The 72,089-nt window shown below is 47.9% G+C and overlaps 2 protein-coding genes across 10 annotated transcripts in view; both read left to right on the forward strand.

Moving 5' to 3' along the window:
• Positions 1 to 275: 275 nt before the first annotated feature.
• On the forward strand, positions 276 to 5,509 carry LOC142502247 (uncharacterized). The gene is made up of 6 exons (XM_075613089.1): positions 276 to 333; positions 1,988 to 2,054; positions 2,194 to 2,292; positions 2,391 to 2,495; positions 2,749 to 2,850; positions 2,994 to 5,509. The coding sequence occupies exons 1-6, from the start codon at positions 331 to 333 to the stop codon at positions 4,166 to 4,168; spliced, it is 1,551 nt and encodes a 516-aa protein (XP_075469204.1). The 5' UTR covers positions 276 to 330; the 3' UTR covers positions 4,169 to 5,509.
• Positions 5,510 to 38,297: 32,788 nt separating this feature from the next.
• Positions 38,298 to 72,089, forward strand: part of PACS2 (phosphofurin acidic cluster sorting protein 2) — a 100,385-nt gene continuing 66,593 nt past the window's right edge. For 4 of the 9 annotated variants that reach the window (XM_075613479.1, XM_075613473.1, XM_075613475.1 and 1 more), the window contains exon 1: positions 38,298 to 38,622. In XM_075613479.1, the coding sequence (XP_075469594.1) occupies positions 38,513 to 38,622 (110 nt within the window). In that variant the 5' untranslated portion in view covers positions 38,298 to 38,512. The remainder of the gene's footprint in view (positions 38,623 to 72,089) is intronic. The other 5 variants (XM_075613480.1, XM_075613472.1, XM_075613474.1 and 2 more) reach the window with 2 other exon arrangements.

The raw sequence follows: 72,089 nt of genomic DNA on the forward strand, positions 1-72,089 counted from the left end.
CTCGGTTTATTTTTATTTTTATGGTCTTTTACCGCACTTTGATAATATAGATAAGTTAGAGCAAATATATATATATATATATATATAATAAACCAGAAGTGTTGCCTATAAGCAATCCTTATAATAATTAAAACTTTTAAACAAAGAACAAGACAGACCCAAGAGGAGTGGTCAGACACACTACCCCCTGAAGGTGGAGCTACAAAATGTTAGCCTCCAAGAAAAAAAGCTATTTAAGAGGATGCTTTGACAATCTTCTGTCTCTAATCCCTTGCTCTTGAGTTCCGGCTTGTCCTGTCTGATCCTAGCAGTACTCTGAATATAACGGCCATGGTGAGTAAACATAATATTTATTGTATTGTTTTATTCATGTCTGTCTTTTCAAAATAACAGATAATTTATTTATTTTTCTAAAAAGTTGCACATGTGATAATATAGTACAGCCTATAGCGGCTAAGGCCGTAATATATTATTTTATGTTGTGTTGTTGAATGTATTTTATTGGCATTGAATGTATTTTTATTTCATTTTAATGACACTGAATGTATTTTTATGTAGTCTTTATGTAATACATTGCCTTTTTTTAATTAGACTATGTCAGGAAAATGTCATGAGATATTGGGTATTTTTAATCCCTCTGGGGCTTAAGGGGTTAATGAGCTACAGTTTTAGGAAAATACAAAATGCTGAGTCTGAAACAGGTCAGAACTGTTTCTTTGAACTGCTCTGAATTTCAAAGGGATTTACTTGGGGAGGGGGGTCCGTGTGGATGGCCCACTCAAGGTGTCAATTGAATTAATCAAGGTCTACAGACAGGGTTGGGGGAGAACAGCTTCAAGGTATTTTGTAGAAGGGGTGGGCTCATGAAGGGGCCCTAAGAAAGAATGGTACTTAAGTCTGGGCCAGGTTGTAAAACAGGAGATCTGACCAGGGGCATGCTTGGAAAGCATGGCAGACCTCATCTTCTGAACCAGTGCCTCTCTGGGAAAAATCCATAGCATGTGGTAATGTACTGTATAGGATTTTCTGTTTTACCCCTTTTATTTTAAGAAGCTGCTCTGTCTTATATTGTAATTGTATGTTTATTTTGTAATACCTTTTCTGTAATTCAAGCACTGTATTTTTCTATATATTAAACCATTTGATAAGTAATGCTTTGGGCTCTGAATGAACTTTGTGCACGCTGGAGAGAATAACTTGCTAAATTCAGGCACATGTTACTACAACTGATTGTGTGTTAGAGTGCATAGTTTTTCCTATAATAAACAGGGACCTGAGGCCCTGGCGGATATTTTAGTCTAAGATCTTTTATCATATCTGCATAACCTCAGATGGTGGCAGTGGATAGATATGATGTGCAATTGAGTAGGGGTTAATACTAACTCGCTCGTTCCTTGCAGAGGAGAAAGGGGGTTTGCTAGAGAAGCCTTTGTGTATTAACCCTGGTTGCATATCTAAAGTCATGTGCTCACTTGTGTGCTGTTCGTGGCGGTGGTATATTGGGACGGCTTGGGGGAGAGATACAACTCATTTGAGGGACCCCTGAGTGGGTGAAGAGTGGGGCAGCTTGCGGGTTGTGTATTGATCCTTGATCCTGTAAGAGGGGATACTGTCCATTTGACGGACCTTTGCGGAGGTGAAGAGTGGGTGCGCTTGCGAGCGTCGGTATTAACCCTTGTCCTGTATGCAGGTCGCGTGCTAGCAGGGGGTCGTACGTGACAGACTATATTGAGTGTATTGTTTTATTCATATATGCTTCACAAATTAGCATTTAATGTATTTATTTTTCTAAAAAGTGGCCCCGGTGATAATATAGTATCGCCTAGTGCACCTAAAACCGTAATATAATATTTTATATCATGATATTTAGTGTATTTTAATGGCATTGAATGTATTTTTATTTCGTTTTTTTATTAGACTATATTGAATGTGTTTTAATGACAATATTTAAAGGCCTAGAATTGATTATACTTTATAATACATGCAGGCTGACCGCTTCCAAACAAATATTGACGAAAATACACACGGGAGTTCCACAGCGGCAGACCAAGAATGTAAGAATCTACAGAGACCGCTTTAGACTGTGCTATTTATTATGCTAACATACTAAACGCTTAGGCGGTTTTTATACGTTTTTAGAAAATATATATATATTTTTGTTGTTGTAATTTTTTGTCATTTTCTTTCATGTAGTTTTGGCTGCTGCACTTAAGGCCGAGCGGGTGGCTAATGACGCTTATATGCCCCTATATGCAGATCTAGAAAGGCGAGGTGGAAAACAGGTCACCGCTGGTGCGTATTTATATAAAATCGGATGCAAATACTTTTTTACTTTTAAAGTCGCCTGTGTACATGAATAACCGCCGTATGCGGGCTTTTATGTCGTACAGAACCAACCAAGGCGGGGACGGAAAACCGTGTACGCACTGGCAAGCGTTCGACCAAACAACACTCAACAAGCCCTGAATCAGCCATAATGACAAATCAAAAACGGGGTATGTATTACAATGTATCGCTGTTATATTTAAAACTAACACTATAGACCTGTTTTGAACTTATTTAAAACTTTATAGATTACGGCTGTAATTATATATCTAAGTTGGCTAAGAGTGTTTCTATTCATTTATTACACTTTTTTTTATAGCCAACAATAGGGGCATGCAGCCACAATAATTTTGTATCTATTTTTTATTTTTAAATGCTGCTGTCTATTATAAACCTTTTTAATACTGAGGATATTGTTCATAGCTTCAAAACAACACCGGTACCAAAACGTTAGATGCCCAAAAGTCGCCGCTGAAATGCAAAGCCAGAACAAGAAACCACAGGCCCCACAACCTGAAAAGCCTGGTGAGTATATTGTGTCGTTGAGACATTCAAGAAGCGATATACGTGGTGTTGTGTAATGTAGTACTACCATAGCGCCTCAAGATGGCCGGCCTTTACTCTATTAATGAAATGAGCTGACAGTATTTTTTTGTTGTTGTTTTTAGCCTCAAAGAAGACCATAAGACACCCCACTAGACGTATTCCTGACAACTGTAACTCAGCACACGACAATGAACAACCCAACACATCAAAAGCGTCGTACGGTATAAAGCGACCAACAACAACAACTGTTACTGTTACCATCGAACCACCCCCAGCTACAACGTTGAATTCCCCAACTGTACAGGATGATATAATTTTTCGTGCCACAGGCGGTGAGTCAGCACGCATAAACACAACACATGTATCAGGCCGGCAACAAGCCACGTGGGAAAATATATTGCGTAGAATTGACTATGGCAGACGCCCACGTGTAAATGACCCTGATGCTGCACAGTCACCAAGTAAAAGACAAAGAGTTCCTTTACAGGGCATTGCACCGGTCACAAACAGTAAAAGCCAATGGTTTCCTTTACAGGACATTACGACTGTCACAAACAATGATCATGTGTCACATAAAGTGCTGTCAGTTAACTGCACGACGATTAATGACATTGATACACCACATTATTGGCGATGGTTCTACAATCACTTTGTTTTTTGGATAGATTTAAACCAGCTTATAGAACAGGTAATAAGCGACTTGAAAACCTTGATATTTGTGAAGGAGCATGAACGCGATTTAGAGCGCGTGAAAGCCTTGTTATTAAGACTTCGCCGTTCAAGTGAGACATTTCACACGGGTGTAATGCTACTAAAGGGGGATTTAAGTGCCAACAACCAAAACATAAAACACGGCGTAATAATAGCAGCACAGCGTACTGACAATACACATCCGAATGCCACGACAACTATGTGTATAGAGGACGAATCTGACATTGAGCGACGGGGGTGCGCTGAATACATTTTTTGGGGGAATGTAAAGCTGTCTATCAAAGCATTCATGCGTGAACTGTATTCTTATAGTTGGGAGCCTCATGGCGAACGCAAAATGTGTATGGAGCCGGAGTTCAAACTAAAACTTGAACGTTTAACGACTGTATTTAGCACCGGTGCCCAATTACTAACCAACTACACTGTGATCCTGAGGTTCAGAAAAAGATTGTGGTACAACAGGCTGGGATTGTCCAGAATAAACAGTACTGGCAGATTGAGACGCGTCCTCTACAGAAAACACAAGTGTGTGTACACAAAACGACAGCTGACCAACGCATTCACTACCCTACCCTTTGGTTACTAATTATAAATCTGTAATGGATATCAGGCTTCAACACCCTTTCTCGTGCATTTTAGCCGGACCGTCAAATTCAGGGAAAAGCTATTTTGTTAAACAGATTTTGCAACATTCTAGCACTCACGTGTCACACCGGCCTGATAATATCGTATGGTTTTATGCATGCTGGCAAAATCTTTATGATGAACTGTTAAGCACTATGCCCCACATTAGATTTATTGAGGGTATACCCGCTACATTTAATGACGATGCTCTTTTTCCCCCTGGTAAAGTGAATTTGACAATCGTTGATGACTTGATGGAAGCCGCCAGTGAGAGCTCTGAAATTGAAAAAGCATTCACCAAGTATGTGCATCACAGAAACCTCAGTATCATGTACCTCGTACAAAATGTTTTTTGCCAGGGTAAAAAAAGCAGAACCATAAATTTAAACACTAAATATATGGTTCTTTTTAAAAATCCAAGGGATAAATTACAAATTAACACCTTAGCGCGTCAAATGAATCCTGGTAAATCACATTTCTTTTTAGAGGCTTTTGAAGATGCCACACGGTCCCCCTATGGTTTTTTGTTAGTAGATTTAAGAGCCACGACCCCTGATGAGTACCGCTTAAGAACCGGTATCTTTCCGCCTGACAGCCCCATGTCTATGTTTAAAAAAAAAAAAAAAACACTTCTAAAAGAGAGAATTATCTGTAAATTGTCATATCATATTCCTTTTCAAATTTTTTCGCGCCGGTTTGTATAATGAATAGACATCTTGATCTGAAAGATAAGTTTTGACCGTTGCATTTGAAATAACGTATTTTTGTGCTGCATTATTTAAACTCTGTATGGCGCCAAAGGAACCCGGCGTTTTCGGCGTGTAATATATTTTTCGTAATTGTGCATCCGTTTTTTTTGATCTTGTATGTCTGTGCATTCTTTAATAGTGTTTCATAAATCAATATAATGTTTCTATGACTATTTTTGCACCTCTGATATTTCCTTTTCTGTGAATCTACAGTCTGTGGTCCTTCCCGCATCTGTTTAAAGCGTTACTGATAACCTGTTGAACCTCACATAAGGTATCACTCAGGCTAACCAACCTGTGAAAATAATCAGGCTTAATGTTTTGTTTCTCCTGATAAGCCTATCAATCAGTAATTATTCACAGTGCCGGAATAATGATATATCAACACACGACACGTCTGTTCTCAATTATCACCGCATGTGTTTGTCTGTCCTGCCATTGTGCCCCCTCTGCCAATGAGTCTGTTGTTTCAACTGCTATGACCTCTTTTCATAGTATTTTTTTAATACCTTATTTACTTTTTTTTTTACTTGTAAATACGCCTTGTATTTAATTTATGCTTGAAACTGTTGCATCTTTTAAAAATAAATAAATATTTTTGACTATTATACACTTGTGCTTTTTATTTTTATGTAGCCCTGTTGCGGCTAACACACGTACAGACTATATACAAATAAAAAATATATAAAAAGAGTTTATTCTCTTAAAGCAGTATTCTGTCTGAATGTAAATAAATGCTATGCCCTCTTTTCATTGTCTTTTGACATTTTCTGACATGCGCACTGCGTTATTTCAGAATAAACATGTCCAGACTTGCCCGTATGAAAAAAAACATGTCCGGGCATGTCCCAAACGCCTATAAACATGCCCGGGCATGCCCCGCGTATGTATACGCCCCCTCCAATCTACGTCAGCAGTACGCACCAATCACAAAAAAAGAATAAAAAATACACATCATAATAAAAAATTAAAATTGGCGCAGGGGGCGTCAACCACATTTTTTTGGCGTAGGGTGTCAACCGCGGGTTTTGAGCGTAGGGGGCGTCAACCTAAAAAAAAATTGGTGCAGGGGGCGGGGCCAGATACGGAAGGGGCGGGACACGTGGGCGGGGTTTTTTTTTTTGTCAAAGGGGCGGGGCTTAGGGCAAAAGGGGCGGGGCACCTGTCAAAAAAGTTTGGCATAATGTATGCCTCCCTACTACTAAGGTTAACTGAGTGTTTATAGCTCTTTGTTCCATGTTCCCGCCTTTTCAGGCACCATTTTGCAGAGTCCCTGGAATCCATACGTCGGAACATCCCCTCTGTTTCTTCCTCCCATCCTACACCTCTTCCTAACTCTCCTCCTGCCTTTCTTGACTCTTTTTCCACTGTCTCAGAGGAGGATGTGTCGCTGTTGATCGCCTCTTCTCCCTCTACCACTTGCCCTCTTGACCCCATTCCCTCCCATCTCCTAAAACCTCTTGCTCCTACTATAATCCTTACACTCACACACATTTTTAACTCCTCCCTCTGCTCAGGAACCTTTCCATCCTCCTTCAAACATGCAACAGTCATACCATTACTCGAAAACAGCAAGCTTGACCCTACCTGTCTTTCTAACTATCGTCCTGTCTCCCTCCTGCCTTTTGCCTCTAAACTCCTTGAACGTCTTGTATTTTCTCGCTTGCTCCATTTTCTCAACACCTGTTCTCTCCTAGACCCTCTACAATCTGGCTTCCGCACTGCTCACTCCATGGAAACAGCCCTCACTAAAATAACTGACGACCTCCATGCTGCCAAAGACAGAGGTCATTACACTCTGCTCATATTACTCGACCTCTCTGCAGCATTTGTCACCATGGACCACCCTCTTCTCCTTCACATTCTCCATACTCTTGGCATTCGGAACAAAGCTCTATCCTGGATCTAATCCTACCTCTCCCATCGTACTTTCAGTGTCTCTTCTGTTAACACCTCCGCCTCCTCTATTGATCTCTCTGTGGGGGTACCCCAGGGCTCTGTCCTGGGACCTCTTCTCTTTTCTCTGTATACACTCTCTCTAGGTGACCTAATAACATCTTTTGGGTTTAATTATCACCTCTATGCTGACGACACGCAAATATAATTTTCAACACCCGACCTTACACCTGCTGTACAAACCAAAGTTTCTGAATGTCTCTATGCTATATCATCCTGGATGGCCCTCCGCCGCCTTAAACTCAACATGGCTAAAACAGAGCTCCTCATACTTCCTCCCAAACCTGGCCCTACTACCTCCTTCCACATTACTGTTGGAACTACGATCATTCACCCAGTAGCCCAAGCACGCTGCCTAGGGATCACACTCGACTCCTCTCTCACATTCGCCCCTCACATTCAAAACATTTCTAAAACCTGTTGCTTTTTCCTCCGCAATATAACTTAAGATACGCCCTTTCCTCTGTTGCTCGACTGCTAAAACTCTGACTCAGGCCCTCATTCTCTCCCGCCTTGATTACTGTAACCTGCTGTCCGGCCTTCCTGCCTCTCACCTGTCTCCCCTACAACCTATCCTAAACACTGCTGCCAGAATCACTCTACTCTTTCCGAGATCTGTCTCAGCATCTCCCCTCATGAAATCCCTCTCCTGGCTTCCGATCAAATCCCGCATCTCACACTCCATTCTTGTCCTCACTTTTAAAGCTTTACATTCTTCTGCCCCTCCTTACATCTCAGCCCTAATTTCTCGGTATGCACCAGTATGCACTCTTGCGTTCTTCTCAAGGATGTCTTCTTTCTACCCCCTTTGTATCTAAAGCCCTCTCCCGCCTTAAACCTTTTTCACTGACTGCCCCACACCTCTGGAATGCCCTTCCCCTCAGTACCCGACAAGCACCCTCTCTATCCACCTTTAAGACCCAACTTATGACACACTTGCTTAAAGAAGCATATGAATAGCACTGTGGATAATACTGGACACATGATACATAAAGCTTGGCCCCCTGCAGATGCACTTACCAGTAACTCCCTCCTACTGTCTCTGTACGTTCTCCCTACCTACCAATTAGACTTTAAGCTCCTCGGAGCAGGGACTCCTCTTCCTTAATGTCTAAAGCACGTATTCCCATGATCTGTTATTTATATTATCTGATATTTATGTGATTACTACGTGTATTACTGCTGTGAAGCGCTATGTACATTAATGGCGCTATATAAATAAAGACATACAATACAGTCCCATAGGTCGCCATTGGGGCTCCATGTATTCCAATGGCAGAAGTAGCGGTTTTGGACCTGTTTCCAGCGACGACCAGCAGGTGGCGTCCGAGAGGAGGAGCGGCAGTTTCCCATTGTAAGTCAATGGGGCCATTGACTTCAATGGGGATTAATCGACGCTGGCCTCGAGGAACAGGTTCGCAGCCATCCAAACCGCAGACCGCAAAAGCGGATACAATGTCTTTGAAAAGAGTTTAATCACTTCGGTCAAGTTCAATGACAATTGGCGTGGGAATCTTAGGTTCTAAGGCACTTGGGAATAAAATTATTTTTGCCCCTAGCCCCTAGGAACCCCCACACACGACCCACACCGGGTCCGGGAATGAGGGACCCCCGTAAAGGGTCGAGCGGAGAAGGAGGGTCGCGCCATTGACTTTAATGGCGGAGCGGAGGCCCCATTGAATCCAATGGCGGCGTGCGCCCATGCATTGTCTGGCGGCGCCGGCCATTGATTCCAATGGGGAAAAGCCACGTGGCTGTAAAACGGCTAAGTGTGAAATGATGAAAAATGTAAGTCCATATCTACGGTTCTGGAAGGCCCAGAGGGCTGGGATTTGGGTGGCATGTAGCCAAGGTTCCGGCATTAATGCATGGCCATTCCCAACCCTCTCCGACCAACCAGAAGGAGTGTGGGCAAATGTAAAGATTTGTGGTTTTTCCCATAGACTTCAATGGCGGCGGTTCCCCATTGAAAGTCTATGGCGGGGAACCCCATTGACTGCAACGGCGGAGTTGCTCCATTGAAGCCTATGGCGGCAGAGCCCATTGTTTTCAATGGAGAACAAGTGAAAAGCAGAGATTCATTTTTAAAGCGACGAATCCTGTATTTGAAAAAGTGTTTTAAAGTGCATTTATGTATCTCCGGTTCTGGGGGTCGTAGAGAGCTGAAACTTGGCCAATATGTAGAGTCACTGTCGGCATTAAAAACTGGCAGGTTTCGACCCACTGAGCCCAACAGAACGGAACCTATTAATATGTGAAGATATTAAGCTGTGAATAGTATTTTGGATATTGTATGAGGATGCAGAGCCCATCTGCTATGCTAATAGGTCAAGGGGGGCAGACAGATAGTTTAGCATAAGCCCTCGGATCAAAGGTTAACCGCCCTGAGTGTTTACACTAGGGCAAAGAACAAAAGGCCTGAGTGGTCTGTAAGTGTCACAGTTCACACTTGCAGGGAAGCTAGAATCTACTTCAAATAGATTCCCTTAGCCAGCTAGGCGCCTTTAGTTCAAGGTATAGAAAGGAAAACTGTATAAAAACCAGGCTCAGTCTAAGCCTAGTGTCTTTCGTGTCTTTGTGATTTTGAAGATTGCTGTATGAACTGCCAGTCCATCTTAAGTAAGTGTCTATTTTTTGTCTGTTATTTGTATATCATGTGTGTTCACTTTTTCAACGAATAAACTATATTTATTTATATCTCAGTCGTGTTCAGTTCAACCCAGGTATTTTTGGTGTATATTATATCTTGTCATAAAGTTACCGTGACAAGCTCTATAATAAACTGGTGGCAGCAGTGGGATTGAACTGAACCTGTATTACCGTGTACTGCGGGACTCGGTAATACAGTTGGAACTCAAGGTGAATTGCACTGCCAACAAACGGGCCACAATAAAGCCGGTGCCCGGACCGTGCGCGGTTGGGCGAAGAAGCCCCTCAGGGACAGCGTTCCAGAGCTGCGGAAAAGATGACCGCGTTAACGGCATCCTCCGATGGCTCCCGCCCAGCCGTGGTGACAATCCTTCGCGGGATGTCCCCTGGAGAACCTGGCTGGGCTGCATCGGCAACAGCAGCGGAGAGCGGCGGCCATCCATCTGGTCCCGGCGGAGAACCGGCGGCGGCGGAGAAGAAGCCGCCATTCCGGCATCCTGCCGGCCGCAATTTTATTTGGGGGGAGGGTTGGGGTGTGCGGGAGGTGGGTGTTTCACATTGTTTGGCGGAGTCGGCGATTCCCAGCGATGACCGGAGCCCCACGATCCACGCTGGTGACCCTGAACCAACGCCGGGTGCTGTTGCGGCAGCTACCGGGGCTCGCCCGTGGCGGCAGCGGTGGAAGAGCCACGATTCCGGGAACGTGCCGGAGCCCTTTCTGAGTTGGGGGAGGGACAGGGATTGCGGGAGGGGGTTATTTTATCTGGTTTGAATGGAGCCGTGTTTCTCCACGAGGACCTGGGACCCTTGTCCTGCACCATTGTACCTGTGCTAAACCCGGGAGCTGTTGCGGCAGTTGCCCGTTGCTTCCCGGCTAAACTGATGCCGGCGGCGGCCACTCCAGTCCCCCTGCAATTGGGACCAACGAAGGCGGTGGTCTCTGCGGAGACCAGCGAGGTAAACCAGACCCAGTCGCAGACTGACCCTGACTTTTTTTTTTCCTATGACTGTACCCTGTTGTTTCACTATAAGGGTGACCGGGGGGGTGGCAGGAGATAGGGGTACCAGGAGAGGGGAAGGAAGGGCAACTTGTAGGGCAGCTAGGCTTCCCCATTACACTGGCAGAGCATCAAGGGGACTCTCAGTTAAGAGCCCCACTGTTGCAGCCTTGCTATGAGCTGGAGGTATCAGGGGTTGTGGCACAGTTAGACCACCCCAGGGTTACCTACCGGCCAGGAGCTAAGGTGGGTGCATCTGCACCAGCAACTCTGAGCTCACCTCCGGTAATGGGGGCACAGCTTCAGGGAGAGGGGCTAGCCCCGTTAGCACCTAGCTCTAGGGTAGGACTGCCTGGGAGAGGGTTGGGTGGGCCAGTGGGAACCGGGGAGGGAAGGCAGCAAGTGTTCTGACTTTGCCAGAGTGACCTCCCTGACAGATTCCCCAGGGTTCCCAGAGGTGGTGCTGTGGGTAGGTAGGCAGCCAGGAGTAGTAGCCAGAGCTAGGGGGGTACAGCAGAGGGTTCTGTCCCCAGGGCAGCCAAGGGTAGCTACAGGGAGGAAGGGCAGCACAGTGGAGGGGAGAGGAGTGATGCTGGCCCTCGCAGCAGTGGTGGTAGCAGGTGCTTGTTTCCTGGCCTTCAGTTTTGAGAGGGCAGGGGCAAAGCATCTGGGTACCAGGACCCCCAGTACAGGATACTGGGAGATTGCCTTGTCCCAGGAGGCACAGGAGAGGGTAGGAGTCAGCACCCCAGGTGGTTTCTGGATTCCAGAAGTGATGCCACTCGGGGTGGGGACTGCCCTAGAGCCAGGGAGAAGAGGCAAGGGTATAGCGGAGCAGCCACAGGTGGGCACAGGGCCAGAGCAGGTAGGGTGCCTACAGGATAGTGACATAGCTCTTTCCCAGACTTGGTTGACAGGAAAGCGACAGTCTGTGCTTGATAGCTGGTCTCTCACTGGTGCAGAGACATGCCAGTCTCTGGGCAGTATGCAGCCTGGTCTGGTGCAACCATCTACAGTCAAGCCATACGATACAACCGGATATGCTCCGACACAGCAGACAGAGACCAGCGGATTAAAGCCTTGAGATCAGATTTTATAAACCGTGGATATAACCACAGAATTGTAGACCAGCAAATTCACAAAGCCAGCAGAATACCAAGAAGTGATCTCCTTGAATACAAACAGAAGGAGACAAGCGACAGGGTACCTTTGGTGGTCACATATAACCCACACCTAGGAGCCCTATGCAAGATCGCAAGGGAACTACAACCCATCCTCCAGGAAGATACAAGACTGCAACAGGTCTTCCCTGAAGCACCCTTATTATCATACAGACAACCCCATAATCTCAAGAATATTATGGTGAGGAGTAAAGTATTCAGCAGCACAACTGAATGCGGGAAGAAACCATGCCAGGACCCAAGATGCAAAACATGCGCAATGCTCTACACAGCGGACACAATACAAATACCACACAGGAATCGGGAATACAAAATCAGAGGAAGGTTCACCTGTTCCTCCAGCAATGTCGTGTACCTCATCATGTAGGAAAGACTTGCTGATCACTTCCACAATCACAATTATCAGTGCCTAAATACTATATAAGGTTCAGCTACAGGCGCTCAATAACAAACAAAAAGAGTGTAAATATGTCCCCTGATTGACCCCAAAGTAGTTGAAATACAACCTTAGGGTCCAATCATTTGAAATTTGAGTCCAAAAACAGTCCAGACTGCTGAAAAAATCCAGGAGGGTGCTGCTTTCTCAGATGGAAGTACTAACCCAGTACTTCAGTGATAACTGCAAAGGATGAGAAGAAAAGAAAGCGCACACTTCCTGGTGCAAATAAAGTTTTACTAGGTTAAAATCACCGGATAGTGGATGTGTGAAAAAGGCGCTACTGCGCATGACAGAAGTCCAAACAGGTCCCGGATGGTACAAAAAGCTTTATTGACACGACATCACACTTGGGGCTACACCACGATCTCCTCCTCTACGCGTTTCACCCTATCTCCAAGGGTGAAACGCGTAGAGGAGGAGATCGTGGTGTAGCCCCAAGTGTGATGTCGTGTCAATAAAGCTTTTTGTACCATCCGGGACCTGTTTGGACTTCTGTCATGCGCAGTAGCGCCTTTTTCACACATCCACTATTCGCATCCATTGAAGGCAGCACGCAGATACTGGAGGAGAGGCGCGAGCAGGACCCAGACCGGAGTGGAGAACCAAGGTAAGAGTTTTATACTTTTTTTTACCTCTCCACACACTCCGGTCACCCTAGGGTCTGTTATTTGCTCCCTCATACCCAGATACATGGCGGATTGACACCTTTGGTGCTCTTACTGTTGGGCTGAAGCGCAGGACAGCATTTTTTCTATTTAAAATCACCGGATGTTTGTGAGTGTATTGTTGATTGATTTTTTTCTGTGATTTTAACCTAGTAAAACTTTATTTGCACCAGGAAGTGTGCGCTTTCTTTTCTTCTCGTACCTCATCATGTGCATGAAATGCCCAGGGGGCTGCTACTACATAGGTGAGACGGGGCAGGGGCTAAACAAGCGAATGAACCTGCATCGCCACAGCATCACACGCGGAACAAGAGACAGTCCTGTTGGCGAACATTTCTCTGACTCTGGCCATAAGATGAACGATCTGAGGGTGGCCATACTCAAAGGTAATCTTAAAACACTGAAAGAGAGAAGGTTGCATGAATACAAATTTATGCAACTGTTCGGGACACTTAGCGGTGGCCTAAACAGAGATCGAAATTTTATGAGTCATTACTGACACAAGTGAACTCTCTTCCCATGAGCGCTAAAGGCCATGTCTGTAAATACTGTGCTATATGTATGCACACACAGCTGTCTCTTACACATACAAATACTCCTTGTTTTTCCATCCCTATACACCAATAAGGACCACATAGTATCCACACACACTTTTAGTTATGCTACAATCTCTCACATTTCCACACCTACCCACACCATTTATACTAACTCCCACTCCACACACACCTTTTGTATAGCACTGTATACACTGTGGGCTCTCCATTCACTTATATTCACACAGATACACATACACACTCTTACATCACTAACTTTCAGGAACCATTTAACACCTCTAGCCATAAATCCCATCCACACACGTTGGAGGGACAAGCACAGATAACATTCCAAGAGACACTGTTTTTAAGTAAACCCTTTGCTTGCTTCATTCATTGTAACATCGCCGGAAGAAGAGATTGTATTGTATTGTATATCTTTATTTATATAGCGCCATTAATGTACATAGCGCTTCACAGTAGTAATACATGTGGTAATCGAATAAATACAAAGGGAAAGGGGAGGGGTAGTTCCCACTTGTGATGCTAACCAGGAGTAGACAATTGTTTTATTCATAATGTGTAAACATCTTCATTGCATGAGACAGTTCATAAGACCCAGGATTCCAAATAGTCCAACATTTAACACACTCCCATAAACTTGCCACTAGCCTGTGTAGGTAGATCTTATGTGGTGGTCTGGGTTTTCAGTGTGTGGGACCGATCATGTCATGGAACAGGAATACCCCTGTCTGCACTTCTGTCTCACCCCCCCTTTGTCCTTGCAGCCCTGCTTGTCAGCCTGCTTAGTGGCAGCTGTATGTGTTTGGTTCTACATGCAAATCCAATGCTTGTGTGATAATACAGAGCCAGTTCCCCCTTCCCAGCAGTTTGCTGCATTAAGATGCTACATTTTGCTACATGTTGCAGCTTCTCCAGGCACTCCTGTGAGTTGCCATGGCAGCCCCAGCCTTTCTCCCAAATGGGTTAGTCTGCTGTCTCCCCCTCTGTTCTGCCCACAGATGGTCTGTCCCCAGACTATCTCACCACCCAGCATACACTGCTTATTCCTTTTCCACCATTTCCCTGGATTCGTGAGTACCTCTCTGTAACCCCTGTAATGGTGCTGAAGGAGAATCTTTTCACCTCCCTTGATCACTGAGCACACACAGAGACACCTACACCTCTACACAAGAGACTGTACCTTATCCTGTTTTCCCTCAAAAAAACTAAGAAAAGAAACAGATCTTGTCGTGCTTAGGAAAGAGGGCGAGTTGGCACTATCTGAGCTAAGTCATAACCACGTGATCCTCTAGCTTCCAGAATAGTGAAAAGATTATCGTGTGCCTTACGGACACTTACAGGAGCTGCTACTCCAGACTCCATGATACACAGAGCAGCCTCTACAGCAGTACATGCAAGCAGCATACACAGCTATTCAGAGCAGCCTCTACTACAGTACAAGCAAGCAGCTTACACAGCAAATACAGAGCAGCCTCTGCAACTGCACACAGCCTGCAGCTTTCACAGACTACCAGTAGCTCAAACTGCACAGCAGCCTTGCAACAAACAGTGCTTCTCTCACAATACCTAACTGCCTTTTTCTCTGTCTGAGTCCACCCGCTGCTCAGCCCCACAGTGAGGAGCCACCTTCCGACCTACCCCTACGCACGTTCCCACGGCCAGCGCCATCAAGGGCCACGCCACTGGACACCCGCCAGGACACGGGTCAGCGCCAATGGACACCTGTGAGTACAGCTACCCCTACGCTGCACGCTGCAGGACACCGCTCGGCATCATCTGAGACAGACGCCCATCGCTGACAAGGTAAAAGACCGCACGCCACACGCACTGGCAAAAGGCCTACACACACCTACAGTATGGCAGAACTCAGAGCCTCACCAGACATCACGCAGGAAAGCGATCTCTCAGACACAGAGACTGCTGCGCATCTGCAACAGGCGCAGGCAGGCGCAAGGCCTAAACGGACCGTCACACTGACACAAAAGGCCTGCGAAAAATATGAGACTGACATTGAAGCACACCGCGAAAGGTTAGAGAAGGCCTGGGAGGACACTGGTCGTGAAATATGTAACGTTGCAAGCACTAGTGATCAGGAGAAACAAATTAGGCAAGCTATAGCCCAATTGAGGTCAAGTCACAAACGTTACCAAATGCTGTCACAAACATATCTCGCCTACCTAAAAAGAATTAACACAGAGGAAAGCCTCAGCGAACGCGACCAGCAGGAGGCAACTGACCTGGAGCGTGACGGCTTCGTGCAGACCACTATTACTGAGGCCGAAGACCAGAGAAAGGACCTTTTGCTGGAAACTGCATCACAGCGCTCCAGCACATCCAGACACTCATCAAGGTCTGCAAAATCAGCGCAATCCAACGTGTCCAGCGCAAGCGCGAGCGCTACCAAGGCGCGAGCCACTGCGGAGGCCGCACGTGCCAGGGCCGAATATGGTCGGAGAGAGGCAGCCGTAAGGGCAGAAAGAGCGCGCATAGAAGAGGAGGAGCAGAATGCTGCCAATGCCGCTGCCGCTGCTACCGCCGCCGCTGCCAATGCCGTCGCCGCTGCTACCACCGCCGCTGCCAATGCCGGCGCCGCTGCTACCGCCGCCGCTGCCAAAGCCGCCGCTGCGCGTAAAAAGGCCGAATTGGACGCGGATCTAGAAGCTTTAAGCAAAGAGGAGGACGCCGCTGCCGCCATAGCTGAAGTCCTAGAAGCAGCCGCGAGACAGGACGGCGGGGAGCTACCGTACAGACGGATAGCCTCAGAGGATCCAGCCCAACGCACTGAAGACTACGTAAGGAGCCTCTTCAGTGCAAACACCAGCGCACCATCCCAACACGGATGGAGCGACTCCACAGACACCGACACCGAAGACTCGCTAGGACCACGAGGAGAAGACGCTGCTCCATCAATGGCACATGCTGCCTGGGATAGGCACAGCCGCAACAGTGATCCACACGCCAGCGCGCACACGGATGCACTACAACAGGCTCGCAATCCAGGTACACCCACGCGGGAGAAAACAGCCCCTCACACTGGCCAGCAGCCATCACGCGTCCACGCCAAGGAAGAGGCGACCGCACAGACCGTCCCAGCAACTACCTCAGAACGGGACAAACGCGCCGATGCCTCAGGTCTGACAGACATAGCCAAGTACATGATCCGGCGCGACTTGGTGCACGCAGGACTCATCAGCTTTGACGACCGCCCTGAGAACTACTGGACGTGGAAGTTCACGTTCAAGGACGCAATCAACAGCTTGGACTTCTCAGCGAGGGAAGAGCTCAACCTGTTAGTCAAGTTCCTGGGGAACGTATCCAGGGAGCAAGCGCAGAGACTTCGGGCGGCAAACGCGCACCAACCCCAAGTAGGTCTTGATCTAGTGTGGGAAAGGCTGGAAGAGTCCTACGGCAGCCCCGAAGCGGTCGAGGATTCGCTCTTCAAAAGAATCGACAGCGTCCCCAGGATCACAACTAAAGACTACTCGAAGATACGAGAGCTCGGGGACCTGCTGCAAGAAATGGAGTTCGTGAGGAAAGACCATTCCTTAATAGGTCTCAACGCCCTAGACTCAGCTCGTGGAGTGAGACCCATCCTGGAGAAGCTACTCTACAACCTCCAAGAAAAATGGATCTCACAAGGCTCCAAATACAAAAGGGAGAAGCAAGTCGCCTTCTCCCCATTCTCATTCTTCGTGAGCTTCATCCACGAAGCGGCAAGGACAAGGAACGATCCCAGTTTCATCTTAGGTGCGCAAACCACACACAGAGCAAGCAGCCTGAGGAATGAGAGACCCGTGACGAGATACGGTAACACCCAAACACCCATCTCGGTCCACAGGACGGACGTGCCTCCCACGACCCAAACTACCCCCGATCAGTCGGTCGCCGGAGACAAGGAACCAAGGGACCCAAACAAGGAATGTCCCAGACACAAGAAGCCACACCCACTGCTTTTGGTTCAGGATGAAGTCCCTAGAGGAACGCAAGAGGTTACTTGGAGAATTCAGAGTTTGCTTCAGGTGCTGCGGTTCCACGACTCACCTAGCCAGGGACTGTAAAGAAGAGATCAAATGCACAGTGTGCGAAAGCGACAAGCACGTGACATCGTCACACCCAGAGGCGTTGACACTCCACCAACTCCACAACCCATCCTCCGTAGCGGAGCATGGCGGGGAGAAAGAGGAAGGAGAGCCAACATCCGTCACATCTCAGCGCACTGAGGTTTGCGGAAAAGAAGGTGACAAAATGTCCTGCTCCAAAATATGCCTTGTCGCGGTGCACCCCCAGGGACAACCTGAGAAGGCTATTCGGATGAACGCAATCCTCGACGACCAAAGCAACAGATCATTGGCGAAGACGGAGTTCTTCAACCTATTCAACTTACAGGACAATGCCTCACCCTACACCCTCAGAACCTGTGCAGGGTCAACTGAGTCAACAGGGAGAAGAGCAAGCGGTTACGTCATATGTTCAGTGGATAACAGAGTGAAAATAGCTCTCCCCACACTCATCGAGTGTAACCACATGGCCACAAACAGGGACGAGATTCCCACACCAGACGTGGCACGCCATTACCCCCACCTCAAAGGAATAGCCAACCACATCCGGCCGGTAGAACAAGGCGCCAAGATCTTGCTGCTGCTCGGCAGGGACATCATGAGGGTACATAAAGTCCGTAAACAGCATAACGGACCCCACAATGCACCATACGCCCAAAGACTTGACCTAGGATGGGTGATAGTGGGCAACGCGTGCACCAACAGAGAGCACGGGCAAGACTATGTTGACGCCCGCAGAACGGTGGTAACAGAATGTGGACACACATCTCTCTCTGAACCATGTCTTGGCCATCCCCAAGTGACCAAAGGGCCAAGTGAAGAGAAAAGACAAGGTCACACCCCTGAGATCAACAAAAACATCCTCACATCGGAGGAATGTGACAATGGCCTGGGATGCTCAGCAGTCCAGACAGCTAAAGACGATGAGTCGACTCCACCAAGGGATGGAAGTGACCTCCCAAAGGTGACCGACAAAGGGATCGCCCAAATGGCAATAAACAATCAAACAGTCCTCTCGCGAGCAATGGCACGACTAAGGCGTACAGTTGTTCCTCTCCACAGAGTGTCAAGCGACAAAGCAGCCGGCTGCCACGGCTGGCGTAGCCGCAAAAGATTGCGCTCTACAGGTGAAGCCGCAGTGTCAAAAGGACTGTCCTCTCACACGTCTAAAAAGAGACAGCCACAGAGACATTTCACAAAGGGATTTACTAGGGCAAAAGAGACTGTTCTTCGTTACGTCCAGGGAGACAATAACCTCCCGATGGCAGTCAACAAAGAAACACAAAAGCGTTTCACCAAGCCGCGCGGAGATGTTCTCGTGCAAGAAAAATGTACCGATGAACTACGGTGCACAGCGTTCCAGACAACAAGGAACGATGACAAGCAAACACCATCAAGGGAAGATAGAGGATTCCCGAAGTTAACAGTCAAGGAGCTCTCTAAAGACGGACTAAGCAGTTGGGTGACTCCGCTACCAGTCCGTTCACCAAAAAGATGCCTCCTGAACAATAGAGGACCTGTCATCTCTAGGTTCACTTCGCTCCGCCACAACCCACAAAGGGAGCCGGAGATCAAAAGCAACTTTGTGGCCTACACCCAAAAGATATTCCTTACCGGCCACGCAAAGCCAGCACTTCTAATGAAGAAAGGTGGAGAATGTCGGTGCCTCCAATCACCTGGGGCCTACCACCCTTAGGAACCCGATCAAATTCGGGTAGTGTTCAACCCTAGCGCTCAACTCCAGGGAGTCTCCCTGAACGACGCCCTCCTCACTGGACCAGACTTGACGATCAGTCTTCCAGGGACATTAATCCGCTTTTGCAAGGAACCTAAAGCCATCTCCTCCCGCCAAACGCCAGGTGATGGGATGACAAACTACCATGACTGGCACATCCACGAGGTGATGCACTCTGTAGAGAAAGCTACAGAGTCAAAGGGACTGTTCTCTCACAAAGTTGAAAGGAAACAGTGCCAGAGACTTTTACAGAAAGACATTGTGGTGAAACCAGCAAACCTGGAGCGGTTCATCCATCCAACATCCTTTGCTAAAAGACTTTGCCAAGGGATTTCAACACCAGTGGTGCCGGCCGGTATCACCTCGTTATGTGGACATGGACTTTGCATTATTATGTTGTTATGTTGTATGCATTGCACATATGTTCCACATAGCCTACCATATAGTGGTATCTACAAATACCAGACGGGGAGTATCATGGAACAGGAATACCCCTGTCTGCACTTCTGTCTCACCCCCCCTTTGTCCTTGCAGCCCTGCTTGTCAGCCTGCTTAGTGGCAGCTGTATGTGTTTGGTTCTACATGCAAATCCAATGCTTGTGTGATAATACAGAGCCAGTTCCCCCTTCCCAGCAGTTTGCTGCATTAAGATGCTACATTTTGCTACATGTTGCAGCTTCTCCAGGCACTCCTGTGAGTTGCCATGGCAGCCCCAGCCTTTCTCCCAAATGGGTTAGTCTGCTGTCTCCCCCTCTGTTCTGCCCACAGATGGTCTGTCCCCAGACTATCTCACCACCCAGCATACACTGCTTCTTCCTTTTCCACCATTTCCCCTGGATTCGTGAGTACCTCTCTGTAACCCCTGTAATGGTGCTGAAGGAGAATCTTTTCACCTCCCTTGATCACTGAGCACACACAGAGACACCTACACCTCTACACAAGAGACTGTACCTTATCCTGTTTTCCCTCAATAAAACTAAGAAAAGAAACAGATCTTGTCGTGCTTAGGAAAGATGGCGAGTTGGCACTATTTGAGCTAAGTCATAACCACGTGATCCTCTAGCTTTTCAGAATAGATCACATGAATGAAGTAAATAAATTACTCACTGCTGACCTTGGGGATATCCTGGTCCTGTCAAGCGTGCTCCTACCGAAGAACAATTGGAGAGAAGTGCAGGAAGAACAGCGGTGCATCTGCTGCTGCTGTAGAAGAATTGAACCACAAACTGCAAACTGCAAAAAAAATCGAATAAATAACAGATAATATAAATAACAGATCATGGGAATAAGTGCTTTAGACATAAACATAACATTAAGGAAGAGGAGTCCCTGCCCCGAGGAGCTTACAATCTAATTGGTAGGTAGGGAGAACGTATAGAGACAGTAGGAGGGAGTTCTGGTAAGTGCGTCTGCAGGGGGCCAAGCTTCAGTGTATCTCGAAAGCTCGCACAAATAAAAGCATTTCATTAGCCACAGAACGGTATCGTCTATTTATTTTTTGATTTTATATATATATATATATATAAATAAATAAATGTGTGTGTCCAAAAGCAGTGCTACTGAGACGAAATACCTATATATTCTCTTGAAAAAGGGTAATTTAGTTAAACCCTTTGGCCAAAGCATTATAACCCTGCAGTCACGTCACGGCATGACCATTAGCAGGCCTTAATACTACCTGATTAAAATTCTCTTTTACCTCCAATTTGGAGGATGACTGATCACATTGGATCTGTCCAAACCCAGTAACATGAAAAAGACCTGCTAACTTAGAAAAATGGGGAGGGGTGAGCTTACACCCCGGGGATGAAGTGTGGGGGCAATCGATGAGGTGTCGGGGGCAAGCCAAGTTCAATGGGATTCCACTCTCTCATTTGATGGGAACATGTCATTTGTGATGTCATCAATAATGTCATTGCCGATGTCATCAGTGATGTAATTGGCATCCAATTGTATTAAAACATAGACAGAAACCTGCTACTTGATCTCAGGAACCATCATGTGCACCAATACAATCCACACAATGATAAGTAATTAGCTAAGTTGCCGATCGATCCGTTCTCCTGTGATCGATCGGCAAAGATTCTGCTCAGGGGTTCAGTAAATGGCCGTCAGTGCAGCAGAAGAGAACCAAAGATGCAAAGCTCTGTGGGGAAGATCATGTGACCAGGCAGTCACTAGATACAATTTGGTGCGCTGCTAGAGAGATGACAGGGCTCAAAAAGGGGTGTGCCAGAGCCTGTTTCAGAAGAGGAAGGGGATGTGACTTAGTAAATGGTTGCTATAGAAACAAAAAAGCTTGTTATATTATAATACATTGAAAATGTCATTCACAGTTTTTTTTCTATTGCTACAAGAATTTTCTCATCGTACAGAACTGATTTATGTAAAAAAAAACACACATTTAGGATATTGCTTCGTCTGCAGCTTTAAGACGTGTAAAAATGCATAGCGAACAGACAAACAGCTTTCTAAAATATATAGGCGATATCAGAATAAATGTATTACTCAGATAATAAATGCAACATTTTGACCACTCAGGGTATTTTGGTTTTAAATTAAAACCACCTTCACCCATAGAATATTTAGCCCTGTCAGGGGCAGAGGTCTAGCAACAGAAACGTATCCAATGTGTTAAGGGTTAAAGTTTAATTGCCCCATAAAACAGGAAAGGACTCAGATATTGTATATATATATATATATATATATATATATATATATATATATATATATATTATAACAAACAAAGAATAGACTGCGCTCCTCAGGTGTAAAATCAGACTATTTACCAAATGATTGTATGAAATGGATATAGCAAAGGTGAATGGCAAAAGTGAATGCAACAGTATTATGGATGATTGACTCACACTAATAAAAATACATGCAATATGTTATAATAAAATGCTGAGTGCCAATGTTTAAAAAGCTGCTGTAAACACAAATATATGCCAGTGAACAATACAAATATAATAAAATGGCATGTGTTGGTAGTTATGACTACTGCACTAATGAATCCCTCCTGAATGATACTAAATGAATGATGAATGGAAAAATACAGAAAAAATGACACTAAGTGTGTCAAAGATAAAAATAAAAAATAAAAAATGTGAAAAATGTAAAAATATATCAACCAAACCAAGGGTCCATGCTAGGATCTGGCTGCTCTCATCAAGGACCAACGAACTCCCAGAAATCTGTGAACAACAAGAAAAGAAAGCGCCCGATCCTAGTGCAGCATGAAAAAATACAATTTAATAAAAATGAATATGAATAAAACCAACAAATGCGAACTCACAAACACAGGATAAATAAATGCATATAATGAGTATACTCATTCGCCAACCGCCCACGTTGTGCCTTGGATGGCGCGCCCTCTCTCTGTCTGGGTTTTCTCAGCTCTGCTGAACCGACATCCAGCAGGGGATACAGGAAAAAGCTCACCACAATGTGACCCGGAAGTCCTCCACAATGTTAGTGTATCCGGATATGAGGTCTGTAGTCCGTGACCCCGCGATGCAGGGGCTGATCAGAGAAGTCTCTCTGCACTCCCAAAGGCAGTCCGTAATGAGGTGGGCAGTGAGGATAGAGTCAAAATATATATCACAGTGTGACAGCAGCTAAAAAACGCTCTTCTCTACGCGTTTCTTCTCTACGCGTTTCTCCTGATGAAATCACTTTATGTGAAGAAACGCGTAGAGAAGAGCGTTTTTTAGCTGCTGTCACACTGTGATATATATTTTGACTCTATCCTCACTGCCCACCTCATTACGGACTGCCTTTGGGAGTGCAGAGAGACTTCTCTGATCAGCCCCTGCATCGCGGGGTCACGGACTACAGACCTCATATCCGGATACACTAACATTGTGGAGGACTTCCGGGTCACATTGTGGTGAGCTTTTTCCTGTATCCCCTGCTGGATGTCGGTTCAGCAGAGCTGAGAAAACCCAGACAGAGAGAGGGCGCGCCATCCAAGGCACAACGTGGGCGGTTGGCGAATGAGTATACTCATTATATGCATTTATTTATCCTGTGTTTGTGAGTTCGCATTTGTTGGTTTTATTCATATTCATTTTTATTAAATTGTATTTTTTCATGCTGCACTAGGATCGGGCGCTTTCTTTTCTTGTTGTTCATATATATATATATATATATATATATATATATATATATATATATATTTATACAATATCTGAGTCCTTTCCTGTTTTAATAATAATAATAATAATAATAATAATAATAAATAAAAAATATAATGAAACCTCTATACACACATATATATATATATGTGTGTGTATAGAGGTTTCATTTATATTTTTTATTTATTATTTTCTCCATTTATCTATGTTATAAGAGTTAATCCTATCTCTTTATTTTTTTTCTGTCCACTAATAGTTTGCTTAGTCCAGCTAGTTAGGATTTCAGTTCAGCTGTTTTTGTTTTCCTTTATATTTTGATTCAATAAATGTATTATTATTCTTTGCAATATTATTGACAAAACATATAAAGTAAAATACTTCAATAATAATAATTGGTTATTTAGTTAACCCTTTGGCCAAAGGCGTCATAAGCCTGCATACCAACGTCAAGGTATAACCAAAATAATGCAGGTCCTACACTATACTGTGAACCCTTCCTTTTACTTTATATGTTTTGTCAATTGGATGCAGCATTGGGCACCCCCTGTCTCTTGTTATATACAATTGCCACGCTCAGTAGCTCTCTGGTTGACATAAATATATATTCACTTTGTGGTGGGTGGGGGAGTTTGAGCTTGCTGGGTATCTGTGTTAATCTTTGCAATATTAGTCTGAGTGCTTTTTGTGAGGTTTCTTTTTCTGTGTGTGTATGTATCTACTATATATTTCTGAGTTCACTGTATGTCTGCGTCCCTAGCGGCAATCTCATTGGTCCCTTGGCCCGCCCGCCCCCGCACCTCTCATTGGCCTGAGGCGGAGTGACGGGCCAAAGGACACACAGGGACACACACACACACACACACACTCACACACACACACACACACACACACACACACACACACACCCACCACACACCCACACACCCACACACCCACACACCCCACACACCCACACACCACCCCCCCCTGTGCCCCTCACTCTCTCCCCCCTCCCCACCTCACCCAAATCCCCACGCTCTGCAACATCCCCAGCCGCACCATCACCCTCACCGTGCGCCGCGGAGAGCAGCAAACTACAGCCTCCTCCTCCCTCGCGGCGCGGCCCGGGCCTCCTGCTCTCCCCCTCACGTGCGCCGCTCCCGGAGGAAGCGCGGACCGGGCCTCCTGCTCTCCCCCTCACGTGCGCCGCTCCCGGAGGAAGCGCGGACCGGGCCTCCTGCTCTCTCCCTCACGTGCGCCGCTACCGGAGAGGGGAAGCGCGGCCCGGGCCTCCCGCCTCAGATCCACGTGGGAGCGGCTGGACGAGTGAGTGAGCGGCCTTCACCTCCCCTCACCCCCCTTCACCTCCCCTCACCCACCCCTCACCTCCCCTCACCCACCCTCACCGCCCCTCCACCCCCTCCCCCCTCCACCCCCCCCGGCGCCGCTACAGTCAGCGGGGGAGCGAGCGCCCGGGACACAGCGGGGGAGCGGCCACAACAAGCTGCCTCCCGCCTCAGATCCACGTGGGACCTGCCGGACGGGTGAGTGAGCGACCTTCACCTACCCTCACCCCCCTTCACCCAACCCTCACCCCCCTTCACCCAACCCTCACCCCCCTTCACCTCCCCTCACTCCACTTCCCCTCCACCCCCCTTCACCCCCCTTCCACCTCCCCTTCACCCCCCCTCCACCACCCTTCACCCCCCTCCACCTCCCCAACCCCCCCTCCACCTCCCCTTCACCCCCCCTTCCACTTCCCCTCCACCCCCCCTTCACCTCCCCTCCACCCCCCCCTTCACCTCCCCTCCACCCCCCCTTCCCCCCACCACCTCCCCTCCTCCCCCCACCACCTCCCCTCCTCCCCCCCCTCCTCACCTCCCCCCCTCCTTCACCTCCCCTCCACCCCCTCCCCTCCACCCCCCCCCTCCACCCCCCCCCCCCCCTTCACCTCCCACCACCCCCACCTTCACCCCCCTCCACCCCCACCTTCACCCCCCTCCACCCCCACCTTCACCTTCCCTTCACTCCCCCCTTACAACCTCCCACCACCTCCCCCCTCCTCACCACCTCCCCCCACCTTCACACCACCCCCCCCTTCCCACCACCTCCCCCCCTTCCCCACCACCCCCCCACCCCCTTCCCACCACCTCCCCACCCCCTTCCTACCACCTCCCCCCCCCCTTCCCACCACCTCCCACACTTCCCCCCTCCTCCCCCCCACCACCTCCCCCCCTTCCCCACCACCTCCCCCCCCTAACCACCTCCCCCCCTTCCCCCCTCCTCACCACCTCCCCCCTTCCCCCCCTCCCCTTCCCCCTCCTCACCACCTCCCCCCTCCTCCCCCCCCCCCCTTCCCACCTCCTCCCCCCCCCCTTCCCACTCTCCTCCCCCCCTTCCCACCTCCTCCCCCCCCTTCCCACCTCCTCCCCCCCCCCCACTTCCCACCTCCTCCCCCCCCCTTCCCACCTCCCCCCCCCCCTTCCCACCTCCTCCCCCCCCTTCCCACCTCCTCCCCCCCCTTCCCACCTCCTCCCCCCCCTTCCCACCTCCTCCCCCCCCCTTCCCACCTCCTCCCCCCCCCTTCCCACCTCCTCCTACCCCCCTTCCCACCTCCTCTCCCCCCCCCTTCCCACCTCCTCCCCCCCCCCTTCCCACCTCCTCCCCCCCCCCTTCCCACCTCCTCCCCCCCCCTTCCCACCTCCTCCCCCCCCCCCTTCCCCACCTCCTCCCCCCCCCCTTCCCACCTCCTCCCCCCCCCCTTCCCACCTCCTCCCCCCCCCTTCCCACCGCCTCCCCCCCCCTCCCACCTCCTCCCCCCCCCCTTCCCACCTCCCCCCCCCTTGAAACCTCATCCCCCCCCCTTCCCACCTCCTCCCCCCCCCTTCCCACCTCCTCTCCTCCCCCCTTCCCACCTCCTCTCCCCCCCCTTCCCACCTCCTCTCCCCCCCCCTTCCCACCTCCTCTCCCCCCCCCTTCCCACCTCCTCTCCCCCCCCCTTCCCACCTCCTCTCCCCCCCCTTCCCACCTCCTCTCCCCCCCCCCTTCCCACCTCCTCTCCCCCCCCCTTTCCACCTCCTCTCCCCCCCCCTCTTCCCACCTCCTCCCCCCCCCTTCCCACCTCCTCCCCCCCCCCTTCCCACCTCCTCCCCCCCCTTCCCACCTCCTCCTCCCCCCCCTACACACACACATATGGAGACATACACACACGTATACACTCACACACGTATACACACACAGGTATACACACACATAATGTATACACACACATGTATACACACATACAATGTATACACACACACACACATGTATACACACACACACACACACTTATACACACACACATACAATGTATACACACAAACATGTATACACACAAACATGTATACACACACACAAACATGTATACACGTGTATACACACATGTGTATACACACACATGTATACACACACACACGTGTATACACACACACGTCTATACACACACACGTGTATACACACACACATGTGTATACACACACACACACATACACACACATGTATACACACACACACACACACACATACAATGTATACACACACACACGTATACACACACTATCCCCAGCACCACCACATCAGCACACCGGTATCCCATGCCCCCCCAGCACACTGGCATTCTCGGCTCCCCGCCATTCCCAGCCCCCATCAACACCATCAGCACTCACACATCGGCACCTTTGCACCTCCCCCATCGCACACCCACATCCGCACCCCCACATCAGCACCAAACCCTCCCAAATCAGCACACCGATACAATCACCATAAGTACAGCCACAACAGCACTACCACCGCACATGGGCCGCGTGGACCACTCCCCACCCAAATGCCACCCCCACACCACAAACATCCCGGGCAACGCCGGGGCTCTCAGCTAGTGTATATATATATATATATATATATATATATATATAATCTATTTGCCATTCATGTACAGGCTCGGAACATACATCATTAACACGAGAACTCACATGTAACTCCTCTTTCATTGATAATGGTTCTTATAATAATAGAAGCGTAATAGCTTTGTAAATTTGAGCCTGAAAGCCTAAATGCTACAAGCACATTAACAAATACCATAAAACTTACCAACATGCGTGAGGTACAACTCCTTAGTTAGCCACCTAGCAGAGTTTAGATTACATCAGTCACTTTCAATTATTGGGGCTGAGTCCAGAAGATTGTTTTCGGAAAATCACATATTATCATTTTTTTTTTTTTTAAACTCCTCTTAAAAAAAAAAAATGAAAATAAAGAGAAATCGACATCAGTCCTGCTAAAAGTAGGGGGGGGGGGGAACTACTGGAAAAGCAAAAAATACATGAATTAATCAGCTATGCAACTATAACCTAGGGTTGCCACATTGAAGTGTTTATAATACGTGACACTATAATCCAGTATGAAAGTGTGTGACGTCATGATGATGGATGAGCGATGGGCAAACGCTCCGCGCTGAGTGGTATCTCCCACGTGACCGCTGTATTCTTTGTTTTTTATCGTTGCTGTGCTTGGCGGGACGGGGAAACACGTGCACTGACATAAGATGTAGCGGTAGGAGAAAATGTAACGCCTATAGGGGTGGGGATCAGGGTAATACCAGGCAGCGTCCAAACTTTATTACTTTAATAATTTAGGTGACACCGGAAAAGGGAATTATTACACTCAGGTAGAAATCTATTACGTCTTTATGACTGATTTAGAGTCATTTTACGTTCAGACATTTCACGGCAAGGCGCTAAAATACAGGACAATTCTGCGTCTCGACAGACCTTTCCGGGACAAGTCAATGAAATAAGGGAGAATCCCGTATATAGACGGGACGCCTGGCATCCCTATTATATCCATTACTATATAGTTTTCCCAACCCAAGGAGGGAGCAGCCAGAGTGGAAGGATACCCAGTTATCACTAGCAAAGCAGAAGGAGAAAAATGAGATAATGGACAGGGTATTAATGAGAATGGCAGGCTAATTGTCAGCATGGAAGGGTATTAGTGAGAATGGCAGAGTATTAGTGAGAATGGCAGAGTATTACTGAGAATGGCAGGGCGAAGGCAGTTTACCTGCGTCAGTAACACAATTAATACATCCTGCTGAGTGGAATCTCCATTCTGTTACATGAGGGACACACACTATGGTGAGTTTGTCTTCAGGGGGGAAGCTTGACCATTTTGGGAAGAGACAAGGACCTGTATGTGTTAAATTCTCCTCCTCTTCCTATGTTACAAGTTACTTTGTGCGCTGTTACAATAACATTGTTTACAGAACTGAGGCTATTACAGCAATAGAAGCAATACTGCCCCAGTGTCACTATTATTAGTCACACGTCAGAGCACTGGTTGCAGGCAGAGCAAATACACAGAGGGCAGCAGTTAGTAAATATTGATATTCTTAGGTACACCTGATAATGGGATAACAGGTGCCAAAGCCATCTATTTATCCAGCGTGAGAGACTGGGATTGGTCACCCTTTCCTCCGCTGCATTGCTGCTGGGAGGGTCTGCTAGCAGCTGGAAGCCATCACTTCAGGACCCCCTTTGATATGAGACCCCACGAGTCTCCCCAAAGGGTGTCTGCCGTTTTGTGATGTTTGCGATGCTCTGTTACAATTCCCCAAAACATGTATTATCTCTTAAGGCGTCGGATAAAGAAGGCGTGCGACGGAACGCATGGCGTCACGCGCGCCGACTGCAGAGGCGATCCGTGGCCTGGGGATCTGGAGGAGGAGATGCGAAGGGGAGGCGTGTCGGAGGCGTGTCAGAGGCGTGCCCGGCCGTCGCGCGACAAAATAATATTTTTTTGTTGTGCACGCAGTTGTGCGTCTATGACCTGCCTCATAAAGGCACGTCTTTTTGTGCGCCCTCGCGATAAGCATGGCCGCGGCCTAAGTGCATGAAATGTCTGTAAATATAATGTACTAGCTGAGAGCCCCGGCGTTGCCCGGGATGTTTGTGGTGTGGGTGTGGCATTTGGGTGGGGAGTGGTCCACGCGGCCCATGTGCGGTGGTAGTGCTGCTGTGGCTGTACTGATGGTGATTGTATCGGTGTGCTGATTTGGGAGGGTTTGGTGCTGATGTGGGGGTGCGGATGTGGGTGTGCCGATGGGGGAGGTGCAAAGGTGGCGATGTGTGGGTGCTGATGGTGTTGATGGGGGCTGGGAATGGCGGGGAGCCGAGAATGCCAGTGTGCTGGGGGGGGCATGGGATACCGGTGTGCTGATGTGGTGGTGCTGGGGATAGTGTGTGTGTGTATACATGTTTGTGTGTATAAATTGTATGTGTGTGTGTGTGTGTGTGTATACATGTGTACGTGTGTGTATACATGTGTGTGTATACATGTGTGTGTGTGTATACATGTTTGTGTGTATAAATTGTATGTGTGTGTGTGTGTGTATACATGTGTGTGTATGTATACATGTGTGTATGTATACATTGTGTGTATGTATATATTGTGTGTATACAACATGTTTGTGTGTGTATACACATGTCTGTGTGTGTGTATACACATGTGTGTGTGTGTATACGTGTGTGTGTATACGTGTGTGTGTATACACGTGTGTGTGTGTGTGTATACACGTGTGTGTGTGTGTATACGTGTGTGTGTATACGTGTGTGTGTATACGTGTGTGTGTATACGTGTGTGTCTATACATGTGTGTGTCTATACATGTGTGTGTGTGTATACATGTGTGTGTGTGTATACGTGTGTGTGTGTGTATACGTGTGTGTGTGTGTATACGTGTGTGTGTGTATACGTGTGAGTGTATACGTGTGTGAGTGTATACGTGTGTGAGTGTATACGTGTGTGTGAGTGTATACGTGTGTGTGAGTGTATACGTGTGTGTGTGTGTATGTCTCCATGTGTGTGTGTATGTCTCCATGTGTGTGTGTATGTCTCCATGTGTGTGTGTATGTCTCCATGTGTGTGTGTATGTTTCCATGTGTGTGTGTGTGTATGTGTACATGTGTGTGTGTACGTGTACATGTGTGTGTGTGTGTACGTGTGTGTGTGTGTGTGTACGTGTACATGTGTGTGTGTGTGTGTGTGTGTGTGTGTGTCTACGTGTACGTTAGGGGGGGGGAGGAGGAGGTGGGAAGGGGGAGGAGGAGGTGGGAAGGGGGGGGGAGGAGGTGGGAAGGGGGGGATAAGGGGGGGGGAGGAGGTGGGAAGGGGGGGGAGGAGGTGGGAAGGGGGGGGAGGAGGAGGTGGGAAGGGGGGGAGGAGGTGGGAAGGGGGGGGAGAAGGGGGGGGGAGGAGGTGGGAAAGGGGGGGGGGAGGAGGTGGGAAAGGGGGGGGGAGGGGGGGGGAGGAGTGGGAAAGGGGGGGGGAGGGGGGGGGAGGAGGGGGAAAGGGGGGTGGGGAGGAGGTGGGAAGGGGGGGAGGAGGAGGTGGGAAGGGGGGGGGAGGAGGAGGTGGGAAGGGGGGGGGGGAGGAGGTGGGAAGGGGGGGGGGGGAGGAGGTGGGAAGGGGGGGGAGGAGGAGGTGGGAAGGGGGGGGAGGAGGAGGTGGGAAGGGGGGGGAGGAGGAGGTGGGAAGGGGGGGGAGGAGGAGGTGGGAAGGGGGGGGAGGAGGAGGTGGGAAGGGGGGGTGGAGGAGGAGGTGGGAAGGGGGGGTGGAGGAGGAGGTGGGAAGGGGGGGTGGAGGAGGAGGTGGGAAGGGGGGGTGGAGGAGGAGGTGGGAAGGGGGGGAGGAGGAGGTGGGAAGGGGGGGGGAGGAGGAGGTGGGAAGGGGGGGGGAGGAGGAGGTGGGAAGGGGGGGGAGGAGGAGGTGGGAAGGGGGGGGGAGGAGGAGGTGGGAAGGGGGGGGAGGAGGAGGTGGGAAGGGGAGGGAGGAGGAGGTGGGAAGGGGAGGGAGGAGGAGGTGGGAAGGGGGGGGGAGGAGGAGGTGGGAAGGGGGGGGGAGGAGGAGGTGGGAAGGGGGGGGAGGAGGAGGTGGGAAGGGGGGGGAGGAGGAGGTGGGAAGGGGGGGGGAGGAGGAGGTGGGAAGGGGGGGGGAGGAGGAGGTGGGAAGGGGGGGGGAGGAGGTGGGAAGGGGGGGGGGAGGAGGTGGGAAGGGGGGGGGGGAGGAGGTGGGAAGGGGGGGGGGAGGAGGAGGTGGGAAGGGGGGGGGGAGGAGGAGGTGGGAAGGGGGGGGAGGAGGAGGTGGGAAGGGGGGGGGAGGAGGAGGTGGGAAGGGGGGGAGGAAGTGGGAAGGGGGGGGAGGAGGAGGTGGGAAGGGGGGGTGGAGGAGGAGGTGGGAAGAGGAGGTGGGAAGGGGGGGGAGGAGGAGGTGGGAAGGGGGGGGAGGAGGAGGTGGGAAGGGGGGGAGGAGGAGGTGGGAAGGGGGGGGGGAGGAGGTGGGAAGGGGGGGGAGGAGGTGGGAAGGGGGGGGAGGAGGAGGTGGGAAGGGGGGGTGGAGGAGGTGGGAAGGGGGGGTGGAGGAGGAGGTGGGAAGGGGGGGTGGAGGAGGAGGTGGGAAGGGGGGGAGGAGGAGGTGGGAAGGGGGGGGAGGAGGAGGTGGGAAGGGGGGGGGAGGAGGTGGGAAGGGGGGGGGGAGGAGGTGGGAAGGGGGGGGGGAGGAGGTGGGAAGGGGGGGGGAGGTGGAGGGGGGGGGAGGAGGGGGAGGGGGGGGGGAGGAGGGGGAAGGGGGGAGGAGGTGGGAAGGGGGGGGGGAGGAGGTGGGAAGGGGGGGGGAGGAGGAGGTGGGAAGGGGGGGGAGAAGGAGGGAGGAGGAGGTGGGAAGGGGGGGGAGGAGGTGGGAAGGGGGGGGGAGGAGGAGGTGGGAAGGGGGGGGAGGAGGAGGTGGGAAGGGGGGGGGAGGAGGAGGTGGGAAAGGGGGGGAGGAGGTGGGAAGGGGGGGGAGAAGGGGGGAGGAGGAGGTGGGAAGGGGGGGAGGAGGAGGTGGGAAAGGGGGGGAGGAGGTGGGAAGGGGGGGGGGAGGTGGTGGGAAGGGGGGGAGGAGGTGGTGGGAAGGGGGGGAGGTGGGGGGGAGGAGGGGGGAGGAAGGGGGGGGAGGGGGTGGGAAGGGGGGGGGTGGTGGGAAGGGGGGGGTGGTGGGAAGGGGGGAGGAGGAGGGGGAGGTGGTGGGGGGAAGGGGGGAGGTGGTGGGGAGGAGGGGGGAGGGGCGGGGGGAGGAAGGGGGGGAGGTGGTGGGAAGGGGGGGGGGAGGTGGTGGGAAGGGGGGGGGGGAGGTGGTGGGAAGGGGGGGAGGTGGTGGGAAGGGGGGAGGTGGTGGGGAGGAGGGGGGAAGGGGGGGAGGTGGTGGGGAGGAGGGGGGAAGTGGTGGGAAGGGGGGGAAGGTGGTGGGAAGGGGGGGTGGGGGGGAAGATGGTGGGAAGGGGGGGTGGGGGGGAAGGTGGTGGGAAGGGGGGGGGGTGGGGGGGAGGTGGTGGGAAGGGGGGGAGGTGAAGGGGGTGGGGGGTGGAGGGGAGGTGAAGGGGGTGGGGGGTGGAGGGGAGGTGAAGGGTGGGGGTGGAGGGGAGGTGAAGGGTGGAGGGGAGGTGAGGTGAAGGGGGGGGTGGAGGGGGGGGTGGAGGGGAGGTGAAGGGGGGGGGGTGGAGGAGAGGTGAAGGGGGGGGTGAAGGGGGGTGGAGGGAGGGCGAGGGGAGGTGAAGGGGGGTGAGGGGAGGTGAAGGCCGCTCCCTCACCCGTCCGGCCGCTCACTCACCCGTCCGGCCGCTCCCTCACCCGTCCGGCCGCTCCCTCAGCCGTCCGGCAGCTCCCACGTGGATCTGAGGCGGGAGGCAGCTTGTTGTGGCCGCTCCCCCGCTGTGTCCCGGGCGCTCGCTCCCCCGCTGACTGTAGCGGCGCCGGGGGGGAGGGGGTGGAGGGGAGGTGGAGAGGGTGGAGGGGAGGTGAAGGGGGGAGGTGGAGGGGAGGTGAAGGGGGGAGGTGGAGGGGAGGTGAAGGGGGGAGGTGGAGGGGAGGTGAAGGGGGGAGGTGAAGGGGGAGCTGAAGTGAAGGGGGGTGAAGGGGGGTGAGGGGAGGTGAGGGGGAGGTGAAGGGGGGTGAGGGGAGGTGAAGGCCGCTCACTCACCCGTCCGGAAGCTCCCACGTGGATCTAAGGCGGGAGGCAGCTTGTTGTGGCCGCTCCCCCGCTGTGTCCCGGGCGCTCGCTCCCCCGCTGACTGTAGCGGCGCCGGGGGAAGGGCTGAAAGCGCGGGAGACACGGGGAGAGGAGGAGGTGCGCGCGGGTGTGGAAGCTGATGTTCGGGGAGGAAGAGGCGGAGGCTCCGGGACCGGTGGGTATGTGAGCCCCACCCCCCGGGTTATACATGCTGCTAATGTACACCCCCCCCCCTACTGTGTGTATGTGTGTGTGTCCCTGTGTGTGTCCGTGTGTGTGTGTGTGTGTGTGTTTGTGTCCCTGTGTGTGTGTGTGTGTGTGTGTGTGTGTGTGTGTCCCTGTGTATGTGTGTCCCTGTGTGTGTGTGTGTGTGTCCCTGTGTGTGTGTGTGTGTCCCTGTGTGTCCTTTGGCCCGTCACTCCGCCTCAGGCCAATGAGAGGTGTGCGGGGGCGGCCCAAGGGACCAATGAGATTTCCCCTAGGGACACCGGACATCCAGGCAGGCAGGCAGGCAGGCAGGCAGGCAGGCAGGCAAACAGGCAAACATACAGTGCTTTCACTAATATAGTATAAAGATAACCCTGTTCATTTAACGTAACCATGTATCTGTCATCATTAGGCTGAGGCCCCGCTGCACGCGCCTCCGTCACTGCACTGCTATCTGCAGTCAACTTTTTTCGGCGTGGGGGGCGTGGCCAAAACGGGTTGGGGGGGGGCGCGATTATTGAGCCCGGGGAGAGGGGTGGAGGAGGTTGTGGATCCGCAGGAGAGGGATGAGGGGGGGCGGGGTGTGGGTTCGGGAGGAGGGGGGTGGTGATACAAGGGGGCAGATTGATCGGGTGCTGTAAAGTCTCCCCCCTGTCCCCCCCGCGGCTGTGCGAAACACACACAATACACACACACACACACATATATATATATATATATATACATACATACTGTACACACACATACACACACACTTCACCCCTACCTTTTGGAGGTGGGGAAACTCTGACAGCTCCCGCTCCCGCCGCTGATAGGCTCACCAGCGCACCACGTGACGCGTCGCCGCTCGGGATCACAATTCTCTTGCATCCCCTGGCGGCTGACGCGTCACAGCGCGTAGTGAGCCTTGCAGTGAGGAGGGACTGGGTCCTGCTCGGGAGGACGTCATGGGCAGGTGAGTGACGCGCACGTGGACGCGAGTGCCGCCGACCGCAGTGGGTCCTCAGCCTGAGGGCTCGTCCAGGGTGGCGCTGAGCGGCCGCGCACGCTCACGCTAGACACGTTGCGTCAATGCATGTGTCCTGTGTGAGCGTGCGGGCGCGCCTGCTCGGCGCTCAGCTGCTTGCCGAGCGAGCAAATTTGAATTTGCCGCTCGCAAGCGCGTCACGTGAGCGGTTCGTCCAATTACATAGAGGCCGCGCGCGCACCTAGCCGGCCAGGAAAAGCACGCCCGAGGAGGGCGCAGCGCTATAGCGCCAGTGCGCCTCTACCCACCCTGGACGAGGCCTAAGGCCCGTTCTATAGTGCCGGGCGCGCACAGAATTTTAGTTGGCTGAGGTTAGTCAGCCTTTCTATAATGGTGCCGCGCGCGCGCACGGCAGGGAGAGTGGAACCGGCCGACAGGGAGAAAGAAAAAAAGAAAGAAATCGCGCTGCTACCGCCGCTGAAAATGTAAGTATATGAGTGTATATGTGTGCGTATGAACAACGTATTCAAAAAATTATTTCAGGTTTTATTTATTTTAAAACACACATACACACACATATATATATATATATATATATATATATATATATATATATACACACACAGTAGCGCACAGTATATACACATAACGTGTGCGGCACGTGCACGGGCCTTCGCACAGATGCGCGTTCGGCCGCACACACTATACACTGGGCTCTAACTCTGTGCCCAGGACATACTTGTAAATGAGCGGTAACTCTCAATGTATTACTTCCTGATAAGAAGGAAAAAACCTGGGCACTGCGGATTTCTGCTTAGAAAATTAATTGTGAGCCAAAAAGTATGACGTTTCGGCCTCAAGGGCCTTTCTCCTTTAGGCCGAAACGTCATACTTTTTGGCTCACAATAAATTTTCTAAGCAGAAATCCGCAGTGCCCAGGTTTTTTCCTTCTTATCAGATATTGGAGCACTACCCAGAGATTCCTGAAGCAGGCGCACGGGTATTTATTTTGATTTGATATATTGGGGCGTGCAGCATCATCCCACTGTTCTGTAAGTATTACTTCCTGGTAACACATTTTATAAGTAAATAATAAATCAGCAGTCTCTCACAATTGGCTGAAACAAATGTAAATGTAGATTTTACTTTTCCCTAACATCAATGGAGGATGAAGACGTCTCCAGCATTTTTCTACTAAATCTCCCTAGAAATAGTTTTCACCCATTGGTCAGAAGCAGCTTGCTATTCTAATTTAAACTTGATCGATTTTAACATGAAATTCCCCAGGTACACAATGCAGTATGAATTGTAATTTAAAACAGAAGCCCTTTGACAGCTCGTGCCGCCACATTCTCACAGGCCCTGCTGAAACCTTCCTTGGATCTTTTTCCTTGTGGAAAACCCTGCTGCTCGGGTTAGAGGAACATGGCCGATAGAATCAGCTGAAGCGTTGATTCCAGTCTGATGAGGTCACTGCCTCCACTTGGGAAGGGGAACCAATGAATAGTAAGGATGAAGAAGGGGATTCTGGGGACGAAGCCGCAGCATTAGATTCTACCTGATGCAGCTGCCAACCTTTAAAATGAAAAGTTTGCCGAGTGTGAGATTTGTAATATATTTCAAGGAGTGCTTCTAATGGGACGCTCTGTCACGTAATGTGTTTAGCTCAATGTTTGTATCTTGGAGACAATGAAGATAAATATAAAAGAAGCTTGTGTCAATAAAAAGTGGATTTCCCCCTGGGAATCTGCAGGATGCATGGACTGAACGCTTTAACATGTACTGACAGCTGTGTGAGGGATCTCTGCGGGACACCTGTGCACGCACCATCTGTTGTGATGGGATGAGAGAGCGTTGGAGCACTGTGATTAGTTATTCTCTATAGTTATATACACACACACGTATATATATACATATATATATATATATTAAAAAAAAAATATATATATAGCAAGCCAGAAAAGAAGGCACACATGCGTAGATAAAGGTGGTATATAGGGTACAGACCATCCAGGTGTCAGCACATCTGATATGGGAAAACAGGACAGGCACTCCAAGATCCAAAGGTGCACTTGATAAAGGCTCTGTTGGGAGCTGAAATGTTGAGGAATACATTTCACCTTTGGATCTTTGAGTGCCTGTCCTGTTTTCTCATATATATATATATATATATATATATATATATATATATATATATATATATATGTGTAATAAATGAGTTCTTCAATATTAGGTGATACCTTTTTTATTTGGACTAACAATTTATGTCATAGGACAAGTTTTCGAGAGTTCTCCTCTCTTCCTCAGGTCAGCAATACTGGTTTACAAAGGAATTTATGGCTAAAACAGAGGTTTGGAAAGCAGAAATAATATATATATTAATATTATCATATACATATATGTGTATAAATATGAAATATGAATTCCTATATTGATATATTATTACACACACACCATGCAGCAATATATTTTATATTTATGTAAATATATTTGGTCATTTAGATATACAGCAAGGCCCCGATCTCGGCGCCCCGCTTTTCGGCGATCCGCTGATACGGCGGCACCGAGAAGGGGGTCGCCATGTCTGGCCAGAGGTCGCGCATGCGCAGAACGGCTGTTTCCGCCGGCGCGCATGTGCAGAACGTAGGTTGCGCGCACAGAACGGTTTGCGCATGCGCACAAGGGGGAAAATGCCGGTTTGCGCATGCGCACAAGGGGGAAATTGCCGGTTTGCGCATGCGCACAACTTAAAATTGCCGGTTCCGCTTTCCAGCGATTTTCACAATACAGCGGGCCCTTAGAACAGAACCCGCCGTATGCCCGGGGCCCTGCTGTATACTATATATTATATATTAAACCCTATATAAAAAATGGTGTATATATATATATATATATATATATATACTTGGGACGCGCGCGCATGGCCATGTGCAGTGGTGCAGCAGACCAGGGAAAATACAATAAAATTGTATTTTCGCGCTGCTGCCACGCCGCAAACCAATCACAGCGTGGCCTAACACTGTGACGTCAGTCACGTCCCCTAACCGCACGCGTCACCGTTTGCACCCTAGCAACTAAACGCGCACATGCAACACTGGGCGCACGCCCGTGCAGCAACGAGGACTATATAACAAGCCTTAGATTGTAAACTCTTCGGGCAGGGATTGCCTTTCCTGTCTGATATTGCTGCGCTTATTGTATTATTATAATTCCCCGTACTGTATTCTTTGTGAAGCGCTGAGTACACTTTTGGCGCTATATAAATAAAGAGAGACGCACGCACGCACGCACGCACGCACGCATGCACACACACACACACAGACGTGCTCACAAGTAATATTTGTTTGTATATGCTATATTTATATAAATATATAAATCAATAGATGAAACACTGTAAACCTGCCATGGGTATTGGGTTTTATTCTTCCTTGCCTCACCCTCTCCTTACAATAAAAGTCCCATAATAATCCCAGGTCATTATCCATGCTACTGCATGACGTCACTTCTGCCCGGGCGTTCTCAGCCTCGGCCTCACGCCGATTGGCTCTCCTACCGACCAATCAACGAGGATTGTAGCGCGCGCGCCCGTGCGAAGAGAGGCGAGCAGCCAATCAGAGGGGCAGCGCGAGCGCTGTGCCAGGCTAGTGCACGCATCTCATTGCGAATGTTTTATTGTTTTGTTAATAAAGCATTTTATATTCAAATAATAAAAAAAAAGGGGGAGAGGGAGGTGATGTAGAGTGTCAGCGGCGCGGCCGCGCCTCCGTGTGCACATAGCCCTGGGACCGCGCGCTCGCGCTTGCACACAGCCTCGGGACCGCGCAACAGCAGGAGGAGGAGGCGGCGGTGTAGCCGGGGGGAGATGTGACCTGGGGACCCGGCGTGTGTCCTCCTCCCTGAGGCTGGGGGGGTATCTCTCCGCTGTACCGGGAGCAGCAGGAGGAGGAGAGCATGGCGGAGAAGGGGAGGCTGAGCTTCCCGGGGGCCCTTAACAGGCCGGTGCCCATGAACCTGTTCGCTACTTGGGAGATAGACGGCTCCAGCCCCAGCTGCATCCCCAGGTAACGGGAGGAGGAGGAGGGGGCGGGGAGGGTCCCGTGTGCAGCGCCGAGCAGGGTCCCGTGTGCAGCGCCGAGCAGGGTCCCGTGTGCAGCGCCGAGCAGGGTCCCGTGTGCAGCGCCGAGCAGGGTCCCGTGTGCAGCGCCGAGCAGGGTCCCGTGTGCAGCGCCGAGCAGGGTCCCGTGTGCAGCGCCGAGCAGGGGGCTGGCTCCTTTGGAACTGAAGGGGTTAAGGGATGCACAGCGTCCCCCTGGCACTCGTGGGGTTAGGCTATCGATAGCTGGCAATCGAAGGGGGTTACTCAATGCGTTCCTTCCGTTGTTGATGGAGCTTAATGGGGCATTTTGCATTATACGGCACCTGAGTGTTTAATCGCCGTGTGACATTCCGTGGCACCCAATGGGTGCCTTGCGGTGCCTCAGAGGTTAAGCACCTTGTGTGGCGCCTAGGGGGTTAAGCGACGCAACCACTCCTCGAATGCTGGAAGGGTTAAGCAGGGTATTGGGTTGGCGCTGGAGGGGTTAAATGAGGCGGTTTCTCCGTTCACGGTATTGAAAGGGTTAAGCAATTCATTTAATGTACCACTTCCTCCGCAGCTTGTAAAGGGTTAACGGGTGCATTGCACACCCCCAGGCACTGAATGGGGATCTGATCCCTTTGGGATGAGTAAGGGGACAGGACTCTCTATAAACAGTGACCTGAGACATGTGTAGTGTTCTGGTTATGAAGACCCCCCCACCCCCCCAAATAAAGCAAATCAAAATCCCCAAGAGTTTGCAATCTATTGTGTAATTGTGCTACACTACAGGGGGATAAAGTGACTCGCCCTATAGATATAAAAAAAATCTGCCTGAAGGGACCTTTCTGGCCCTGAAAGCTTGCCCTCTTTTTAACCGCAAGTTTGCTATTTTGTATCACTTATACTGTTCTTTGTCTCTTGTTTTTACTATGTCTACGGAGCCATCCTCTGTCTGTGCAGGTTATGACCGTACTGATAGCAAGGAGTTATCAGTGCGGTATGCTTTCATACAAAGACCTAATCACCTTCAAACTGAACTTTTCACGTCATTGTGTAGTGTTGAAAATGAATGTCTTGTCCACACGCTCCTGTTATAGTCTTATCAGAAAATGACTGCTTGGAGGTGTGCGGCATGGTACTTTAAAACAATAAATGAGGAGGATTGACCAGTTGACAGCAGATACTAGATCCCACAAACTGTTAACATGAAAGAGATTAGGTAAATATTGTAAAGGGGTTCACGTTTGTGCCAGTGATTTTTGCATTCGAACAGTCACATCTGTATTTTAATTTTTTTTTGCCCCATAAAATAGCGGTGCGTTCAGTATATAAACATGCGCGTTGTTATAACGCACATGTTTGTTTGCCACATTATTTTCAAACAAGAAATATTGACATCTGTTTACAGTGTTAAGATTGCTTCTCTGGGGTGGAAATGTTTTAATGATTGATCCCAGGTAACCCTGTCACTGCCAGAGGCGTCGATAACGCGTTGAGGGGGACAGCCAAAGTATCATTCTACTAGGCAGAGTACCACTGCTTTTCTTTTTGACAATTTTATTCCGCTTTTTAAAGAAAATGGGATTTCTTTCATAAAATCCTTTACTATCTCAGAGCATAAATAGTGCTTAAGTATTTCTAAAATACTATCCAAAGAGCATGGCCCTAATGCTTAATAAAAGTATTTTTTTTAAAACTTATTTTTAAATCGTACAGTACCACTACTATTATTAAGGCACTGGTTAATGTTGGATTTCTTAGTGTAACGGTCTGCACATACGCCCTGTGGGGGGTGAGTAGCTCGAGAGAGAGGGTAATGAAGACTGCATAAAAATACCTTGTTTTTGTGGGTTACATATTTGCTTGTGGGGGAACGCCTCCCCCCTGCTGAGCAGTTTCTTGTCAGCCCATCTGACAGTGACAGGGATAAACAGATCACTGGCAGGCAGTGTGGTCCTATGAAAGTCATTGCACCTTTAACGCAGGATGCCAGCGCAGTGCGAGGCCACATTGGTAAATACCGCAGCATGGTTTATCACAAGTCTGATCAGTATGACCGGTATTCCAGGCTAATTAGAGGCCCACACAGGTCTCTCACATGGGCTGGCTGCTGTATCCACTTCTGGTTAGCTTGCAGCTGTTCTTCTGGGTGCTTCTGTCAGTAGCATCTCCCTTCCGGGAACTCTGGATTTCCGTAATCCCCGTTGCCATTGAAAGCACTCAGTAGTGTACCAAGCTATGCTATTTTAATACTCATTGTCCACTATGTGTCTTCCACGTGTGGCATGTCGGGTCTATGGTATCTGCTTAATTCCAAACCGCACAATGGCAAATACTGTTTGTGGTATAACGTTACGAGTTCTCAACTCCAGTCACCAAGCTCCCCCCCCTCCCCCCAAACAGGTCAGATTTTCAGGATATCCCTGCTTCAGCACAGGTGGCTCAATCAGTAGCTCTGATTTTGACTGAGCCACCTGTGCTGAAGCAGGGATATCCTGAAAACCTGACCTGTTGGGGGATCTTGAGGACTGGAGTTGAGAACCTCTGGTAGAGACACGGCCTTTGCAGTGGGTTATCCTGCGGTGCCTTTTTACCTTGGGCAAGTTACTCTATCTCCCTGGGCTTCAAAAATTAGATTGTATGCTCCATGGGGCAGGGGCGTGTGCCTGATTAAAGAAAAATCAAAGCTATGTAGGCTTAAAATAGAATATATATTGATATAAACACAGACTGATGAATGCAACAGGGAGTTGGTGAACAGTGAAGGTTATTCCCCTGGAAATAATTTGTGTGAGCGTATTAATGAAACAGTACAGTACTTCTGGAAGCACTTCTCCAAAATACATTATTGAAGGATTTCCTAGTAAGATTTGCAATCGTGATGGATGAAGTGTGGGAAGGACACAAATAATTTGTGAACCAAAGCAAAAATACACAACGGCACCTTTAAAATGACTCCCCTTTGGGAAGCAGCAGTTTTTCAGCATCTAAAAAAAGGAAGTCTCATAATCCAGTGTATTCAGCCGCAGTTGATAATTCCACACCAGGAAACTCTGCAGAATGTGCCCCTGATGTAAAAACAAAATACACATTTTCTTTATTTTTTATTTTATTTTAGGTTATAGGATGGAAATCCCAGTGATTCAGCCTACAATCTATTTCCAAACACATCCTTTTATAAAATGTGATCAGAGGGTTAATGGAGGTAGGAAGGGTGTAGATTTGAATTGCTTTTTACGATTGGTTTTGGTGGGTGTGCAAGGAACAGTACATCTGTTTGGAACTGAACTATCAATTTGGCAGAAAAGGACATTTTTGCCTTGACCTCCCGAGCAACAAGCTGAATGCACGGATAAATCCTTTCTTTTGGTGCTTTTTGGTAATGGATTGATAATGTTTTATAATGTGTGATATAATAATCTAGGGCAGATTTAGTGATCTAAAATGACTCTAAAAAAATGTTTTTGGCAGCTAAGGGTTAAATTTGTTCTGGACCTTCCCTCATTCACAGACCTTTTAGCAGCTAAAGATAATATATTGCTGATCTGATAATCCGCTCACCTCCACAGGTAGCATTAATGTCCTGTTTCACACCTAATTTCCTGTCTTGCTTGGAAGTTTGCGGTCCCACCTGTAGCAAAGATTTAGAAATCTCAATGACTGTATTTTAAATGTTGCATCACATCGCACTGTACAATCTAAGCACCGGGGGAATTCATAAAACACAGGTGTGCAAATGCATGATTGATTGCACCAGACTTAAACATTGGGAGACTGGAATCTGCTCTTACAATGGTAGGTTATCCACCCCCATGTAATTTAATCACACTGTGACACTATCATGGGTGTTCATCCAGTACAAAATGTTTTCTTTTCGGATGGAACACTTTGTTGCACATGATAACCAGGGTCTGGATCCCCCAAAATATAATGGAATAAGGGTTCCACATAGTGGGTTATATTATGTTTTTTTATTGATGCAGGAAAACTGGTATCGTTTCGATCTGTCACTCTCTGTCTATTTGTCACTGCACACCTGGATGGCCAAGTCCCATCCTCGAGGACCACCAACATGTCAGGTGTTAAGGATATCCCTGCTTCAGCACAGGTGACGCAATCAGTAGCTCAGTTGAAGACTGAACCACTGATTGAGCCACCTGTGCTGAAGCAGGGATATCCTTAACCTGACCTGTTGGTGGCCCTTGAGGAATGGTGTTGGCCACTCCTGCTTTACACCCTTCTTATTCGGGGCCACTTTCTGTATCTCTCTCCTGTAACTCTGAGCTCCCCTTATGGTTGTTCTGGGCCCCCGGCTGGCTAACGTTAACCTGTTAAACATGCATTTACTTCACGTGGGTGTGCGGTGGGACTGCACCTTTATTTGTAACTGTTCATTCTGTTTATTGTAGCGTTTGACTGTATTGTGCCTTGGGACCTACTGGGAAATAAGGTGTACCTCTCTCACTGTATCATGCCTCTCTGCTGCCAGAGCAGCGCAGTGTGGTTGGTGACCAAATGTGACTAAACACTAACCCTTCAGTGCCCACACTGCTTTGCATTGTGTTTCTGACCCCTGCGGCACTGACGGCGTTGCGTTTAAAAGCTTGCATACAGCACTTTACTGTTCCAGGGACTTTTGCATGGAAGGCTTAAAAAAATAAAATAAAAATAAAAAATGTAAATTAATCAACCGTTCGTTAACCTTCATTAACACAAAGCGATTTGCCTTTCTAATGTGTGTAACATGTCCTGGCAGTACTGTGTAAAGAATGCAACGTTGGTGCCAATTCATTTTGTAAGGAAGAAAATGTCACGTTAATAAGCAGGTGTTTGGTTTTAGCCTTTTAAAGGAATTCCCTTTATCCCAGTGTCAGATCAGCCAAAGCTGTACCTAACATTATACCTTTCTCAGCAGAGATGTGCATAACACACTGAGCAGGGTTACAGACTGGTAGTAAATATAACCAGGTATCCCGAGAGGGGGTCTCCAGTGAAACAGAGTTCATTTACGCTTCAGGTACCCACTGGGTCCTGAGACACTTACTGGGGAAGGTGCTGCCGGTAGTGCCCTCTCCGGGGGAAACTATGGCGTTTAAGTCTCCTGCGAGACGCACAGGATTTATATACCTGTAAGTAACTGGTGGCATCTTCTACGTGGTATGTTTCTTAACCAGGGGGTCTCACAGCGGTTACACAGGAGAAATCCCTTCTACGCGGTATGTTTCTCAGTAACGAGGGGGTCTCCCAGCGGTTACACAGGAGAAATACCTTCTACGCGGTATGTTTCTCAGTAACGAGGGGGTCTCCCAGCGGTTACACAGGAGAAATACCTTCTACGTGGTATGTTTCTCAGTAACGAGGGGGTCTCACAGCGGTTACACAGGAGAAATACCTTCTACACAGTATGTTTCTCATTAACGAGGGGGTCTCACAGCGGTTACACAGGAGAAATACCTTCTACACAGTATGTTTCTCAGTAACGAGGGGGTCTCACAGCGGTTACACAGGAGAAATACCTTCTACACAGTATGTTTCGCAGTAACGAGGGGGTCTCACAGCGGTTACACAGGAGAAATACCTTCTACGTGGTATGTTTCTCAGTAACGAGGGGGTCTCACAGCGGTTACACAGGAGAAATACCCTTTCTCTGGAAATTGTTGCGGTTACCTGCTGAAACTATTTACCTGCAGTCTCGGGACATTTGGTAGCGGCCGTTTCGCCCTGACCAAATGGCCACCGGTGTTCGGCGACAGACCCTTCGCCACAGCTGATCCGCCGTTGGAATCCCCACTGCCGGCCGCTTCTATGGTAAGTTTTTTTTATTTATTTATTTGAATTTTTCATTACTGTTTAGTGTAGGGGGTTAATTTAAGGGTGCTGAGGTGAGCGACGCAGCAGGCGATAGTGCTGAGGTGAGCGACGCAACAGGCGATAGTGCTGAGGTGAGCGACGCAACAGGCGATAGTGCTGAGGTGAGCGATGCAGCAGGCGTTAGTGCTGAGGTGAGCGACGCAGCAGGTGTTAGTGCTGAGGTGAGCGATGCAGCAGGTAATAGAGCTGAGGTGAGCGACGCAGCAGGCGTTAGTGCTGAGGTGAGCGACGCAGCAGGCGTTAGTGCTGAGGTGAGCGATGCAGCAGGTGATAGAGCTGAGGTGAGCGACGCAGCAGGCGTTAGTGCTGAGGTGAGCGACGCAGCAGGCGTTAGTGCTGAGGTGAGCGACGCAGCAGGTGATAGAGCTGAGGTGAGCGACGCAGCAGGCGTTAGTGCTGAGGTGAGCGACGCAGCAGGCGTTAGTGCTGAGGTGAGCGACGCAGCAGGTGATAGAGCTGAGGTGAGCGACACAGCAGGTGATAGTGCTGAGGTGAGCGACGCAGCAGGTGATAGTGCCGAGGTGAGCGACGCAGCAGGCGTTAGTGCTGAGGTGAGCGACGCAGCAGGTGATGGAGCCGAGGTGAGCGACGCAGCAGGTGATGGAGCTGAGGTGAGCGACGCAGCAGGTGATAGAGCTGAGGTGAGCGACACAGCAGGTGATAGTGCTGAGGTGAGCGACGCAGCAGGTGATAGTGCCGAGGTGAGCGACGCAGCAGGCGTTAGTGCTGAGGTGAGCGACGCAGCAGGTGATGGAGCCGAGGTGAGCGACGCAGCAGGTGATGGAGCTGAGGTGAGCGACGCAGCAGCAGGTTATAGAGCTGAGACGAACAGTGTGTTTTTTAAATGTTCAATTGAGCAACCTAATTTCTCAATTTTTACATTGTGTGACGATTTTCACTTCGCATTTGCCACACCTGTGGCTACATTGAAAAATCGGTTGCGCTCCTCTGGGCTAGCGGGTTTTAGGATTAAGGTTGGGGTTTTTTAGGGTAAAAGCTAGGGTGTTTTTAGGGCTTGGGGTAGGGTGTTTAGGCACTTACCTTAGCGGGGAAGTGGGCGGTGGCAGGGTCCGGCGGCGGAACGATCGCGACCTAATGTCCTAGACCTAGACCGTTTAGTCTTGCCTTGCAGAATATTAGTTGCAATAGGGGAAGCACTTTACCTGAAACTCCTTCACTTCTGCTTAGTATTGCAACTTGGAGGGGTCTACTTGGAGTGAATGCATCTCTGCTGGGGATGAGGGATGCTGGGAGAGAATGCGTCTCTGCTGGGGATGAGGGATTCTGGGAGAGAATGCATCTCTGCTGGGGATGAGGGATTCTGGGAGAGAATGCATCTCTGCTGGGGATAAGGGATTCTGGGAGAGAATGCATCTCTGCTGGGGATGAGGGATGCTGGGAGAGAATGCATCTCTGTTGGGGATGAGGGATGATGGGAGAGAATGCATCTCTGCTGGGGATAAGGGATACTGAGAGAGAATGCATCTCTGCTGGGGATGAGGGATGCTGGGAGAGAATGCATCTCTGCTGGGGATGAGGGATGCTGGGAGAGAATGCATCTCTGCTGGGGATGAGGGATGCTGGGAGAGAATGCATCTCTGCTGGGGATAAGGGATTCTGGGAGAGAATGCATCTCTGCTGGGGATAAGGGATTCTGGGAGAGAATGCATCTCTGCTGGGGATGAGGGATGCTGGGAGAGAATGCATCTCTGTTGGGATGAGGGATGCTGCGAGAGAATGCATCTCTGCTGGGGATAAGGGATTCTGGGAGAGAATGCATCTCTGCTGGGGATGAGGGATGTTGGGAGAGAATGCATCTCTGCTGGGGATGAGGGATGTTGGGAGAGAATGCATCTCTGCTGGGGATGAGGGATGTTGGGAGAGAATGCATCTCTGCTGGGGATGAGGGATGCTGGGAGAGAATGCATCTCTGCTGGGGATGAGGGATGCTGGGAGAGAATGCATCTCTGCTGGGGATAAGGGATTCTGGGAGAGAATGCATCTCTGCTGGGGATGAGGGATTCTGGGAGAGAATGCATCTCTGCTGGGGATAAGGGATACTGAGAGAGGATGCATCTCTGCTGGGGATGAGGGATGCTGGGAGAGAATGCATCTCTGTTGGGGATGAGGGATGCTGGGAGAGAATGCATCTCTGCTGGGGATAAGGGATTCTGGGAGAGAATTCATCTCTGCTGGGGATGAGGGATTCTGGGAGAGAATGCATCTCTGCTGGGGATAAGGGATACTGGGAGAGAATGCATCTCTGCTGCGGATAAGGGATTCTGGGAGAGCATGCATCTCTGCTGCGGATAAGGGATTCTGGGAGAGCATGCATCTCTGCTGGGGATAAGGGATGCTGGGAGAGAATGCATCTCTGCTGGGGATAAGGGATGCTGGGAGAGAATGCATCTCTGCTGGGGATAAGGGATTCTGAGAGAGAATGCATCTCTGCTGGGGATAAGGGATTCTGGGAGAGCATGCATCTCTGCTGGGGATAAGGGATTCTGGGAGAGCATGCATCTCTGCTGGGGATAAGGGATTCTGGGAGAGCATGCATCTCTGCTGGGGATAAGGGATTCTGGGAGAGCATGCATCTCTGCTGAGGATAAGGGATTCTGGGAGAGCATGCATCTCTGCTGGGGATAAGGGATGCTGGGAGAGCATGCATCTCTGCTGGGGATAAGGGATTCTGGGAGAAAATGCATCTCTGCTGGGGATAAGGGATGCTGGGAGAGAATGCGTCTCTGCTGGGGATAAGGGATGCTGGGAGAGAATGCATCTCTGCTGGGGATAAGGGATTCTGGGAGAAAATGCATCTCTGCTGGGGATAAGGGATGCTGGGAGAGAATGCGTCTCTGCTGGGGATAAGGGATGCTGGGAGAGAATGCATCTCTGCTGGGGATAAGGGATGCTGGGAGAGAATGATTCTGGATTGTTACTATAGCCAGTCATTGTGTGTTCTAGTTTCTAGACTACAACAATAAGATTGCAAGCTCTTTGGGACAGGTTAGTAAATCCACCACGCACACATTGTGAGCTAAGAGTATAGATGTGGTTGCTACAAATACTCGATTGTAAGCTCTCCGCGGCAACGATTTCCTTTCCTGACTTTGTTACGCTTATTGTATTATTCCCTGCACTGTATTTTCTCTGTAAAGCGCTGAGTACACTGTGGGTGCGATATAACTAAGGTTATACACATAAGTACGATTAACGAGCGCCGTTGTTGCTCTCTAATAAGGTAATGCGAGGAATACTTCCTCGTGAGTCAGTTAAACACAGACTGCGTTTCCATCTTATATTAGGCATGGCAGCATCTCCTCTGCTCAATCAATAACCACTCACTCATTTCCTATGTATACATTTCCATGAAATAGGAGCGTCCAGGCCGGGTCTCACCTGCGGTGCGCGTGCCTCTCGTTGGAGCAAATAATTTGAGCGTTTAATGGATGTGAAATGAGAGCCGGAGTGTGAAAGCCAATAGCTTCTTCTTGGGTGGAGATGTGCCTGGGGTTTGGGATATGCAGGGATACTGCTTACTTACCGCAGAGAGGTACAGTACTGGAGAAGGGATTTTTTTTACAGGCCTCTCTGGCAGCGAAGTTATAGAAACCTTCAGTTCCCCTGATGGCACGAGCCATTCAAAAGCCATTCTTATGCCCCCTATATATTCACAAAATCTGTTATTCCAGGGGATCTCAACTCCAGTCCTCAAGACCCCCTCAACAGGTCATGTTTTAAGGATATCCTTGCTTCAGCACAGGTGGCTCAGTCACCTGTGCTGAAGCAGGTATATCCTGAAAACCTGACCTGCTGGAGGGTCTTGAAGACGGGAGTAGGGGTCGCATTTGGCTGATTTTTTTTTTCTTTTACCCAACTATGACACCTTTCAGTATTTTTAAATCACTTTTTAAAGTCCGTTTGTACATAGTGAGCTGAGACTTAGGAGTAGTTTTATTTCCTCTGGCTGCTCCCTTTTGTCTTATGAGGAAAAAAGAGAGATCCAGCGCTCCACGGATTTCAAGATAAATGAATTTATTGTGCCACACTTGTGTTTTGTCTTATATCATGATGTGTTCAACAAGAGTTTCCCACAGGCAGAACCCGCACATGTCTCTCCCCTTATCTTTATTGGTTCTCTGATAAGGACGGTGTTGGATAAGGGTAAACAAAATACCTGATTAACCAACACTCCCCGTCCATATGCCCCTAAGAAAAATAAATTGTTCTCCATTACAGTACTATGTAAAAAAAAAAAAAGAGCCTCATCTTGGCTTTCAGCATGGCTACATTTGTTTAAGGAATTTTGCCAAATGTAGGTCAGCTATCAGGGATGGTACCTTTAAAAAGGCTGGAGAGATCTAACGAGACTGGTGCTTTAATGTAGATTAGTGAGTCACTGAGATGACATTCTAGAGCATGAGTAAGTTTGCCTTATGACTGTTTTGCTACATTGATTAATTAAATGCAGGCCTTGAGTGAGCTTGTAAAGAGACAAACATTTTACTGACAGACAAAGGTATTGTGGAGCTAATTCTGTCTCTCCTCTCTCCTCTCTTTCTCCTCTCTCTCTCTCCTCTCTCTCCTCCCTCTCCTCCCTCTCTCTCTCTCCTCTCTCTCCTCCCTCTCTCTCACATGCAAAAGTGGTACTCTAAGCGAAAAAAGTGCGTGTACATATTTTGTTGCATAAATGCATACTGCAATAAGTCGGATTTTAAATAAAGATGTGGTAGAAAATCCTTTATCCTGCTCAGATGGTATCCCAACCATATTCCTCAGAATTACTGTATGGAGGTTTTTTGTTGACCGCTAATAAAAATTGTATCTCTGTTCCCAAAACTGTACGTGCAGGCACTTACATGGTATTTATGCGCGCGCACACCCCTATAGAAATGTTGCACGTAGGAGCCAGCTTGAATTTTTAGGAGCCAAAGTTTTGTAGAACAGTAGGGGAGGTGGTGCGGTTGGGCTCAAAGCCCCTGATCCTGCTTTGATATCGTGCTAGTAAAGCAGGATTGGGCGCGCTGTTACAGGTCACAGCGGTGGCTGACCGGTCCGTCAGCGCTACAATTCCGGCGCCAGAGGTTACATTTCGGGCACTCGGGCCTTTTCCGTGTGTTATAATATAAAATGATTTTCCGTGTGTCTGCAGCATTGCGAAGCTGTTAAACCCGTTGGTAAGAAGGAATCCATTTTCCAGCGGCGAGTTGTTTGAAAATCTTGATTTTGTTGGCTGAATATGCGCGTCTGTCAAGACTAGCTCAAGTGCCAGATAGGGCTCACTAATCCACTGCCAAGAAAGGAAAACCGAAGGGGACTTCCCAGAGGGACAGCAAGCTGAATGAAAAGGCATGACATTTCCTTATAGAGCAAGAGAAGGGTTAAAGGGAACCTAACCCCAAATCTGCCTCTTCAATACATCTGCCTAATGCAAATGATGTATAAATGATCTATACCAACAGGAGGTATAGTCCATCCTCTTTATACTGTCTTTATAAGAGGTTTGGTAGTGAGAGAAATCGCCCATTAACACATTCTGTAACATGTAAGTACAGCTCTATGCATCAAAGTATGTCCAATAGATTTTCAAATGTAAGCATGGAGGCGCCAGATCCAGACATTAAGAAATGCAGCAAATCGACGTTAGTACGAGATCTCTATGACTTTGGTCATATCCTTTTCTTAGCCTACACCCAGTCACAGAAACCGAACACCCCAATACCTTATCAGCGTACACTGGTAGGATTTAAATGAATGACAGATGTTTAATAAGTAAAGCAGTAACTCTCGAATGTGTGATTGTGCATGAACCAAGTGTGCGCTCATTCCAGAGAGCCCATATTTACAATGCAGAAATGACATTTATTCTTTAAGATTCGGCTGAGAATAATGGACTTTTTTAATTTATTTTTTTAACCTAATGCACTATTGAGGTTGTTAAGTCAGGAAATCAATGCTGTGCAATTCACTGACACAACATTAAATTGCTTTCCACTTGCAATAAATGTCGAGTTTCTGAGAAGTTAGATTATTCTTGATGACATCCCCTGCACGATAAGTTACATTTGCAGCTAATGAAGAATTTCATGTGTAGCACAGGAGTGTCCAACTCCAGTTCTCAAGGGTCACCAACGGGCGAGGTTTTCAGGATATCCCTTCTTCAGCGCCGCTGATGCAGCCAAAGATTGAGCCACCTATGCTGAAGCAGGGATATCCTGAAAACCTGACCTGGTGGTGGCCCTTGAACACTCAAATTGTCCACCCTTGTAGCTGATATTGTGCTATCACCATTTGTTTTCTCGACGCTGTTAACAATAATACATCGAGAAACTGGCCAGATCAGCAGATATCCCCAATACACTGCAAAACACGGCCCCTTTTTGACCTTTGGTAGGGTTTAGCTGTCACAGGAGTGGGTCAGTCTGCTTTTCATGGACAATGTGAATTCCCTGTACAATGCTCTTATGTAATTCAAGTAACACGTGTTCAAGAGACTTGTGCGGTTTCAAAAGCGCTGTGCACACAGCATAAAATTCTGTCGCTGGTCTGTAGAGGAAGCACTGGGTGGGCAAATCGCCTCCCATGCAATGTCAAGGCTAAAAGGAAAACATTTATTGCCTGGTTGCTTTTATGTATATTTTTAAAATTTGTGCATGAAAGACCATTTTGCGTTTCCACCATATGCTGTGATTTAAATGAAATTACCCTGAAAGTTATCCCAGTCCAGAGAGACCCCCAAACATCTCAAATATAACTACTGGAACTTTTTTTTTTCCCTCTCAAAAAGGTGCTTGTGAATTTAGCGACATCCTTCTGAAAATTGTGTTGGAACATGCTACGCGCTGTGCTCTTGAACATGCTACACGCTGTGCTCTTGAACATGCTACACGCTGTGCTCTTGAACATGCTACACGCTGTGCTCTTGAACATGCTACACGCTGTGCTCTTGAACATGCTACACGCTGTGCTCTTGAACATGCTACACGCTGTGCTCTTGAACATGCTACACGCTGTGCTCTTGAACATGCTACACGCTGTGCTCTTGAACATGCGGGGCTTTTATTTAGAGTTCTTTCAAAATCATGAATAGTTTCAGAACTAAAAATAAATCGGTGACGGGGTTAAGCGGTGTGCACACACACAGTTGTGGTTATTTACACACAGCTATTGGTTGTGTGTGCAGTGTTGGCACTATATAATAATGGGGATGGGAGCGGGGAGGGGTCTTTGTGTTCCCATCAGCAGTCATTGGGGGTCCCTGTTTAACGGCGTCGTGGTCAGAGACCTACAATGTTTTTGCATAATCTAGCAAGTGAAACCTCATGGCTACATTCCTGTTTGCTGGCATAAACTTGCAATGCTGCTTTAGGCCCACATGGTGCAGGGAGCGGCGCTGGGCAGCGCTGACGCTCACCTGCTCACGCAGGAGATTTTTCTTGTCCCTGCATGAGCGTCGGCGAGTGCACTTGGGAGGCGGGCATGGAGGCGGGGCTAGGACGCCACGTCACGGACTGCCATTGGCTTCTTGTTGTCACGTGACCGGCCCTGCGCTTGCACGAGCGGCAAAATTTAAACTTGCCTGTCTCCTGCATTTCCACACTCTGCGGAAGCGCCGTCTAAAGCCGCAATGATAGGGATAATGTTTCCCCTCAGCGCGGCTCAGCACGGTCTTTTTGACCATGTCCGAGGCCTTAGGCTGCGCTTATAGTTCCGTGCGACGGCGACGCGACGTTGCTCCCAATCAAATTAATTGACTCCGTAGGCAGCGCTTATAGTAAGCGCGATGGCGATGGAGTGACGTTGCGTCATAAAATTTGGAAGCTGGGTCTATTTGATTTTTTTTAGACAGTCGCAACATGTGACTGTCTCTAAATCAGAGACCGAGGCCCGCCCCCTTTGGTGACTTCGCTGGCGACAGTCGCTTCAAATCAAATGCCAACTTTTGTTGGGTGTGACGTCATCGGTCGCGTCGCCAGCACTATAAGCGCGGCCTTAGGCTGCCAGTGTCATGCAAGCTGCAGAAAGCATGTAAACAGATATATATAACGTACCAGTCTGGCTATTTTGTAGCGTGCCCGCCAATACTGGTTGCAGTGTTATGGGCCCACTATGGGGTTAGGGCAGGGGTGGCCAACTCCAGTCCCCAAGGGCCGCCAACAGGTCAGGTTTTCAGGATATCCCTGCTTCAGCACAGGCGGCTCAGTCAAAGATTGAGCCACTGATTGAGCCACCTGTGCTGAAGCAGGGATATCCTGAAAACCTGACCTGTTGCTGTCCCTTGAGGACTGCAGTTGGCCACCCCTGGGTTAGAGAAAATAAAATGGCACGCTGTAAATAGTCTCCGATTGCAGGACTGCGTGCGCACATCTTCCAACTAGCACAGGGGCGGTGGGAGGCAGTTCTGCCTAAAGGGGAGATCTAATTTCTATCCTTTCGTGACCAAGATTAGCCAAATAGTAAGGCTGTGACTTGTAAATACAACAAGATTTTCACATGCACAGTTTTAAAAATAAGCCTGGTGGTTGCCAGCCACTGGTTCCTCTCTGATTTGTCCGCTTCCCCCTTTTCTGTTTGTGCTTTAGAACAAATCCATGTTCAGGTTGTGGCTGTTTCCTACTTTAAACGTGTTTGTCACTGTAACTTGTAATGCTGTCACCTTTATTTTGTGCCCAGTACATTTATTTATTTATAAAATATTTTACCAGGAAGTAATACATTGAGAGTTACCTCTCGTTTTCAAGTATGTCCTGGGCACAGAGTTAAGACAAATAAAACATGTTTACAATTACAGTTACATAAATGAGCAGGGTATACATAATATACATACTTGAAAACGACAGGTAACTCTGACTATTTTTTTTATTTTCCTGTTGAAATATTAAAATTAAAATAACTAAATGTTCAGCGCACAAGTCAAGGATGGTAATTTAGGAGAGGCATTAACCCCTTGTGCACTTCGTTCTTGGGGTGTTGCACACCAAGTTAAACAATAAGCAGATGCTATTCTCAACATGTTGCCTCCAGGGGAGAACCTTGGTGGGGGTCCGCAGCAGTGTTTGCAACGTCAGATGCATAACATTTTAAAGTCATGGCTGTCTCGGCCAAGAAGAGTGAAGGTCCTGAGCTAGGGATTCTCAAACTGGGATCGCTGGGCCATGTACGGACCACCATTACTTTAATAATACTAGTAATAATAACTTTATTTCATATAGCACTTTTCTCCCAATGGGACACACAGCGCGTCACAGTTACAGTATAGCGCGCGGTACGCAGTATTGTTACTGGCGAAGTCCCTGCCCAGATAGTGACTTGCCCAAGGTGACAAGGAGCCGACACTGGTATCTGAGCCAGGTTCTCCTGTCTCATAAGTGATCGCTCTCGTATAATGTTGGGGGTGGGAAGAAAGTGTTTTTTTAAAACCTAATCGGTGTTAATCTGCGTTGCTTCTTTTGTAATAAGTCGGTTTCTACGTTTTCCTGGTGTGTTTAATTCTAACTTAACCTTGTAATTATTGTTCCTTTCTTTTAGCTCTTTGGCAGCATAGTTAATGCAAACTGGATAACAAGACTATATAAAAGTTGGGGCTACAGTTTATAGTCTTATCACAAAACCGTTTAAGATGTACGGTCACGCTTACAGTGCTGGCGACGTGACGTCACCCGTCGCCGTTGTCGCAGGGATTTCTGCCTGTAGTGTTAGTCAAGAAACGGCAACTGGGAGGGGGTGGGGGGCGTGGCCGTGAGCGGTTCGCCCTCATTGGCTGAACTGATCACGTGCTCGCTGACGTCACGCTGCAATCGCTGAAAAATCCATTTTCATTGACGTTCAGCGATGGCGAGCAAGCCGTCGCAGCTACTATAGGCGCACGCGACGGCTTAAATAAACTTGTTTTGACTCGGCAACAGGGGGTCTGTAAGCGCGGCCAAAAGCATTTAAAAACTATAGACGCATTAAAAGCTTCAAAAACACTGTACAGGCATACCCCGGTTTAAGGACACTCACTTTAAGTACACTCGCGAGTAAGGACAATAGGCAAACGGCAGCTCACGCATGCGCCTGTCAGCACGTCCTGAACAGCAATACTGGCTCCCTACCTGTACCGAAGCTGTGCACAAGCGGGGAGACTATAGAGCCTGTTACACATGTGTTATTTACATCAGTTATGCACGTATATGACGTTTGCAGTACAGTACATGCATCGATAAGTGGGAAAAAGGTAGTGCGTCACTTTAAGTACATTTTTGCTTTACATACGTGCTCTGGACCCATGGCGTACGTTAATGCGGGGTATGCCTGTGTTACATACATGCTCTGGACCCATGGCGTACGTTAATGCGGGGTATGCCTGTGTTACATACATGCTCTGGACCCATGGCGTACGTTAATGCGGGGTATGCCTGTGTTACATACATGCTCTGGACCCATGGCGTACGTTAATGCGGGGTATGCCTGTGTTACATACATGCTCTGGACCCATGGCGTACGTTAATGCGGGGTATGCCTGTGTTACATACATGCTCTGGACCCATGGCGTACGTTAATGCGGGGTATGCCTGTGTTACATACGTGCTCTGGACCCATGGCGTACGTTAATGCGGGGTATGCCTGTGTTACATACATGCTCTGGACCCATGGCGTAAGTTAATGCGGGGTATGCCTGTGTTACATACATGCTCTGGACCCATGGCGTACGTTAATGCGGGGTATGCCTGTGTTACATACATGCTCTGGACCCATGGCGTACGTTAATGCGGGGTATGCCTGTGTTACATACATGCTCTGGACCCATGGCGTACGTTAATGCGGGGTATGCCTGTGTTACATACGTGCTCTGGACCCATGGCGTACGTTAATGCGGGGTATGCCTGTGTTACATACATGCTCTGGACCCATGGCGTACGTTAATGCGGGGTATGCCTGTGTTACATACGTGCTCTGGACCCATGGCGTACGTTAATGCGGGGTATCCCTGTGTTACATACATGCTCTGGACCCATGGCGTACGTTAATGCGGGGTATGCCTGTGTTACATACATGCTCTGGACCCATGGCGTACTGGCGTATGTTAATGCGGGGTATGCCTGTGTTACATACATGCTCTGGACCCATGGCGTACGTTAATGCGGGGTATGCCTGTACATGTGAAATTCCACGTTGTTCACCTGAACCCGTTTCGTAAAGGATTGCTACTGACTAGGTTAAGAAACTTCCCATCCATCAATCCTCCTCCCAGCCCCCCCTTGTGTTCCCTGTAGCTTTTCAGTGAGAAGTACAGACAACTTGTATCAAATGGATTTCTTTTGGGCAGCTGAAGGGGATTGTACTGTTTGTCCATTGTTGAACCAAACACGCCATCAACACCTTGCTAATACATCATGGGTACGCAGTAATGCCATCTTTCCAGTTTCTATGCCAGTCCTTGATTAATAATAATAATATAGACCTGTCATCAGCCCAGAGTAAAAGGATGAAATAAAATAAATCGCTCTTTGTACTGATCCCACAACCTCTCGAGCAGATGAATCTGCCATGACTTCCAAGCCTTCAGCATGAATACTCCTACCTCCGCTGTTGTCACTCTGATTAATACATTAGAGATGCTCACAGCCATTGCTTATCAAGCCCAAGTCACCGTCAGCGTGGCAAACTCTGCTTTGTAGAGGAATTGTCAGTCATGTAAGTGGCCCTAATTTCACTGATTATTGTTTTCCTGAAATAGTTCTGCCTTGAATGACCTCATGTCAGCGTGACACGGAGTCCGGGTGTGTCAAGGAGTCCATAAAGGCATGGCCGCTTTATTAACTGTAGCAAGTGAAAGCAGCGCTGCGCATTGTGTGTACTTTGTAATGCTAGTTCCATAATTGTGCTTGCATTCTGGCCTCAATTGGAAAGGCAGGGAGCATATTGAGGAAGGGAGAGGGGGACCATGGTAATGCTTCCAAAGCTTGTCTCCTTGTGCCAAAGCCACAACCTTTTTACTAGAAGCTCTTTGGGATGGGGGACTCAATGTGTCGGCAAAATGACATGTGGAGCGCGCCTAACCACACTGTCTGCCACATGTAAAACATGATGGACAAGGAAGAGCAAAAGAGGGGATTATGAGAGTGCGGGAGATGGGAGAAGGAAAAGCAGAAGAGGATAAGGTTGACGTGAAGACAGAAACAAGAGATGCGGTGAAGAGAGGAGATACGGAGCCATGTTGCTGACCCATGGTGGTGAAATAGTTAAACCTGACTGAAAAGCAGAGTACCAGGAATGGAATATGTTCTGCGTGCTGCTGACGAGAGACTGGAGGCAAAGTCCACTGCCGCAGTCATGAGAAATGGGGTGAAAAGGAAGGGAAAAAAAGTGCTTTGAACTTAAGTAAATTGTGTTTAATTACAAAAAAGACTGCTCTAGAAATGTGTAATGAAGTACGTGATCAGGATGAAAATCGGCACGTAAAGGCAGTGTGAACAAAAGGGCCGTCTCGTTCAGAACCAAAGGGAGCGAACGCTGGGGGAATGTTTAATATTTAACACCTTTTTTTATAAGAAATCATTCAAGTATTTTTACATTTTGCATCCTCTATATCTCCATTGTAACCAAATGCTTTGGAGTGTTTTTTACGATCTTGACCTAATTTATTTTCGGACATACAGATCAATAACCAATAATAACTTTATTTCATGTTGTGATTTTCTCCCTGTTGGACTCAAATCACCTAGAATTGTTAAACACAGGCCCTGTCCCGCAGAGCTTACACTCTTTTTTTGCTGCCTGAGGCACAGGGAGATAAAGTGACTTGCCCAAGGTCACAAGGAGCTGGGAATTGAACCAGGGTCCCCTGATTCATCATTTACAGAGTCCGTGTCAATCGCCTTGTCGATGTAGTATTAGCTGGCGCCCGCTATGGATGAAATCACGCATTGACCCTGCCCCTTTCCTGCGTGCGGCTAATGCAAACACAATGGTGTCTGCTCCCGCTGGCGCGTTGTATGTGCTGCGCTAGCGGGAATAATAACGCCTGCTACCTCTGCACATGTTGGCAAACCATTATATATGCAGGAAAACTGTTCCTTTTTCCCTTTTGATGTTTTGTTCGGCTAACTATGGCAGCTTAATTATTTTTATAGGGGATACATGGGAAAGAATGGTAATTGCTTGGTTAACGGGCCTGAATAATGGAAACTGATCTATTTGTACACAAAGCAAGTATTTTACTTTGAGGGACATTTTAAGCTATGATATTAACACAAAGTGAATCCCTGCGCTTCTTCCTTTGGGATACCAATAAATGGGGAATAAATATTTATACGTAGTTAAAAAAAAAAAAAAAAAAAAAAAAGTGGTTTTTCTGTTTACCGGCAGGAAAGAAAATCCAGAAATTTGTGGGAAGTGAAGAGAATGTGACATTCCCAGGATAATGCTGCTGGCGTTGGAAACGTCCTCACAGTTGGCAGTTACTGTGCGAATGTCACCGATCCCTTCCTAATGTTACTAGGAAAAAGATAACCGAAAACTGCTCCGAATTTTCCAGCACCTTCCCGTCCTGCTGCCTCAAGCAGAGTCACTAGCGTTCAGCTCTGGGGAAGTAATCGGATATAGTCCTGAAAGAGGAAAGGAGGCAGGCGCGATACTAACTCCTTCAGTTCCTGTGTGCTGCAACACATTGCAAAGCGGCTGCAATGAATTCCTAACCACATGAGCTTACAATCTAAATCGGGGGGGCACGTAACTCCAGTCGTCAAGGGCCACCAACAGGTCAGGTTTTCAGGATATCCCTGATTCAGCACAGGTGGTTCAGTCTTTTGACTGAGCCACCTGTGCTGAAGCTGAGATATCCTGAAAACCTGACCTGTTGGTGGCCCTTGACGACTGGAGTTGGCCACCCATGCTTTAAGTATTTGATGCCTGCCCTTTCAAGGAGTACATCTAAAAGCAGCAGTCTGCGCTGATCACTGTCGCATGCTTTTTAACTTTATTGAATATCTTCTTGCCATTTACAGCTCTGGTTTTTATTCTTAAAATCTGTCCCCTCTGTTCCGGAGATATATAAGCATTTGAAATATTAAGTGTCTGGGATTTTCAAATGGAGCTGCCCCCATACTAACCCCAGAAACTAGAGAAACACACACACTAACACACACTAACACACACTAACACACACTAACACACACTAACACACACTAACACACACTAACACACACTAACACACACTAACACACACTAACACACACTAACACACACTAACACACACTAACACACACTAACACACACTAACAATAAATCGCCAGTGATCTAATCACAACCAAAAGATCCAGCACTCACTGACTATAAGATAATCTAGTACTATGGGTTATGCCACAAGAAATGATTGAATGTACACACAAAATAGTACAAGGAGTAATGCAGCACAGTTGCAAACACAAACACATATAATCAAGTGGTAATTGGGGTGAACACAATAGGGAAGAAAGAGGGAATGCAACAATCAATGGGGACAAAACACACATAGGGGTAGGTTAATCAAGGGGGCAGCCCAAAAGTACGTGTTGTGGAATCCTGTTTCTAGTAAGGATTGCTAATTGTTTGTAAGGGTCGTTTAAAATGGCTGCTGTTTCTTTTCGGCTGACTACTGCAGCATTGGTGCCTATGTTAGGTTTCTGCATTCTTCGGTAGCAGGACAGGTGACATGCTCACTATATGGGACATCTACGCCTTCCCAAATATGTATTTCAGGTAAAAATGTGAAATGCTATTAAACGTCACTATTTCTGACCCCGCCCTTAAAATCTGCAACAAACATTTGACATGGGTGAGTTATTATATCCACAATACCTACTACCTCGTCTTTACTGCAGGGGAATAGGTGGTTAACATGTGTAAGTGTTTACATATAAGATACCGTCTGAAGCCCCTTTATGAGAGCAGGACTGAAGCAGACATGGGCACTGTAATCATTTTATGACTTCCCCTTTAAAAGTCCTCTTAATGGCATTTGATAAATAATTGAAGTAGCTTAGAGTCTCAAGCCTGTGTTCGCAGCCCATGAATTATAAATGTCTCAAAGCTATGGCAGCGCTTTATAATTTAAACCTCCTTGCTGATCTTGACAATTAGCAGGCATATTATTTGTTTAAAAGGGACTCACTATGCTTCTGGGCCACTGCAGGAGGTTGGTTATCAACAAAAGATCTTTTACGTTGTAACTCAACTTTGTGACACTGCATTCTCTTTACAAGAACACAAGTGCTGCAGATATAAATTCTCGCCATACATCATGATGGTCAATCTCTCGCAGTTGAGGATGATTCTCTACCATTGTTGCCTTCTGTTCGGTCCGACGGTGGCTTGTGAGGCCGATTCAGGATCGGAGCTATATGTCCATACAGACTTTCTGTCCCAAGACCTCTAGGAAGGAAAGCACAAAAAGCAGAGGCTCCTGCGCCCGTAAAAACCATTCTGAGGAATGGGGGACCCCGACAGAGAATCTGTTGCTGCCGTGGGAAGCTGCGGACCACGGGTTCCTCCGCCACACAGAACACGGAGCCTGGCTACATCTGTACATATGTCTGCATTTGTCTTTCAGTGCTTTAGTGGCCAGCAATGCACTGTCGCACAACATTTGTGGTAAAGTTTTCTTACACAGGGATCTGTGATTGGAGTAATCCACATGGCACAGGCACGTCAAATGTAATTATAAATACATGGACAATGACAAGTGCTCTGATTAAAGATGTGGAATTGCAGCAAAGACTAGGGAATTCTGGGCAATGTGTTGGTGTCCTCTCTCGCAGCCGAATAAAAACGATGGATGGGACAGTGTAATGTTTTGAATTCAAAGGATATGATTTGCCTTGAGCGTAAATAAAGTGAAATATGGCGGCATGTCATTTTTGTGATGTGTGAGGTGAATGGTCTGTAGGAAGAAGGCCAAAGGGGTAACAGGCAGGAGCAATTTAGTGTTTAATAACAAGGCCTTCTCATTGTGCAGCCCTGTTTCTTCAATCTGTAAGTGTCTGTCTGGTCGTGGTTGGCAGTGAGCAGTTCTAGTTATAAATCTCAATGGTTTTTCCCATTACAGCATTTTCATGGGGCTCTGTAGGGGAGGAATGCTTCAAAACCAGGACTGGCTAAGCGTTATCTGCTTCTCTGGATTGTTCCACCATGATCTCGCTCTGCTGTCTTCCCTTAAGCCTCACAGTTCCCTTACTGTTTCTTCATCTGTCTTCCCCTCCTTAGTCACTGCAGCCTCGGTAGTCTCATTAAATTAACCTCATTATACCCTAGAGACTTTTTAATTGCAGGATTAGCACCTGATCCCTGATTATAGCTTCAGCTTGCTTCAAAGCTGCAGTGAAACCTTGTGATGTTTAGACCTGCGGAGCCATATTACAAATGGCAAACACAAGGTTATAAGAGAACCTTACCACTTTCTGTAGAATTTACTCAGATTAGAATTGCTGGATGATTTTAAAATGACGTCTGTGGTCCATTTTAATAGAGGCAGATAAATTGAGAAGATTAGTAAACGATATAATTGTACTGTGCATTTGTATACGAGTGTAACTTGTTCAGTTTATTGTGCATGCTTTTTCTGCCCATCAAAAAGATCTCTGGTCCTATGTGCTTTTGCCTCTTTAAATTGAAACCAAATATATAAGGTGGCTGAAACCCCAGCTAAACGAGTCCTTGGTATCCATACATAGCGGAGTCTTGTGCAATGCAGCGGGGAGCTTGGGAAGTTCTGCTTTGAGTGGTTCATGTTAATATCCACCACACACACTACTCCTCTCCTGTGCTATTAAACAATGAAAACTGAAGGCTTAAGAGAAGTGTGCATGTGCTTCTGTTTAAGCGTGGAATGCATTAAGCTTGGAGATAATTAACTCCCTCTATTTATTTTTAGACTTGGTCCTTCTCTTGTACACTGCCTTGTATTTAACAGAGTAATAATGCATAGCTCTACAGCTGTTTATTCTCTCCTGATATCCGAGAGTGTGGTGTCATTGTTGCAGGAAGGTGACCCCATTGTTTTTTTTTTTGAAATAGAGGTTTGTGATGATCCTAGGGAAGTCTGCACGGGCACCTGGGTGGTGCCATGCAAGCCTTTAGGGCATGCTGTGTAGGTACACTATTCCTGTTCAAAGTCAGAGTATAGGAGCGTAGGTGTTAATGACGTGTGCATGGGGACGTGATGTGTGTAAGAGGGTGATCTGCCCTTGTACCTCATTGCTGGCCACTCTGACTGCAAAGGAATTAATGGAAGTTGAAGGGGAGCGCAACTCCATCAATGGTGAAAAGGTAAAGAAAAACACAATATAGCACAACAACGTCTCTTTCAAGTGTTCTCTTTCTGAAGGTTTCTTTAGAATCAGGACTCACATTTTCTCTGATAGAATCAAGCATGTGTCCCACACTCGGGTGGGTAGCTGTAGTGGGGTGTAATGTAGGTCCGACCTCCCTCTATTGTGTGTTGTCTTAGGGTCAGGTCGCCCACTGTGACAGTCACTCAGGATAGTGGATGTACATGAGCATTCACAAGAGCTTATGGCATGATGAACATGTATGTATGTGTGTATATGTGCAGCCATGTATGTATGTATGTATGTATGTATGTATATGTGCAGCCATGTATGTGTGTACCGTGTGTCTGTAAAATATAAATAAATGTGGGGATCGTGGCAGCGCAGTTAGGGCACCTTTTTTCTGGATTAACAAGAAACCCCATATAGCGCTGATGATATTATTAGGAACGGGGCTGGATACGGACACAGCGGGATAAATACCCTTTTTACCATATTCCTTTATTCAAAGCGAAGTTATTGATTTGCAGTTTAGATCTAAATATTTTGTGTATATTTATTGAGGTGAGTTTGGCTCTTTTGGAGCGCTGGGTTTTTATACCTTTTTGACCCCTTCAGAGGTACGAGCATTGCATTGCAAAATGGATCAATATGTCCGCAACGGTAAAGCGCCCGACAGACATCTCCATGCCGGGTACGAAAAATGGATGCATCTGTAAATGCCCGTATTGTACATCGCGCCGCGCGCTGCTTTTCTTCCTTTTCTTTTATAATTTTAATTTTTTTTAAATTTTTTTACAGAAAATGTCTTAACAGCGACTATTTCCCCTTTACCCTTAGTGTCCGTTATTTACTCATTCTTGCCGTATTTTTAGCTTGTCCTTTGGTATGCGTTTTGGAAGTGCCACTTAGCGATCCTACACACGCGCGTTACCCACCTGTGTAAATATACATACACGCTCACACACCCTCATTCCCTATTTAGCAGGTGCTGCACCCGTTCTTTGTCCGGTTAAAGCCAGTTGTAACTGTTTACGTCGCCGGTATGTGAACAGACTGTCCCATTTTCTGCCATTTGGCTAATGGTGTGTGTCGGCGTCGGCGCGCGCGTGTTTCTCAGCCAATGCACATCTAATATGACAAAGTATTAATTACTGTGTATTTTTTCTACGTTTTTTCTTCTAAGTATGGGTTTTGTTTCCTCTTCTCTCTATGGCAGGGGTCTCAAACTTAGTCCTCAAGGCCCACCAACAGGCCAGGTTTTCAGGATATTCCTGCTTCAGTAGAGTTGGCTCAGTCAAAGATTGAGCCACCTGTGCTGAAGTAGGGATATCCTGAAAACTGGCCTGTTGGTGGCCCCTGGGGACTACGTTTAAGACCCTTGTGTCTATGCAGTGGAAGAAATACAACAGTATACAAGTGCTGGTGTGGGGCCTGCTGTGGGACCTGCTGTGGGACCTGCTGTGGGGCCTGCTGTGGGGCCTGCTGTGGGACCTGCTGTGGGACCTGCTGTGGGGCCTGCTGTGGGGCCTGCTGTGGGGCCTGCTGTGGGACCTGCTGTGGGGCCTGCTGTGGGGCCTGCTGTGGGGCCTGCTGTGGGGCCTGCTGTGGGGCCTGCTGTGGGGCCTGCTGTGGGGCCTGCTGTGGGACCTGCTGTGGGGCCTGCTGTGGGGCCTGCTGTGGGGCCTGCTGTGGGACCTGCTGTGGGACCTGCTGTGGGGCCTGCTGTGGGGCCTGCTGTAGGGTAGGCACCTTAACGTGGTTGCAGCTTGAAATGTTTTGGACAAAGGATTGAACTAAATGACTCGTAGTCATGAGAATAATAAATATAGGAAAACATAGTATTGAACTAAATAATTTGTCATATTGGTGGTGGGATTGGGGTCTTTGTTTATTATAGTATACTTGAGGTCACTTTCCCCAGTGGCACTCAAATTGACACACATAAATATGTGCACATATAGTGTGTGTGTGTGTGTCGCACATGCACACACACATTTCCCCAAAGAATAAAGTGCATTTAGAGTACTGATGTGAGAGTTTATAAAGGAAAACGTGTTTGTGGTTTGCATAGATGGGCAGCCGGCTGTAGAGGATTAACATACGGCATTATTTAGACCCTTTATGTATGCGCCAAAGATCAGGCGTCCTTTTATTCAAATGATGGAGAGGGGGTTGAAGTTTTAGGAGTGTGAAGGCATCAGGAGGCATGAAGTACAGTACCACTATTTTATTTATCAATAAGGAATGGTTGTCTATTAAAAGGGCTATATTACAGGCTTGGTCCCATTGTTTTCTAACACTGTTGCGGCCTGGAGCCTGGCAACGCGAATATAGTACGCTCTGCGGGCCCGGAGCAGATATAAGGGTGTGCTGGAATCCATAGGGCCTCCCAGTAGTATTTAGCAGATATAAGGATGTGCTGGAATCCATAGGGCCTGACAGTAGTATGTTTGCAGGAATGCAGTGTCTATATTAAGTTCCTGCAGCCGACTCCTCCACACACTCACACACTTGGGAATGTGACATGAGATTCTGTTATGCGAGCACAGCCAAGTGCATTCCAGTACTGGGAACAAAAGGCTGAAGGCTTCAATTCAGCTGGTTTTATTGTGCACATAACCCCAAGTCTCTGGGGCAGTGGGCGCTTTATACACCCTTTTTTATTTTATGTTTTAACCCCTAGTTTAAAAGAGCGGTTTATTGATGGGAAGAGACACGTCATAAAAAGTTTAATGCAAAAAATTGACGTTTCGGTTCCATTAAGATGGGAGTATTATGCACAGAGCTGCAGCATACGCCTACTCCGGAAGTAACGTCACCCTCACCGTCGCGGATTGCCAAACCGCGACTGAGGCGTCCATGCTAACCTAGGGGAACAGCCGAGTGCGCTCTATGAAATTTATTTATTAAATGTTTAAGGGAAGTAATGCATCGATAGTTACCTCTCGTTTTCAAGTATGTCCTGGGCACAGTTATGACCATACATGGTTACATTAAATAAACCGAGGTTATACGTTATATTTACAGACCTTTCATGGACAGTTGGAGATAATGATTTATGAGTGTAACAGTTACAGACGAGATTAAAATGGGAGACGGCTGAAGTCTTGAAAGAACTTAACCTGGGGGCGGCTGTGAGAGTCTCCGATTGTTCCAGTTGTGAGGTGCATGGTAGGAGGAGGAGCGGCCGGATACATTGTGGGACAGTGAACAGTCTTCTGGTGTTAGATCTCGGGGGATAAGTGCTGCATGTGGTAGGGGTGAGAAGCTTGTTCAGATAAGCGGGTAGCTTGCCCAGAAAGTATTTGAAGATAACGGTTTATGAGCCTAATATTGATTTATGTTTGGGAGAGTTGGTATTTCTTTGAGGAAACCTGATTTAACATTGTGCATGTCCCATCTTCACCTCCTGTATATTCTGAGTATTTTTGAAGAGCCTGCATTTAATCTACTACACGTGAGGGCATCAGCAACTGTATTCCTCTTCCAAAGGGACAGACATATTACTGTACACAGGGTTTCTATTTTTTATATACCCCATGGGCAGTTGTGTATGTGTAACTATATCACGGCACTCTTGAGGCGGTGGAGAAAATGGTTAGCAGATAGAGGGTGTACTGCTTGGGTGCAAAAGTTGCACTAATGCAGGGGCGGCCAACTCGAGTCCTCAGGGCCCGCCAAGAGGTCGGGTTTTAAGGATATTCGGTACAGTGGCTTGGTCAAGGACTGAGCCACTGATTGAGGCACCTGTGCTGAAGCAGAGATATCCTGAACCTGGTGTGCTGGTGGCCCTTGAGCACTGGAGTTTACCGTTGCTGCTCTAATCTAAATGAGGTAGGAGGCAGGCACACCAGGATCTCTCTGTAGAATGCAAATACTGTACATTTCTATTCGCTGTGCAGTACTGGCGTGCCTGCTTCCTATAAGGAGGAATATATATCTATCTATCTCCAATTCACACAATATAAGCTGGGTGCTCCTGCAATATACAAAATGTAAAAAACACTTGTGTAATGCTCAGAAAAACACATTTCTAAACTAGCATAGATGTAAATATGATATTCAATAGTGTACCCTTCCAGTAACTGGATAATAAGCACGAGAGTCTTCAGCACTTGATGTACGAACTGGAACAATCCCACTTTGCACTGCAGTGAAGATTAAACTCTTTCTAGTGTCCAGACAATTATGTACATTGCTGATGAGAAATGAAATAAAAGACTCGCTGTAATTGTGCTTTCTTGGAGGTCTGCTTCCACGTGTCCTGGGGTACCAGCGTTCATCCACTTGATAAAGGGCTTTTTTGCCTGAAACGCGTCGGTGCTGCTGACAGACCTATATGTCCATGTTTGTTTCCTTTAATACATTTTTCAATACTCTGGGACAACACTCTCTGCTCAAACATTTTTTCAATGGAGACATAGTGCTCTGCCTTCCCCTCTCCGTGTTACCTGCTCCTGCAATATACACACACAAGAATGGTAAAAACATATGAACAAAAAGAAGCACTCCAATTAATAAAGATGTTACTCATTCAATGTTTCTTCCCATTGGAATCTTTCTTAAGGTTCTAATGGGAACCAAAATGTTCAATAAATAAAATTGTGCGCGGGTGTGTTAGTCTTCAGCTTTTCCAAAGTATTTTTACATTATTCTGCCTTTCGTGAACTACAGGTGTGTGGTCTGGATGAAAAAAGGCATGGAAGCAATAATCATTTTTCAATGAAGTGCTGCCATATACAACTAGTGGCCGGCGCACCTGGCAATGAGGGGGTATTAATGCATAAATACAAGCTTTTTATAAACCGTACATCTGTGGTCAGTGGTAGCTTAGCAAGGGAAAGGCCTGGTAGAAGCACGGCCAGCAGCAGAAGGGTTTGCTGCTTTTCCAGGTTTAATGAGCTTAGTGTGACGGTGTATAATCTCTCCGGTCCAAACAAAGGATCTCATTGCAGGGTTATTATATGGGAAGCGTTAATGGCACAGTCGCGTGTGTGTGTGTTTTGATTCCTTGGAAAGATTTTGACTCTTGAAGTGAAAATTGTACTTTGTGGGAGCACTTATTTCAGATCCTTATCCCCCTGAGAGCAGGGCAAGACCAGGCGAGAGCTCTAAAGCAGGGGAGGCCAACTCCTGTCCTCAAGGGCCACCAACAGGTCAGGTTTTCAGGATATACCTGCTTCAGCACAGGTGGTTCAGTCTTCGACTGAGCCACTGATTGAGCTGACGCAGGAATATCCTGAAAACCTGACCTGTTGGTGGCCCTTGACGACTGGAGTTGGCCACTCCTGCTCTAAAGTAATGAAAAACGAAAAAATAGCCATCGGCTTGGACTGCCGCAATAAGAGCCGCTGAAAATATGATCAAGATAATAAAGTTCAGGCAAATGGTCAGTCCAGGATATGAATCTGTTTGGTTCGTTGGTAAATAGAATTACACTTTGAAGCACGTCGGAAGTGTCTATTTTTAGAGGTTTTTCCCTCCGTGCGAATGCTTAATGTGTTTTTATTTAACCTTGAACGCGGTTTCCCAGCACTGGGTTAATGGGTACCTTTCTAAGGGTCGTCACCTGCGAGCTGGCGCACGGAAACATCTTTCTAGGCAGTGGTCAGCAATGATGCCCACGTGGTTTATATCACAACATGGTTTATATCGCAATAAAGCAGCGCTTGGTCTGTAGCGTGATATTCTAAAGCCGTGATTATACCAAAAACGACGGCCCGCGGCTCAATAACAAATTCAGAATGCAATAACCGGTTACATACCAAGCGCGACGTGCGCGCAGACACTCACTGCAGGGCGGCAGACCGGGGAACAGAGCCGGGATTTTGTTTTCTGCAGGCGACGGCCGCGTCACGTGAGCGGTTCAGCCAATGAGGGCGAACCGCTCACGGCCACGCCCCTAACCCATCCGGATGCCCCTTGCTTCAGTGTACATGTCGCTCGGCCGGATCGCATTGATGTCACGAGGATGCACGCCGAGCCCGAGCTGGTATAATCGTAGACTATGGCCACGTGTTTAGTGCCCTCGACGTAAGTTATATTCCGCTTTGCGGTGGCGTCGCAGGCTTACTGGCACTTGATTTGTTCAGGGGCTGTTACATGAGGCGACAGCCCTTGAAAAATCAAATATTTTCCAGCTTCTAAAGTTGGCGACGTGACGTCGCTCCGTCGCATTGTCACGTCTCGCTTACTATAAGCTCGCGCGACGGTGGCAATGTATTTGTTTTTGGGCGACGTCGCCCGACGCGGGCACTATATGCACGGCCTAAGAAGTTCAGACCAGCTTATAAGAAAGGTGCAGCCTGGAGGGAATACAGAGGGGGGCAGACAGGATTGGGACATTCATATCAAGAGGGAGGAACAGGTTTCCAAAGAAATGGATGCTTTGTAGCTGGAGGGTGAGGGACTACAGTTCTTTTGGGTACATTCTCAGCCTCCCTGCCAGAGGTGGTGGAGGCTATTGCCGTGAAGAAATTGAAAACCCAGCATCATCTAAATATGATATAAGCCAAGTATTGGACCGATGTGACCTGCCCAGGTTACAAGCAGCTGGCGATGGGAATCGAGCACTTTAAAGAACTCATGTCTACTCCTTCTGCCCTATTTGCCATGATACAGGAAAACCGCTTTTGTTTTAAATGGGGGGGGGGGGGGGGGATTAACCAGCGCTGCAGGGGTTAAGTGTATATTAATTATAACAAACATAGACGAAGCGGCTGGTCACTGGTTATTGCTCTCTACTGGGTTGCCACTCCCCTATACTGGCTGTTGCATTGCTTGTCTTTAGTGGCCAGAGAGCAAGATGCATCTATCACACTTTTAAAGGTCCTTGGAAATATGGCCTCTGCCCCCATTAAACACAAATCTCTGTGCAGCAGAAGGGAACAATATCTGTATTCAAGTCCCTTGCATCCTCGGCACATTGTGGTCCTTAGGGGAAGAATTAGAGCAGGAATACCTTGGGGAGGAAGGCGAGAGAGGAGCCAGCACAGATCTCATTGATTTTGGCTCACCCCACCCGGTGCCCTGCAGGCCTTTCTGCAGTGGGCTGGTATATTTCTGACCGCTGGTGGTTGTGAGAATGCTGAGACTCGCATTCTACTGAGAGAAGGAAGAATTCCGAGGAATGGCACTGAGTAGGCTGCTTTCAAGTGCTTCTTGTTCTTGTATTAATGAGTTGGCTTTTATTTAATGGCCCCTTTATTCTGTTTTTATTATCTTTCGTTCTGAAGGTCTCTCTCTTATACATATAGACACATTCTGTATGCCTACATAATGTGTGTGTGTGTGTGTATGTATATATATGTGTGTATATGTATATGAAGCAAAAAGTGGCACACAGTGCTCATTTGCATGTCATTTCCCAGAATCCCTTGCTGCAGTGGAAGTGCTGTGTGCTGGGTGATAATAGTGAAAGGCGGGTTGCAGACCTGCCTAAGACATGCAGATGAGCATACAGTTGTATTTCCATTTGCATATGTATATGGTATGTATGTATGTACTGTATGTGTGTAGTCCAGAGTAGAACATATTTAATGTATCAAATTAGGTACATGTACCTGCTTAAGATGCACTAATTCAATATTTTCTACTTTTTCTATTGTAGGATGGACCACCTTTCTTCCTTTATATTGGCTTTTCTTCCCAGTCTAATGTCTTGAACAATTCTTAATGTTGCAGTGTAAAGCTTTTGTGACGAGGTGTCTCACCGCCGCACTCCCTTAGTGATCCTTATGTTGCTTGTATCTTCATGTTGTCTAATGGTTGATGTGACATTCTTGTAAATGTTCGTTATAATATCAACGTACGCCTCTTCAACATTTTGTCGTCTTAATGTATCTAGGACCACGGAGGTGTAGATTGAACCAATCTTTTTCGTAATCTATGAATCCTAAACGGAGTGGTAGTTCGTATTCATTACTTCGGGAAATCACTTGGTTACGATTTTGGATGTGGTCCATTGTGTTTCAACCGCACAAAACGGCTTGTTCTTTAGGCTGGGCAAAGTCCAGGGTCGGCTGTAGCGGATTAGAGAGTAGCTTTGTAAAAATCTTGCATGTGATTGGAAGTAGACTGGCTGGTCTGTAGTTCTTGAGGTCTTTGTTTCCTTTTTTTGTGAATGAGGATTACTATGGTATTATTATGGAATTGTCCTCTTCAAGCAGCATCTCGAGTTTTTGCAAGGATGTTTTTCTACTTCCCCTGCTTCTTTCAAGCTTTCAGTTGTAATTCCATCTTCCCCGGTACCTTTCCCATCCTTAATGGGTTTTATTGCTTTTGCCACTTCCTCTGGAAGGACGCTTGGTACATCATTGCTGGTTTCTTCTCCTTTGTCCTCTGCTGAATCCTGCCTGTGTTCACGTACAATTTCATGTAGAAGTCCTCCACTCTCTTTATGATAAACAAAACGATGGATGAACAATAACAGATCGTGCACTTGTGTACAATGATTAGCTGCTTCCATAAGTCGCGGCATTGTCTTAAGCCTTCGTTATGTTTAATAGTCTTCTTCACCATATCACGGTTATATTTTCTTACATTTTCAGTTATTGCACAGTTCTGCATATTCAATTCTTATGTCTTGGGATTGGTTAATTTCTTGTCTCCTCATTGTTTTGCCTCAACAGATCTTTACTTATCTGTTCTCTTTGTTAGCGATTCCTCCATTTTTTTTCTGCTCTTCGCATTGCAATCGTCAAAAGTTCTTCATAATCGTTAGTGTCCCAATGCACTTTGAGCACGCTGAAGCTTGAAGTTGAAGTTCTCTGCTGTCCGTGAGGTTCTTGATAACTGATTAAAAGATAAAAATCCACTTCGCATTTAGATGTAATCTGGTGCGAACCAATCTGGTGATCGCTCCTCGTGTCAAAATGGTTAAGGACTGTGCTGTCTTCAATCACTATATCCTAACAAGAAACAAGTCACTTTTATTCTTGACTCCATTGGGTCAATTTTCTATTTGGAAATCTTTTTTGAAGAACGAATGCAGGATATAGAAGTTGTCACATTCTCAAATTCTACCAATCTGTCCCCACGTTATTATTAATTTATTTCTAAAATGTTTTACCAGGAAGTAATACATTGTTACCTCTCGTTTCCAAGTATGTCCTGGGCATAGAGTTGTGATGACAAATAATACATGGTTACAAATACATAGTTACATAAGTGAACAGGGTTATACATTGCATGCACAGTTAAAAATAATATATATTATAGGCGTATGTAACAGTTACAGACCAGATTAAAATGTGAAACTGCTTTAGTTTTGAAAGAACTTAGACAGGTGGCAGCTGTGATAGTCTCCAGGTGGGTTGTTCCAGTTGTGGGGTGCACGGTAAGAGGAGGAGCGGCCAGATACTTTGGTGAACCTTGGGACCATGAACAGTCTTTTGGAGTCAGATCTCAGATAAGTGCTGCATATGTTAGGGGTGAGGAGCTTGTTCAGATAGATGGGTAGCTTGCCCAGAAAGTATTTGAAGGCAAGACAGGAAAGATGAACTTTGCGCCTTGACTCAAGTGATGACCAATCTAGTTCTTTGAGCATTTCGCAGTGATGTGTTGTAGTTGCATTGGAGAACAAAACAGCATATTGAATTGTAGAGGGTATCAAGTTTGCTAAGGTGGGTTTGGGGTGCCGATCCGTATACTATGTCCTCATAGTCGATAATTGGCATTAGCATCTGCTGTGCGATATGCTTTCTGACCAGCAGACTTAGGGAGGATTTGTTCCTGTAAAGTACACCTAGTTTGGCATAGGTTTTTGATGTCGGTATCAATGTGCACCCCGAATGTTAAATGTGAGTCAAACCATATGCCCAAGTATTTGAAACTAGTAACAGGAGTTAGGGTGGTTTTAGCGTTGTTTCTGCCTAGAGCTCAGTCATTGGAAGCTTTAAAACTTTAGCCTTGGTCCCAAATACCATTGTTAGTCTTGTCAGTGTTTAAAAACAGTTTGTTTTGGGATATTTAATTTTCAAGTCTCAAGTCAGATTGAAGTATGCGTTAAAGGTCGGAGAGGCTAGGGCTGTGTGCATATAAGATTGTCATCTGCATAAATGTTTATTGAAGCTCCCTTACAAGCTGTAGGAAGAGTAGGGGCCCCAGAACAGAGCCGTGCGGGACACCACAGGTGATATCCAAGGTTTTTTTTTAAGTTAGAGCCTGAGACACATATTGGGATCTACCTGATAGGTAGGACTGAAACCAGTTTAAAGCATGCTTCCCTATTCCAGAGCTCTGGATTTTGTTAAGCATGATCAACAGTATCAAAAGCATTTGCAAAATC

The sequence above is a fragment of the Ascaphus truei genome, chromosome 9 (assembly GCF_040206685.1).
Source record: "Ascaphus truei isolate aAscTru1 chromosome 9, aAscTru1.hap1, whole genome shotgun sequence".
In the NCBI taxonomy this organism is placed as follows: Eukaryota; Metazoa; Chordata; class Amphibia; order Anura; family Ascaphidae; genus Ascaphus; species Ascaphus truei.

Excerpts from the sequence above, each read along its gene's own strand:
- LOC142502247 (XM_075613089.1), top strand. Across the intron at positions 2,055-2,193 it reads CACAGCGGCAGACCAAGAAT|TTTTGGCTGCTGCACTTAAG; the intron begins GTAAGAATCTAC and ends TCTTTCATGTAG. Across the intron at positions 2,851-2,993 it reads CCCACAACCTGAAAAGCCTG|CCTCAAAGAAGACCATAAGA; the intron begins GTGAGTATATTG and ends TGTTGTTTTTAG.